General features: G+C 40.2%; 1 protein-coding gene across 1 annotated transcript; it reads left to right on the forward strand.

Annotated features, from left to right (window-relative positions):
- Positions 1–13,873: 13,873 nt before the first annotated feature.
- Positions 13,874–36,064, forward strand: LOC128509775 (deoxynucleoside triphosphate triphosphohydrolase SAMHD1-like). Its single transcript, XM_053481612.1, has 13 exons — positions 13,874–13,883; positions 14,034–14,099; positions 24,950–25,008; positions 25,143–25,193; positions 25,376–25,552; positions 26,187–26,263; positions 26,369–26,480; positions 26,573–26,664; positions 27,460–27,560; positions 27,664–27,824; positions 28,688–28,744; positions 33,460–33,564; positions 35,858–36,064. The coding sequence occupies exons 1-13, from the start codon at positions 13,874–13,876 to the stop codon at positions 36,062–36,064; spliced, it is 1,275 nt and encodes a 424-aa protein (XP_053337587.1).
- The last annotated feature ends 36,025 nt before the right edge of the window (positions 36,065–72,089 follow it).

Here is a 72,089-nt window from a genome sequence, read left to right on the forward strand (position 1 = left end):
CGTCCTTGAATTTTTGGTTTTGAACAAACTTAATGACTTCGTTTTCTGCCCTTGTTAAGTCCTTAATTGTTAGAGACTTATGGTTTTCTGTTATTGAGTTGTTTGCCTGTCCCTTGATCCTTTTTGTTCTCTGTTTAAGCATATCTTTAACGCAAAGAATCCAGGCAATGGATCTTTTTAACTTATACCAGTCAGAGTGATAGTTAATCAGTTTACTCACGGCATCTGTGCTCTCTGTAGTTTTTACGAGATTCGCTGAGGCTGAGTGTTTAATCTCAGTGTCATCCTCTTTCGTCGACAGATCGTGAATGTTTTCAGGCCATTTACTCTCTGGTGTTTTAAGAAAGGGGGGACCATGGATCCAATTGTTGTTTTTCATGAATTTTTCACAGGAAACTCCTCTGGAAGCAGCGTCAGCTGGGTTTTTTGAAGTGTTGACGTACCTCCACTGCTGTGGCTTGGTTGACTCTCGTATGATGGAGATTCTGTTAGCAACAAAGGTTTTAAAGCGAAGTTTTTCATTAACAATGTATCTCAAAACAGTTGTGCTGTCGGTCCAAAACACAGAGTCCAGCAGTTCTATTTCCAGTTGACCTTTCAACATTTTGTCGTTGTTTACGGCGACCACTGCCGCTGTCAATTCCATTCGGGGGATAGTAGTTTGTTTCAAGGGCGCTACGCGAGAATTCCCCATCATGAATGCACAGTGTGTAAGTCCATCAGCATTTACTAACCTAATATATGAGACAACTCCATATCCCATTTCACTTGCATCTGAGAAGTGGTGAAGTTGTGCTGTATTTGTGACTCCAAAGTCAACTGGTTTTACGCATCTTGCTACACTAAACTCAGACAATTGATGCAACTCGTGTAGCCAGGCCCTCCATCGTTTTATAAATTGTTCGGGAATGTCATCGTCCCAAGCGAGTCTCTCTTTACATAACTGCTGCATTAAGATCTTAGCTGGCAGTATGACTGGTGCAAGGAAGCCTAAGGGGTCATAAATTGAACTAGTGACTGACAAGATTCCTCTTCTAGTCACAGGCCGCTCTTTTAAACTAATCTTGAACTTGAGCGTGTCTGAATTAATACACCACAGCACCCCTAGAGCCCTCTCAACAGGGAGTACGTCTTTACTCAAATCTAAGTCCCTCATGTCTTTAATTCTCTCACCTTTAGGGATGGAAGCTAGCAAAGTACGACTATTACTTGCCCACTTGGTGAGGTGAAACCCTCCACCTGCGCACAGTTTGGTGAGATTACTATATAGCGCAACTGCTTGACTATGACTAAAGACTGACTTCAAGCAGTCGTCTACATAAAAGTTTTTAAGTACTATGTTGACTGCCTCGGCAGATGCATTGCTGCGGTTTTCTTCTGCTGTTTTCCTAAGGGCGAAGTTAGCTACACTTGGAGATGATTTTGCACCAAACAAATGAACAACCATTTTATACTCAACCAAGTCCTGACTCATGTCTCCATTCGGCCACCACAGGAAACGCAACAAGTCTGTGTCCTTGTCCGGAACTCTGACCTGATAGTACATGGCTTCCACATCTGCCATCATGGCAACTTCTTCTTGTCTAAAGCGTGCGAGCACCCCAATGAGTGAGTTTGTCAGGTCGGGTCCCTGCAGAAGCTCGCTATTTAATGATATTCCCTGATAGCTGGCAGCACAGTCAAAGACTACCCTTAGCTTTTTCTTCTGAGGATGGTACACACCATGGTGAGGTATGTACCACACTTGCCCGTCTTGTCGACTTAGGTGGGGTGTGGGGACCTTGACTGCGTGACCCTTTTCAAACATGTCGTTCATGAAGTTTAGATACTCTTTGTGAAAGGAGCGGTTATGCCTAAACTTCCGTTTGAGGTTCAGTGCGCGCTGCATGGCTGCGCTTCGGTTATTGGGCATTTGAGTAGCTGCTTTCTTAAATGGGAGACCGATGTAGAAGTGATTATCGGTAAATTGCAGGGAGTTAGTTACAGAGTCTAAAAACTGATAGTCCTCTTGTGACAACTCAGTCTTGTCATCACAGTTCCGTTCAGGAAAATCATGGTTGTACTGTTGTATCAGCATTTGTTCTACACTTTCGATGGAGACTCTGTTGACTGCAACACTCACTTGCTCATTGTCACATGTGCCTTCCTCGACCGACTCTCGAAGAGGTCCATTTATGGTCCATCCGAGAGCAGTCTTTACTGCATATGGCCCATTGTGCCTGCTGTTAATTACTCGCCATGGTTCTAGGAGCCTGTGCTCTTTGTTACCTATGAGAATTTCAACTCCAGCATTAATGTAAGGCAGTTTTACTTCGCTGAGGTATGGCCACTTATCAATGTCGTGCTGTTGTGGAATATTTTCCACTGAGACTGGGATACTCTTTTGTGTGAACACTTTGGGGAGTTCAATAAAGGTGTTTTCTTCCAGACTGCTAACCTCTAGGTCAGTAAGCACGTAACTTTCTACTTGTTTCCTCGCGTTCATGGTGCTTAACATGATGTCAATTTTTTTACCTTGTATGTTTAATCGCCTTGCTAATGACTCTGTACAAAAGGTAGCAGAGCTACCTGGGTCCATAAAGGCGTATACTTTTACTGTCTTGTTGCCTTTTTTGGACTTTATTTTAACAGGTACTATGGAGAGGATACAGTCATCTCCAGCCCCGATACACGCACTCGTTTCGTGACTCGCTGTAACAGGCAATGTTTGAACTGGTTCGGTTTCGTCAGCCTTTGCGATCACTTGAGCTGTGTCTTTTGCTGCAATGTGTAGCATGCGAGGATGTTTCTTTGAGCACAACTGACAGGTAATTTTCTTCGTGCAGTCTTTGCTTAAATGTCCTTTTACTAAACAGCCAAAGCAGAATCCATTCTTTTTTAGAAAGTCCAATTTGGCCTTATATGTCTCATTGTTAAACTTGTGGCATTCGTCTAGGGTATGATCTTGCTCACAGGATGCACAAGGTTTAGTGAAGGCACTAATAACTAATGCACCACTACTCTTTACTGTGATTGAGTCTCTATGATTTTTACCAACCTGTTTTACGCCGGTCGCAAAGCTGCTGCCCCTCTTTTCTTCAATTTTTTGCTTGAATCCTGGAGAGGATTTGCTGCTGTGTTTTTTACCACTAGTCGAAACGTTCAGGTCTCCAAAAAGTGGGTTGGACATTACCTTTGCTTCTCGTTCTACGAATTTCATCAGCTGCACGAACTTAGCTCTTTCCTGATTGCGTTCCTCGTACTTGAATACGTGGCTTCTCCATTTTCCACGCAATTTGTAGGGCAGTTTTGAGGCAACACCTCTCAAGTTGGTAGCATTGTCTAGCTCATCCATGTAATCGATGCTTGACATGGTATTGTAACATTTTACTAGGAACAGGGAGAAAGTTTTTAGCGACTTTCCGTCCTCTGACTTTATTTCCGGCCAGTTGAGTGCCTTTTGCATCAGCGTTGTAGCGATTATTTGTCTATTTCCGAAATTGTCATGTAACAGTTTCATAGCCTCTGCGTAGCCACGATGTTCTGGCATGAGCAGGCAGCTTCTCACTAGGTCCTTAGGCTGTCCTTCAGTATACTGCTCGAGAAAGAACAGCCTTTCATGATTGCTATCAGTGTTGGTTTCGATGGCATGTTTAAAGGCTCTTACGAAGGACGTGAACTCAAGAGGGTCACCATAGAATGGAGGAACGTTGCGCGGAGGTAAGGAATGTTGCCTCTGACTCTTTGCAAACATTTCTGTAAGATCTGCCTGAAGTTGCATCCTACCCTGAGGCTCCACTATGTTAGTGTTGTAAAGTGAGTGTTCGTTACCTTGGGTGGGCCGTTCCATTAGGGTGCTTGACATTATGGGTTGGGCACTCACTGGCATGCTTAAGTGGGTTGCTCGGAGGCGTGATGGCAGCTCGAGGTATTCCGTTGCCGAACTGTGGTTGCAGTGGTCGTTTTGCTCTGGTTCTGGGGGGCGTGCTCCACTCGTTTCGACGACCACACTCCGTCTGGCAGGATGTTGTTTTTTGCGGTTCTGGTAAGAATTTAGTTAAGCATCGGCCATTGCAAGCGCCGTTTCCATTTCCAGCCTTTCCTTTTGTGCCTTTAATTGTGCTTGTTTAGCCTTTAGTTGTGCTTTCAATTGCTCTTCCTCAATCTTTAATCGTGCTTTCAATTGCTCTTCCTCAACCTTTAATCTTGCTTTCAATTGCTCTTCCTCAGCCTTTAATCGTGCTTTCAATTGCTCTTCCTCAGCCTTTAATTGTGCTTCCTCCAGCTCCAGCACCTGCCGATCTCTCAAAGTTGCTGCTTTAGCCAGCAAAGCTGCTCTGTTGGCTTCTGCCTTTTTTAGTCGAGCTTCGGATGCTGCTGACGTTAAGGACCTCTTGGATGCCGCTGACGTTACGCTTCCGTGCCTTTGGGGGGCGGGCGTCTTACGCTCCGCCATTGACACACTGTCGTTTGGCGAAACTCCATCGTCAACTGTTTGAGGCAACTTAAAGCGATTACTAGTGTCCGCGATCCACGACTCCACTCTTACCATGAATTCTGAGCAGCGTGTTAATCTAGGGTGAAACCAGTGGTGCTGATCGGTTTCACGCTCTTCATCCTTTGCGCACGATCGCACTGTTACATTACTTTCAATAAAGTCATTTAGCAGCGCTTTGTATTGGCGGCGCTTGGCCTTAACGTCATGCAAATTGCAAGCATTGTCCATAAGCGCCTCTAGTTCATTGTATAATACAGTCAACTGACTCCACTTGCCTTCTCTGGCGCTCTTCAGTTCGTCGAGCACCATCACCTGCTCAGATTCGGTGATAGCGGCGATGTCCTCGCCGTGTGACATGGTGAAGTTTAAGGCAGGCAAGTCCTCTTCTCGCTTTCAGTTTCGGTTGATGCGCGTTTTTGAAGTCGCACACGCGCTCTTCACAATCTTAAATCACTTATCTTCATTTCTGCGACGGAGCTAAGCTTTTGACTTAAATGTAGGTGCATGTTATTCACAAGTTCTGACGCGTGTCTTTAGTTACACAGTGTCACTGACGACATCAGACGTTTCGTTGATTTCTTTGTCTCTTGTTTATTTTCAACATCAAAAACAACGGTTGTTACAGTTTCTTGCATAAATCCACTGTAGTCACGACAAGTCGCTTGCTGTGTTCTGTAGCTTTGATAGATTACAGTTACAACAACTTATTTTACTGTATTCCTTTTAGCTTACTGTCTCACGTTATCACGGTCAAAAGCTTGTGTGCTCCACACCTTTCTGTATCCTTCCGTGTCTTAACAACAACTACAACTAACGTGCGTGATAGACATGGAACTGCATAACTGTGGGATGATGTCACAGAACAACACATGAAATGATGTCACAATACAAATTATATGTATGATACTTAATGCTTAATGCTTAACTAATAAACTGAAATAAGATAAACATAACAACAAATCACAAGAATGAAATATGGCCCTTACAGGGGGATATGTAGCGAATAACAGGGCTCCCATAGAGAGAACAGTCAATGGATCACATTCCTGAACACCCTCTTCCAGCATGCATGGCACCATCCTGATAACCTTATCTGGTTTGCTATCTTAAGGGGGACGTCTGTAAAACTAAGAAACTCCACAAGGCCAGATGCTTTGAAGTAGACCCTGAAACCGAGGGTGTAAATCGGCGATCCGGTAAACAAAGAAGACAGTTTTACAGCTCCACCCCGAGCTGGGGAGGAAGAGGCCTCATCACACCTGGACAGTCTCTTGACCTCCGGAAGACATGCCTTTCCATGAACAAAGGCATACGGCATGGACACTATTTTAAACATCTTTAAAGTGTGCCAGTAGGGCAAAACATATTTACATATATTTACTCAGTTCCTTATATTCCTGTGTATATGTTTGATTATTCTGCATAACGTTAAAGGTGTAATCAGCATTTACAAACCTTTTTATTAGATAAAGGAAGGAATGAGTGGGTAAGATATGTAATGTTTGGTGTCAATCTCAAGCTGGCTTTATTTCAAGAATGTTGGTGAACATGGGTAATTGGTAGCATGAACAGAGCTCATGCAAAATTACTTTTTATAAAGTATTAAAAACTCCAACTGGATGGGTCACACGTGACAGCCGAAACACCTGGCTAATTTATGCATGGAAGGAGGAACCACGTGTGGTGTGGCTAAGCCCTGCAATCACATCCGATTGGATGAATCACCTGTGGGACGGACTGACCCCCAAGGGACAAAAACCCTCAGGAAGTCCACAGTAGGAGAAGAAGAGAAGATATCATCACAACTGCAACCTACAACATCTTCCAAGCAGCTCGGGCTCCTGCCCTTGCGGGCACTTTACCGCCGCTGCCGCGTCATCCGCTCTTCAAGAACTCTCAACGAGACTTCGTGCCAGAACTCCAAAGTCCCCCAACGAAGGAAACCTCAGGAGAAGTTCCAGAGCGCAGCCATCGGGAACCAGGCAACCAACGCCTCACCGAAGGGCTTTCCTAACTGACGTCATCTCTACAACAGCGCACCAACCAATCAGCAACGACGTGATTCCCTTCGCTGGAGGTGAACCAAAGGATGAGAACGAAACATAACGCAAGTTAACAAACAATGCTGCATACCTTGCTGAAGGTGGTGCTCGTTTCATAACTAAACCGTAAGATTGAACCCAAGACTCTGCTCTTGTGACTTTCGTTGATCTAGTAACCAGTACTAGAATAACTTCATTCATTTTCACTTGCCAAATTGTTTGTGTGTATGTGTGTGTGTGTGTGTGTGTGTGCGTGCGTTCAAGTAGTGTAGTTTCATGTATCGTAGATTAGTCAAATAAATTCTCGTTTCTTTATAAAGTACTGTTGTCTTGGTCATGTATTTTAAAGTCTAAACATTTGCCCAGATCGTGTTACCTTGCTCATAAATTGCTAAATACTATATTTTGTGTTATAGCCGTTGGCCATGTGATAACCAGAACTGGTAAGATACACTAAATTGTGCTAAACGCTGGACGGGTAGTCAATATAGTGTACGATATAAATTTTGATTCAATTAATCAAATTAAACCGAATCGTTAAAGATTCGATACAACTTATTAATGATAAAGGATGCGTTGGCATTATGTTCACATTAAAATGTCTATATTTATTGATGGACAATGCAACCGTCATTCGTTGTCTTTATTATGTAAACCCTACGTATTAATGATGAAGAATGCCGGAAGCTATTCATGGTCATTATCATTGTTAAAACGCTACATCATCATATAACCGTGCCTTCAATATTCGAATAAATCGAAGTTGATGGCCCGAAAAACACGGGATGAATAAGGCTATTCCATAAAAGAGTTAACTCGTCATAAAGGTTGCCAAAAAGAGGGGGGGGGGGGAGAGAGAGAGAAAGCGCAGCTGAGGCTCCTCCCCCCAGAAACTTGTTGTCTAACTTTGGAGCACTTGGGGGAAAATCCAGCATCGAGTGTAGCTTTTGAAGGGGAACTTTTAACATGAATGGATCAATGACAGGCATGCGCCTAAATTGTTTATCACCACTTAAAGGCTCACTTGGAATGCGGCCTCCCATTCAGTTGTGTGCAGGGGAGGCCACATTCTGAGTGAGCAAGGGGGCTGGAGTTTAGGAGCGAGGAGAATGCATGGCAGATGTTAAACACAGGTAGGTGGACTGAGCATATAACAGTGGCTAAAGGAATGCACAAGGTGCAGCAGCACTTTCACTTTCACCAAGAGCCACCCTTGTAATCCAGCCGCTGAAGAGGAAAAGGTCGCTGCATTCGACACTAAGGCCCTCTTCCCCAGCCATAAGTGTCGCTGCAGTTACCGGAGGAGCGACAGCCAACGTTGGCTGCAATAGCATCAGCCTCTGGGAGCTATGTGTTGAGCCACCATTACTTGCCAGCCAAATTGCAACCTGCCAGCTGGGCACTACCACTGAACCCACTAACACACACCCTCCCCTTCTTTCCTTCCTTCCTCCTTCCTTTCCCTATTTTCCCATAGGAGCTTGCCTTATGTCTGTGTGTCTGTCATATGCCCCAAATCAAAGCTCTTGATCAAATCAAAGATCTACCATCTTAAATTTGTGAAATGGCTCACAAATCAAATCAAAGATCAGGCAGCAGTGTAGTTGTGAAGATAAAACAACAATAACATTAAAACAGTGCAAAGGGAAAGCAGCCGTAAAGGCCAAGAAGTTGCAATGGCAAAGCAGTCATAAAGACAAAGATATGAACCGATGCATGACGTGCTTTGTTCTGTCATGATTTTTACCTTAACAGAAAAAAGAGAACCCACTTGTCATTGCTTGGGACTTACAAGAAAAAAAAACGAAAAAAGGAAGGATAAAGACATGTAGCTGTTTAATATCTTTATGATATTTTTGTAGTAAAATAGGATAGTATAACACTTTTGTTAACTTCCTTGCTGTGTTGCTAGCTTACATAACATTTAATGTCATTTCATATTTCTTTTTATAATTTTAGGTTAGCAAGTTTAAGGCAAAGGTTAAGGTGTGCAATCAGGCAAATCTGTCTGCAACAGTGCAATCAGGCAAATCTGTCTGCAATAATGGATAGATACACTGATTATTTCTATTACAAAACTTAATGTAAACCAAATGGGTAGCAATTTCTTTTTTTTTTCATTTATAATAATACATAATTACATACGTCTGTTATGAACAATTTTAACAAATATCTTACAAACACAAACTGCTCACATAGATACAGTATAATATAAAATGAGAAAATCTATTTAAGGGATGTTTATCGAACCAGGACTTGTGGTGACATTTCTCATGAATAAAATCATGAAACTAATTGTAGCCTCTGAAAAAACACATCCCCAACCCAAGTCATCCTAAGTCATATATCTCCCAGTATACACCACAGGCGTTAGTCTTAAAACAATGGTTAATTTCAAATTACCTGGTCATCTCAAATGGTGTTCACTCTGCATCAGCTTGCATGGACCTGAAGTGTAATGTCAGCATTGTCAGTCCACATTGATAAAAATAAAATCAGGTTGAGTACAGTATCTCAGAATATTAGAATATTAATTAAGACCAATTAAATATCTATGGGGAAGTGAGAGCAGGTGTCAAGTCCTGCTGGAAAATAAAATCATCCTCTCTATAAAGCTGGTCAGCAGAGGGAAGCATGAAGTGCTCGAACATTTCCTGGTAGAGGGCTGCGCTGACCTTGGACTGGTAAAAGACTGTGGACTAACACTAGCAGATGACATGACTCCACAAACCACCACGGACTGTGTTAGATTCTTTACATTTTGATCAACAGTCCAGTCCTTTTTGTTCTTAGCCCATGTAAGTGGAAAGTAAATCGTCTCATTTTTCTTTTTTGTCAAGGGAAAAGAGTGTCACAAGGCCATCTGCAAAGGCCATCTCTATCTTGGTTGCTTCTTTCATCAGATACTTGAAAAAGTGCTGGCAACCAGTGATAACTGGCAAAAAGAAATCAGAAAGTATGTCCATCATTTGTTGTCCTTTATCACAGTAAACATGTTTCCCTAGAGATTATCTTAAAAATTCCACATAGTATACCATTTTAAGTCTATAAATTCCAGCTGTATGCTGCTTTTAACCAGGTGAAATCCCTGTGATAGCATAGCTGATAACTAAGTTTCCTCCCACAGTCCAAACACATTTAGATTAGGCTAATTGCCGTTTACAAATTGTCTGTAGTGTGTGAATGAGTGCGTGAGTGTATGTGTATGTGCCCTGCGATTGATTGGCACCCTGTCCAGGGTGTACCCTGCCTTGTCCCTAAGCCTCCTGAGGTTCCAGGTTCCATTTAGGCTCCAGGTCCCCATGACCCTAAATACAGAATAAATCAGTATAGAAGATGAGTGAGTGAGTAAGTGAGTGAGGAAGTGAGTTTTAACACTAGAAGCGCCGTGCCAGTGTCACCTACTTTTGACGCGATTCACCGGTCATATGACCGCCTATTGTTTTGAATGGGACACTGTCGCTGACACACAATGATCGCTAGATGGCGCTTATACTCAAAGCAAATAGTTTTGTTACAAGATTAACTTGCATTTGGACAATGCGCCATTTATTCCCGTGTTGATAATCAGCGATATATTTTTTTTCATATTCAACTAAGAAAACCTACTAAAGAGTCTGTAAGTGGACAAAGGAAGAGAAAAAAAATGGGAGAAGAAAAAAAAACAAGTCATGTTTTGCATTAAAACCGAAAACTTTTGCGTCATAACCCAAAACTTTTGTTTTTTGGGTTATATTGCAAAAGTTTAGGGTTATTACAGTGCGCAAAACATGACTTTTTTGCTGTTTTTTTCTTCTCCTTTGTCCATCTAGGGGCTTCGTACTATAACAAAAACAAAAGCTCTATTTAATTTTATAACAATTTGGGAAAATTCATTAGTTTGTTTATTCTATTTGAAGCTTCTGAACTTCTCGGATGTTTTTTTAGTGTGACAGTGCTTTAGATGGAGCAGGAGCAGCGATTTAGTTAAAAAATTAAAAGTGAACTTATTGCTAAAACAATGTAATGACTCCTCCAAAAGATATAAAGCTGTATTATCGCGTTTGAATAAATCAGATCTACCAAAGCAGATAATAAACTATGCTATGTCATAACCGAAGCAAACACCACGATTATGCCTTGATTAGGCAACGGACAATGCGCCTGTTTATGGGCACATAACAATCATTTAAGAAAAGTGAGGGAAATGTGGAAGTGATGTGTGGCCACTCAATGAGAACTAAACCAAAGATTTCGGTAACTACATGGGGTGTTAGAATTATTTTATATATAAAGGAGTTATTTCTAAGGCCGAATGCCTTATTAATTCACTATATTGGTATTTGATAAATGTGTGGATAATCTCCAAAGGTGTAGAGGCACGTGAGATTTTAAATAGAATCCATATCCCTGGTAGTGTTATCAGGAACGCGGAGATATTGCACATTTTGATAATACACTTATAAATTACAGTATTCTTTAGTTTTAAATAGATTCTGATACACTCTGTTCGAACGTCACACCACCCGTAAAAAAAAAAAAAAAAAGCTTAAAGTGTCCGCTTAACTTCAATAAGCTTGGTTTGTTTACTAACTGTAACTTACTAACAAAATGGGTAATGGTCGTTCCAAACAGTCTCTTACTCCTAATGATTGGATGTATGATTAAGGATTTGGAATTTTATTCAACCTTTTGTGTCACCTATTTGACAGGAGTAGGTTTTAGGAATTAAAATATATTTAAAATAATTTAAAACTGCATGTTTTTACACAGGGACTTTCTTTGTTAATAATATAGACCGTAATTCTGCTAAATCTCTTAAATTTTCTCTAGCAGGGACCGGACACGAACCTGCAATACAACTCATGGAAAGGATGGTATGTGATCTGGATGTTAGAAGCAATTTTATTGCCTCGCTCAGAGGAAAAATCTAATCACACGTTACCTACAATAAGTGCTAATGGTTCAAAGAAACCTGTTAAATGCCACACTATTATATGCAGAAACTGCAATGGATAAGGACACTGGGAACGTCACTGTAAAGAAACGATCTGCAAATACTGTAATAAATTCAATTCAATTCACTTTAATTCAGTTTTATTTGTATAGCGCTTTTAGCAGTTTTCATTGCCGCAAAGCAGCTTTACACAGTCAAAAGAATTATTTAAGTTTGTATGAAATGTGAATTTGTATGAATCAAAATGGTCAGTTTGTCCCTGGTGAGCAAGCCGAGGGCGACAGTGGCAAGGAAAAACTCCCTGAGATGGTAATAGGAAGAAACCTTGAGAGGAACCCATCCTCATCTGGGTGAAACAGAAAGCAGTAAATGATCTGCATTTATACAGTGTGTAGGGTGGGAGGCAGTTCAGCTATAATAGCTGATGTTAATTGATGTTAATATGGAGTCCAGACAGTTATTGAAGACCCAGGTAGACTTGTAAGAAGTTTCAGTCATGAACTATCGAACTGTCAAGTCCCCAGAGAAACAGTTGCCAACACCAGTCAAGGCCAGAACCATTTTCTAGGTAGAGAGAATTATTCCCAGACACCAGACGCATCCCAGAGAGACACACGGGGCATCCATGTGACAAGATCTTCAGCCAGAAGCGGGGCACCAGGATGGGTCAGACAGGTCCGGAGGGCAGAGGGAGTCTGGATCACTGGCAGTTCAGGAACGACATGTGTAGCTCGACAGAGAGAGAGAGAAAGAGTGAAAGGGGGAGACAGGAGGAGAGAGGAAAGAGAAAGAGGGGGGGGAAGAGATGAAGAGGAGAGATGGCAGTTAGGTATGGTCACAGTCACACAATGTATAATGTGAATGTATATTAACTGTAGAGTGCAAGCAGAGACTCCGGCAGGACTAACTATGACAGCATAACTAAAAGGGAGAGCCAGAAGGAAACACAAACATGAGGGCTTTCTGACATGTAAAGCAAACAATCACCTCACCGTCAGCAAACCTGAGTGCTCAATGAGAGTGAGGAAGACAGCATCCAAACATACCAGTTCACCATAATACTCTACGTCCATGAGTCCCCCAGATCTGCTCCTTTACCTATGGCAAATCTATTTATAAAAATGCTTGGCCAAATAAATAGGTTTTTAGCCTGGACTTAAACACTGAGACTGTGTCTGAGTCCCGAACACTATTTGGAAGACTATTCCATAATTTTGGGGCTTTGTAAGAAAAAGCTTTGCCCCCAGCTGTATTTTTCATAATACGCGGTACTGACAAGCAGCCTGCATCCTTTGATCGATAAATAACCTAATAAATCAGGACATTGGGAACGGGAGTGTAGGAAGAAAAAGAGAGATATAGAAAATGGTTTTGTTTCTTCTGCTCCGCAGGCTCACCAGATGCCTCAGACCATCCCATTACATAATATGTGCCCTGCCAGGCATATTCTTAATATGATACAGTGGCTCTTTATGCTTATGATGTCACATATGGTTTTGGAAAGATGTCACATGCTAATCTTGTCTTTAATCTTTTACAGGCTAGTTTACTCCCATCGCAATTGGCTATAGTGAAGGTCAAAGGTCATGCATCTGGTGACTCTGAAGAGGTTTTGGGTAACTGTTTAGCTGATGAAGTTGCCAAATGGGCCGCTAAATAAGCACCTTTGTCCCCACAGGTTTGTAGGGATACAGTATTCTCTCTGACGTCCCATGTCTCCGTCCCGAGTTTGTCATCTGACATTGACATAGCCTTCTTGCAAACCCATTCATCACCCGAAGATCTACATTTTTGGTCCTCCCGTAAGTGTGCACCTGGCAGCGATATGCTAATTCGGGATGAGACTGGCCGTATAGCTCTTCCAGAATCTGTCCTCCCGTTATTAGTGCGACATTTTCATGGTATTTCACATGTCGCAAAACGGGGGGTTATCCGTATGATCGAGGACAGATTCTGCATTCGCAATATCAAACAGGCTACACTTGTTCTATTAGATTTCTGTTTGATCTGTGCTCTCGCAAATAAACAAGGACAACAGGTTAAACATGATGCCTTGCCAATGCCTATTGCACCATTTCAATGTTTACAAATTGACTTTACACACATGCCACCTGTCAGAAATCTTAAATACATGCTTGTAATTGTGGACAGATTTTCTAAATGGGTAGAAGCATTTCCATGCTCAAAAGAAAATGAACAATAGTAGTTAAAATTCTGGCTAAAGAAATCATTCCTAGATATGGTATTCCAACATCTATTGACAGTGATAATGGCACGCCCTTCATCTCCAAAGTGACACAAAAATTGTGTAAATTTTTAAGCCTTGATTGGAAATTTCACATCCCCTACCATCCCCAAAGTTCTGGTGTGGTAGAAAGGATGAACAGAAAAATCAAAGATAGGTTGACCAAAGCCATGATGGATACAGGTAAGAACTGGGTTGACCTGTTACCGTCTGTGCTTTGTGAAATTAGAATGACACCCAACTCTACAACCAAACTTTCACCATTTGAGATTATAATGGGATGACCATTCCCCACCCCCTGTGTAAAAGGTAACCCCGGTGTTTCCCTTACAGGTGATCTGGACGTGATTGTCGGCGATTACACGCAAGCACTCATTGAAAAACTGAACAGTGTTCATGGTAATGTCTCTGCTTCTCTCCCTCTGCCTACAGACAAGCCTACTCATTCTTCCATCCCAGGTGATACAGTGCTGGTGAAAAGTTTGAATCCCAGGAAGGTGGGGGACGCTGCCTACAGTACACCTACAACTGTAATTGCAGTGACTCGCACAGCTGTTCTCACAGATTCACAGCCAGCCGTGTGAAGAAGGCACCGCAGACGACTCTGACTGCTTGAGATAATCGACAACTACTTCACAAAATCTCCTAGCCCGGACCGAGGGGCTAGTGGAGCGACACACGTCCTGAAGACACCTCAAAAGGGGGCTCTCGTCGCTTCTCACCTTTTTCACATACACATATAGGTTCAACTTTGTATTAGCTCTTTTTCCACATTTTATTTTATTTTGTGCCAACGCCTGATGACCTATGTACTGTTAATTTCATTTCTAATTGTGATTTTAGAAGTAATTTAATCCTGATCTTCTCTATAACTGTTCTATCTATTCTATCTATTTTCTTTATCATCCTTCTTATCATCTTTGCTGACTTTACTAATTATGAATCTCTGCTTCTTCACGTTAATATCCCTGGCTATGTTAACTAATTGACATTCACAAATTCTTTTAGAATTTAAGGGGGCAACTGTTAGAATTATTTTATATATAAAGGAGTTATTTCTACTCTCTTGCTCTCTTCCTCATAGATCTGATATTAACGTGTTAAATCTTTCCTGTTGCTATCTTCCTGTCTCCTCTTGCATCTGCTCCTTAAGGTGTGAACGCTCCCACGCACACCTTCCCATTCTCTCTTCATGTCTCTCTCCCCCTCTCTCTCTCTTTCCCCCTTTGTCTCCTTCCCCCTCTCCCCCTAACTCGAGCCAACATCTTGTGATCTGTCTCTGGACAGACACCTCTCTATCTTCCTCTCCTTTGATTCTTCAGGATCTCACCAGGACATTTACAATAGTTCATGTTCTTTGTATTAACATATGTCTATGGCACAGGCGTTTGGTCAAACATATATAAACCCCATCTTTTGCTGTTACTAAACAGAGACCTTTCTGACAGACAACGTGTGTGTGTGTGTTTGACTGAGTCTCTCCTGGCGCCAGAGAAGGTTACCGAAGCACAGCAGACAGACCGAGCAACTCGCCTCTCCTACTACGTAACTTTAGAAAAACTTTACATGGGGTGTAACATCTGCATAGTTACACTGCTGATAAACAGCTGAACAACTTCACTTTTCCATATACCTTTGAGAAAAAAAGCTGTATTTTGTTTGTCTGTTTATATTTAGAATTTTTATAACAGTACAAGAAGATAACAGATTAGGTGCGTGGTCTGTTAGGCGCATGGTCTACAATTCTCATTTTAGACAAATATAATAAAACTGTGAAGGTTTGTTCTTTTATGTGTCAGAGAGAGAGAGAGAAGAGAATAAATGCTTCCAGCGAACCGCCACCTGTGTCCCGTGTCTGATTCACACAACGTAGAGTGAAGTTTAACTGGAGTGACCAGTTACAGTTCCTCTGGACAATATAATTTATAAGCATGGTATTTATTTTCATGCTATGTTGATACACTGTTTCAAGCAAAGCCAGCCAATGCCCAAACCCCAGCCACTGGAAGCCTCCCATGGAAGGGTTGCATCAGGAAGAGCACCGGACATAAAACCTGTGCCAAGTTGTTGTGCAGATCTAATGGTCTGCTGTGGTGACCCCTTGGTGGTAGCAGGTAAAAGACCAACAACATTTTATAGTGGCATGAAAACGTATGTGGATCTTTTGGAATTTCATGATTTTCTGCATTAATTCATCATAAAATGAGGATGGGTTCCCTTTTGAGTCTGGTTTTTCTTAAGGTCTCTTCCTATTGGCATCTCATCAGTTTTTCCTTGCCACAGATGCCTTCAGCTTGTTCATCAGGAACAATCTGACAATTTGGTGCGCAGTCATGCTGAAACTGGTGTGGGATTGTTTTTTAGTGCACAAAGCGAGGTCCACAAATGCACTATGGAAGAATAGTGAATTCCCATAAACATACTCCCAGACCATGTGGAAAGCCTTTCCAGAACAGTTGAAGCTATTATAGCTGCAAAGGGTGGTCCAACTTTATATTAAACCCTATGGATTAAGAATTGGATGTTATTTAAATTCATATGCATTTGAAGGCGAGTGAATACTTTTGGCTACATGTTTTGTTATTATTTTAGGCACATTAGATAAAGATCAGATCACATTTTATGACACATTAATGAAGAAAACCATGAAATTCAAAAAGGTTTACATACTTTTTCTTGCCACTGTGTATAGGCACCTTTCTTGTCACCCTTGTCCACCATCCAATTCAAACAAGAGATAAATTAATAATAATAATAATATTAAATAAAACAATAGACAGTGTCATCACCTAAAACATTTAAAATCACATGAAGATTTAAGTGCAGCCTTACATTATGTGGGATATGCAATTTCGAATAATTGAGTCTTAACATGAGATTTGAATGTGGTTCAAGAGTCTAATATTACGGATGTATTTAATGAGCAGTGTATCTAAAGGCTCTAGAGCCCTTGGTGTCCAAACAGGTTAGGGAGTGTGAAGATTAGCCTTAATGAGGAAGAGGTGAAGAGGGGATTATAGATTTGCACTAGCTATGAGAGATAAGGGGGAGCAGTACTCAAAGGTGACCAGTGCATGTATGAGAGTTGCAGCAGTGTGTGGGTTAAGGACAGGGCGGAGACGAGAAATCTTTTGGAGCTGGAGGTAGCATGATACAGTATGCACATATTGGTAATATGGAACTCAAAGGAGAAAGTTAAGTTGTTGAATTTCATGCAAATACAACATAATTCATTCATGTTCATCTTGGAAACATGAAATTATTATGTACAAACCACATATTACATTTTAGTACATGTAACAGGTAGCCATGTTCATTTTTTTGAGTGTGTATGTGTGTTATACCGAGTATGGTTCAGTCTTACCGGGGTTAATGAAGTCCGGGAGGCCGATGATGGAGGGTGAGAAGTCCGGGGAATATGTCCAGTCAAGTATAATCCAGTCAAAGAAGTCCGTGTTTATTGCACTCAAAAAATAACTTGTTGAATGAACATAATTAAATTATGGAAAGAATTTCCACCTGATTTAAAAAAATTTTAGAGAAAAAAGTGATCCACAGCAATCTCACAATTCGACTTTTTTAACTCCGGATCCGAGCTGGCCGAGTGAGATCCTGAGGGACAACAAAGGACGCGACGTGAAGCTGCGGCCCCGAGGGAAACAAGCCGGCGTCAAGAACAGGCTGAGAGTGTGCACACCGCACACCTCTGCCTAGCATCCTGCTCGCCAACGACCAGTCACTGGAAAATAAGCTCGATGACCTCAGGGCCAGGATAAAGTTCCAGAGAGACATACGGGACTGCAATCTCCTCTGCTTCACCAAGACATGGCTGAACCCAGTGGTGCCGGACCACGCCATCCAGCCGGCCGAGTTCTTCTTGGTTCACTGCATGGACAGGACACGGGACTCGGGGAAGTCAAGGGGAGGCGGCGTGTGTTTAATGGTGAACAGCAGCTGGTGCAACAGCGCGAGCGTTGTTTCTCTCACAGGCTCCTGCACACCAAATCTGGAACTATTGTCCATCATGTGTCGTCCTTTTAATCTACCTAGGGAGTTTACATCGGTCATAATCAGTGCCGTTTATATTCCACCACAAGCGAACACGGACACTGCCTTATGCGAGCTGCATGAGGCACTCACACAGCACCAATCACAACACCGGGACAACACCGCTATTGTAGCGGGGGACTTTAACAGCGTCAACCTCAAACGCGCAGCGCCGAACTTTTATCAGCATATCACCTGCCCCACCAGGGGCGAAAGGACAGTGGATCATTGTTATACAACGGTCAAGGACGCTACAAGGCACAATCTTGCCCACCGTTTGGTAAAACCGACCACGCCGCCATCCTACTCATGCCAAAATACAAACAAAGGCTGAAACAGGAAGTTCCGGTTCAGAGGGAGGTCGCGTGCTGGACAGACCAATCGGTGGCCGCGTTACAGGACGCACTCAATGACGCAGACTGGGACATGTTCAGGAACAGCTTCGATGACGTCAGCGTGTTTACGGAAGCGGTTGTGGGATTCATCGGAAAACTAGCGGATGATACCGTGGAAAAAAAGACTATTAGAACGTTTCCCAACCAGAAGCCGTGGGTGGATAAAACCATTCGCGACGCTCTGAAATCTCGCACCGCTGCATACAACACAGGACTCGCGTCGGGGGACATGGAACCATACAAGGCTGCATCATACAGCGTCCGGAAGGCGGTAAAAGAGGCGAAGCAGCGCTACGGGAGGAAACTAGAGTCACAACTCCAACAGAGTGAATCTAGGAGCCTGTGGCAGGGATTAAGGACAATTACGGATTATAAAGCAACAACACCTTCTGCAAGCTCATTGGTGCCAATCCCAGCCTGTTCTCAGGTTCCCCAGTCCAGCGGATAAACAAAGCAAAAGAATTAGTCACTGTAGGTCTCTCTCCATGTGTTCTAGCCCCGACTTTATAAACTGTCTACTAAAATTTCTACAGACGTTGGCATGACACAACCTGTGCAACAGTTGAAGGCTTTCATTAGAGGGGGGCACTGTCATGCTCTCAGCTCACTCACGCTGTTTAAAGACCACTCTTATCCCTTGACATTTCCTTTTCTACGCTGTCATGCGACAGTACGGCTCTGCTTCACATTTTGGCTCAACTACCTTGCTGACGGATCTCACGGCTCTGTTTTAACGCCTCCATTTTCATTACTATGGCTCTGCTCTGATCCATCTCTACAGTCCACAAGCCCCACCTACTGACAAAAAAAAATTGGCCCCAAAACCTGATAACTGGTTATAATGACTGCAATAAAGCATTTGTGATAACTGCCAATGAATCTTTCACATCATGCACAGCATGCTCTTCTGGTAGAGCACAGCATTCATGATTCTATCAATCATGGCATGTTGTCCGGGTCTTTAAACTGCAAAGCAGCCCCAGATCATCACACTGCCACTACTATGTTTGACTGGTGGTATAATGTACCTTTTATGAAATTCGGCGTTATCTTTACACCAGATGTAACAGGACGCACAGTTGGTCGTTTGATGTTGTTGTTAATGTTGTTTTGGGTTCTATTATGAGCTCCTGGAAGAGTTGTGGTTGTGCGCTTGGAGTTATTATGATACATTAGCTACTCCTGGGAAGGTTCACCATTGTTCTAAGTTACCTTCATTTTTGATTTACTGGAGTCCCAAAGCCTTCGAAATTGTAACTCTTACCAGACTGATACATGTCAATTATTTATTTCTCATCTGTTATTGAACTTCTTTAGATTATGGTGTTCTTTTTAGATAAGACAGGTCGGACACGTTCTATTTAAGTGATTCCTTGATTTGACAGGTCTGGTAGTAATCAGGTCTGGGTATGGTAAGTAAAATTTAAGACAGGTTTCCAAAAGTCACAGTTTATTTATGACTTAGCAAGGGCCTTCTTCTTTGTCTTTCGGCTGTTCCCTTTCAGGGGTCGCCACAGCGAATCATCTGCCTCCATCTAACCCTATCCTCTGCATCCTCTTCTCTCACACCAACTAACTTCATGTCCTCTCTCACTGCATCCATAAATCTCCTCTTTGGTCTTTCTCTAGACCTTCTGCCTGGCAGTTCCAACCTCAGCAACCTTCTACCGATATATTCACAATCTCTCCTCTGAACATGTCCAAACCACCTCAATCTGGCCTCTCTGACTTTATCATGACTTAGCAAGGGCACAAGTATTTTTTTACATAGGGCCAGGGAGGTTTGGACAGCTTGTTTTCCCTTGATAAATGACATGTAAAAAACAGCATTTTTTATTTATTTGAGTTACCTTTATGTATTTTAGTTATGCAAACAGATACTTTAACATAAAATGTGACAATCAAGATAAACAACAAACCAAAAACAAAGAAACCTAAAAAAGAGACCAATGAATGTAAACCAAGAGAAAGAGGGGGGGAAAGACAGGAAAGAAAAAGGGGCACTAACAAATCCATTCTAATAACTCCTATGCATGCATGCATAAGTAAATAAAAAACATTTTAAATGTGTAATTGATAGAAGAGATAATAGAGACAACAACAGGAATAAATCATATGACTACTACTTCTACTAATAATAATCATGATGATCTGAGATGAAGAAGATGGAAAAAAAGAGATGAACTAAGGAATTACCAAGATACATTGATTTAAAGGGTTTTACAAAGGTGGGGCATTAACCATTCAGGAATTACAGCTAATTTCACAAACACATGCACACACATTTTGGAGGCTCATAAATAATGTAATGAACTAACGATTATAAACATACGTATTGCCTTTAATACTTGTATAAAAATCTTTTCCAGTCAATGGCAGCCCATGGTTGTTCAATGCACCGTGTGCCTTCTGTGACCCTCCTCCACAAGATAACTTACAGGACCCTTCCGCTCGATCACCTTTGCACTCAACCATTTCTCCTGAGCTCCTCTGAAATTCCAGACTCGTAATAGCTCTTCATCCACGAAGGATCTTAGGCCTAGTTTTCCTTGATCATGTTGTCTCTTTTGTTCCTGCTGCTTTTCTTGAACTGACTTTGCTAGATCAGGCTTAAACAGTGAAAAACATGTTCGGATTTGACGCTTTAGAAACAGCTCTGCTGGTATTTTTCCTGTCACGGTATGAGGAGTACTATGTTACCTTATCAAGAAATTTGCCAATTTGTGCTTAAGTGAAAACACCTGCTTTCTCTGTTTTTCGCAAACACTTTTCAGGAGTAACTGTTTAAGTATCTGAACAGATCTTTCGGCAGCACTGTTGAAGGCCAGGTGGTAGGCAGGAACTTGTGTATTTTTTATTCCATTTTCTTTTAGGAAATCAGTTAACTCTGTGAACACTAGTTATGGCCCGTTATTGGAGACCACCTCTTCTGTTAGCCCATAAGCTGCAAAAAAACCTCGGAGAGCCATCCAATCTTGGCCACCACAGAATGCTATGAGCAAGCGCCTTCATCCGGCAGATTCCGGGGTGCTCATAGTGCAGCTCGTCCAGTAGTCTTGATTAATATTTAAAAGGAATTATAACGTGCATTTCCCACAAAACACAACCTTGATCCTCTGACAGTTCATGTCTACGTGTAAAGTATGGCTTCAGATTTTCTTCACACATAGTGTGAAATCTTTTGTGTTGCTTGGGCTATTTCTCTTGCTGACACCTGGGAAAAGTAGAACACTCTTCCGTCTTTTCCAGTACAGTTTTTTTACCACTGTTGGCAGCCTGGACATTGCGTCTGCATTTATGTGGTCAGCTGATTTCCGATACTCAGAGTCGTAATTATAAGCCATCAGCACTAATGCCCATCACTGCATTCGTGGAGCTGCCAAAGTTGGTATTGCTGCCTTTGGTCCGAGAATGTTTATGGAACTTCCTTACCCTATAGAGGCTTAGAAGGTTTTTCATTTTATTTGAGCATAGTTTTTCTCAGTTTCAGTCAACGTGCGAGACACGAACACTATAGGGCGCTCTTCTCCATTGTCCATTACGTGCAAGATCACAGCGCCCACCCCATAGGTGAGGCAATACACAATAATTTCAGGGGTTGCTTGCCATCATAATGCACCAGCATCATGCTACCGAGCAGCAGCAGTTTCGCCTCCTTAAAAGCCATTTCACAGCTACATGGTTGCTTCTATTTAAGCAGATTATGTAAAGGCTGAAGCCTACTGGAAAGATTTAGCAAGAAACGACCTTGCAAGAAGGTCCAAAAGGATCGTAACTTAGTGACATTGCTTGGTTTCAGCCCATTTACAATTGCTGCTACCTTTTCGTCAGTAGGGTGAAGTCCCTCTTTGTCAATGCGCTGCCCCAAATGCTCAATGCTGCTTTGTATAAACTGACACTTGGAAAGTTTTACTCTGAGGCCATACCTCTCCAGCTTCGTCAACACTTCATCCAATTTCCTGATATGCACCTCCTTTGTGCTGGCAATGACAAGGATGTCATCCAGGAAACAGGTAACATAATCTAGCCCTTGAAGGATTTGATCCATGATGGCCTGGAAAATAGAAGGCACACTGGTCACTCCATAACACAGATGATGGTATTTGTGCAAGCCCCGATGAGTATTAATGGTAAGGTACTTTTCTGAGTTCTGGTCCAGTTTTAATTGCTGATAAGCATGCGCTAAGTCTAGTTTGCTAAACAATGTGCCGCCTGCTAGCTTAGCAAACAAATCCTCTGTGTTGGGTAACATATACGTTTCCTCCTCCAGGTTCTGGTTAATAGGACTTTAGTGTCACCACAGATGCGGATGGACTTATAGGCACATCTACAATTGGTGCTGCCCAGTTACTTCTGTCAATTTTGGATATTATGCCTGCCTTTTCCAGCCTATCCAGTTCCTTTTCCACTGCTTCTCGTAACGCATAAGAAACAGGTCTAGCTTCCTAAAAAAGATCGGTGTTGCCTCAAGACAGACTCTGATAGTTGCTTTAAAATCTTTAATTGCGCTTGGTTTGGCAGAAAAAAACTCTGGTGTTGTCTCAGCACGGCTTTTACTGCTGGGTCAGGGTTTACTTCCGCTTTCTTTACATTGAAAATGTAGCAATCAAAGTGAATTTTTTCTAACCAGTTCCGGCCCAGCAGGGCTGGTCTTTCCCCTTTGACAATGACTAATGGCAGTGTCATATTCTGCCTCTCATACTGCACTGGCACATTAACGGATCCCAGCAATGGAATTTTCTTACCTGAATAAGTAATTAGCTGCATGCTGGTTTTACTTAACGGTGAGACAAAAACTCCTTGTATGCCCGTTCTGTCATCAGTGACACAGCTGCTCCTGTGTCAAGCTGCATGTCCATGCACTTGCCATCCAATTTCACATTCACCACAATTCCTTTCTTTCCGTCTGAGGTTGTGCAAATTGTATATATACCAAACAACTCTGATTCCTCATCTTTTCCTTCATTACAGCTCTCTGCTTCCACATACTGTTTCTGTCTGGCTGCTCTTTTATTTCTACAGGCTCTAGCAATGTGTCCGATTTTGTTACACACATGACATTTCTTATTTTTGAACCTGCGGTCTCTAGCAGAATGTTTCCCAGCACATCTGTAACATTTATTACATTCTTCTTGTCTTGAACTTCCCAACTGGTAAAAGTTTTGCTTCATTCACAGCATTCACTGACTGGTAAATCCTTTGTTTTACCTGCAATTTCCAGCATGTTTCTTGATGCAAGCTCCATAGATGACGCAATTTCAAAGCCTGGTTAAACGTCAGATCCTTTTGACTCAGCAGGTTGCGTTGCATCGACTCTGAATTGAGTCCACTCACAAATCTTTCTCTGAGCGCATCACTCAAATACTGTCTAAATTCACAGCTCACTAATAGCTGCCTCAAAGCCACAATGTAATATGCCACGGATTCCCCTTGGTTTGGTTGCATTTCTGAAACTTAAAACGCTCTGCGATCACTAATGGTTGCGGTCTGTAATGCGCTAGCAACGCTGCTTTCAGTTCACTCGGCTTCGTAGGTGTGATTAGATTCTTTAACAGTCCATATGTCTCTGCCCCAATCACGGAGAGAAACACACTAACTTTTTTCTCACTCGCAATGTCATTTGCCAGCACCCACTGCTCTATGCACAGTACGACTCAAAATCCTCCTTTGCGTCCTTGTATTTCACACGGCCATCTTAGCTACATTGTTAGCGGCTTTCCACTCGTGCCTTGTTCCTTTTTACTTTTACGACAAGTGCAACACAGTGTTTCTCCAACACTAACAGTCTCTAAATATACTTTTAATCCTTGTTACCACTGTAATAGGAGGAGGTTGCTTTGGAAGAATGACAACAGACAGGTACTCTGCGAGCTTACTTGTTTACGTAGAACTCGCGCTTCACACAGGTCACACATGTAAATACAAGGGGCGTGGTTTTCTTCAGTAAATGTCACTCAGAACATCTATTACAAAAACAAATGTAAACTTAACCAAACAGCTCCATACCACAAATGCCAACTAAAACTGAACAAAACCAACAAAACAAATGCCCATCTTATATAACCAATCATACCTCGGTTCAGGTGAGCTCTCACCCGAGGTGCATTCTGGGAAACTGAGTCGAAAAACATAAAACTACACAAAACACACAGCGCCCTCTAAGGGCAATCCCGCACAGTAGATTAAATTATTTCATTACTATTATTTATGTAGATTTGTATTGTACTCTTATAATACTCCCCAGTTGAATGCGATGGAAAGGATGAAGTGATAGGTTTGACAATTGCATGTTTAAATGCATGTGTTTTGTTTTGATGGCTCCAAGTTTATTTAATTAAACTTATATTTTGTTAATATAACTGTTCTTAAATTAAACTGTTCTTAGAAACCACTACCCCCTTAATTTTCTTTTTACAATTCGACCACTAAGAATAACAACATTAAAATCAAAGACCTAACTAAAACAAAATAAACTAATTCAACAAAACCATACTGTATGTAGGTGAATATCATTAAGAACATATGAATAGTGAAGTGGAAACTGGAAAATGGAGCCTATACCAACTGTATCAACAAAAAAGGCCTACAGAAGAGCTCAAAAAAGGGACAAATACAAAAGAAATATCATAAATAGTGACACTATGTATCAGACATTTTTCCAAACCTTGAAATGAAAGATTAGAGTGCAAAGCTATCTTACATTTCAACCATGCCATTATGTTTACATATCTGTTTACATATATGTAAATGCATCTCTAGTTATTTTAATTAATTTGTTATAATTAATAATGTCTGTTTTTAAACAAGGTCATGGCCCATTCTCACATCTATTTGAAGAATTCCTGAAGGAGCTGTCAGAGAAAATGGTAACTCAGCAGTTTGTGTGACTTAAATTTTAAATAGGTTAAAATTTATAATTTCATTTAAACAACTGAGGTAAATGCAAGACTTTTATATAGGGATGTTTTTTTTTTTCTTGTTCTCTCCTCTTCCCTACAAGGTTTCAGAAACAGGGGAAAGTGAAATTACAAGGGCTTTAAAAAACTGGAAGGTAATGAATTTGGGCTTGTAATAAAATCAAATGTTATCCTCCATTTGAGAGTTAAGCTTGTATATTTGAAGATATCTGCTTCAAATATAAAGATATAATTGTGCATTACCATCAAACAAGATATAAGTAATGCCTATTAAGTGATTTTTATTGCTCTTGTGTTTTTTTTTTTAATGGCATAGCATGAAGAACAATCAGCCAAAATGTTTAACCTGCTGATTCAAAGTTGCATCAAGAACAAGATGAAGAGTGGATTTTATAAAGATGATGATGGTAGAAGTCTATCATTTAAAAAGAACCACTTCATGTTCATCCGTGAGCTGATTAAAGGCCGAAAACCTTCGGGCAGTTCTAAAAATGTAATAAAAATGCAAATATAGCAAACTATGCATACATGCATACATACATTACATACATATACACAAAATTCAAAATGGAACTACTAATTCAGTACAGATTTTGCAGTAAACAAAAAGAAAAAAAGACAAATTGTTCAGAAACCCTATTAGAGGATGAAAACAAATACAAATGAGCACATGGCAGTTACTTGCAACTTGACGCAGAAGTCCACATGATAACTTGGTGAAGCACATGGGTTGATGGTTAAAAAACGAGTGAGGATATAATGGAAGAAATGGAGATGGAAATAAATAATTACAATTTTGTAGAAAGTTGGTATGCGTTAGAAGGTTGTTGCTCTGGTTAAGGAGATCTTTTTTTTTTTTTTTTTTTTTTTACATTTTGGTAACATTAACACTAAGTATCTGACATTACAATTCCCCTTTGGAATTAATAAAGTACTTTATCTAGAGATCTATTTATCTTTTTAGATATAAGATTTTGAATCAGAACTGTTTTATAGAAACAAAAAACTCATTATTATCTAATAAAGCCTTAAGCAACCTTAAGCAAAAATCTATTTTTGTCATGTTTTATATCTTGTTTGTTTTTCTGTTGTTTAATTAATACTGTGTATGTTTTACCCAAATCAAGAGAAAGCCCTTTTTGTTTGAAATTGTGGCCAATAAAGATACAGGTATTAATGTTGACAAAATGGATTATTTTAGTAGGTGAGCTTGGTTTATGCACTCTTTCTGTGTAATACAATTTATTTTTAAGTAAGCGCAGTCAGTGTTACTTTTTCACAAATATTATACTGTATGTTCTATTCATAGAGATTGTCACCATCTTGGGATGAAAAGCAACTTCTCCCATGAGCGCTATATGATGTTTGCACGAGTTTGCAAAAACAGCGTGGGTGAAGAGCATATCTGCATGAGAGATAAGGTACCCTTTACATGTGGAAAACTTTTAAATGCACAAGCATGTTTAACAAATAAAGCAAAAAAACAATGATTTTTTTTCTTTATTTAATTAAGGAAGCGATCAACATGTACGAACTCTTTCATAATCGATATATACTTCACTACACCGTCTGCCATCACAGGGTAAAAGTGGCAATCGAAACAATGTGAGTTCACTTTGAGATTTGCAGAAACATCAGCTGTAGTGCTAGTCAAGCATAATTTTAGAATGTTGCTAGTGACAGCAGTAAGTATATTTTTACATGGGATGTCAAGCCTTGTGATGGAATTAGGTGTCTTGTACTTGTAATGAAATTTCTCATAAATTAAATTGTAAAACTAATTTACGTGTACAGAAGATATTTACAGATATGTACTTTAAGCACAGTATGGTGATGAGACTCACACCAAAATAAAACATTTGCAAACATTAAAAAATGTCCATGAATGACAATTCCGGCCAAGGTGGTTCAGAGGCCACTACAGTTGTTCCATGAACACTCAGCGAGTGTAACACGAGATCCTTAAAAACTGATGGATAGCTTGTTGCCAGCTTGTGGAAAAAACACATCTGTACTGGTGTGTGGGAACTGTACACACCATCATTCACCAACACCACCTCCACGTTACAGGAACAGCTGAGAGTTATGGCCACATCCCCCATACAGTTCTGACCTCACTTCAAGCAATTTCCACATGTTTGGGCCATTAAAGGAGTTTCTGGGAGGCCAGAGTTTTAGACCTGAAACAGGCAGTTCAACTGTAGCTCTGGTGTACTGAGAGAACTTTCAACCTTGATAGTGAAACGCTGGGATAAGTGCATTCGTGTAGCAGAGAATTATATAGAGAAATAAATGGAGTTTTTTCTCTTATAACAGTGTTTTGTTATTCTGCACAATCAAAAGTCCTGTTTTTTTCTGAATGCCTATGTTTTGACCATGTCTTTTCTTTTCAATTACAAGGATTATAGATGTGCTTTTGGAAGCTGAAGCCCACTTTAGGATTGGTGACAAGAAAATTTCTCAGGCAGTTATGGACCCTAAAACATACCTGAATCTCACAGGTTCATGCACAATTTTCTGAAATAATGCTTTTCTAAATTACCAGCTAAACATGAATATCATATCTACTGGAACTGGTTTGTATAGTGTTCTCTCTTTTTCTAGATGACATTCTTCATGAAATCATGCGGTCAAATGACGAAAACCTCAAAACAGCAAGAAAAATCATTAGAAGAATTGACAAACGCAAACTTTACAAGTTTGCTGGTGGCAAAATGTATAAGAATGATAAGCTGGCACATTTGGACAGTGCTGAAAAGTGGAAAGTTAGTCAGAATTTTTTTTTTTTTTTTACCAAACATTATTATAGATCGTATTACGTGACCCCCCCCCCCCCCCCACACAATAAATAAATAAATAAATAAAACATGCTGCTCTACACTCAAGCAGACAAGTGAATTAGCATTAGACGTGAAACACCTTTAAAGAGTGCTCAAATACTGTATAACGTTAACCAGCTTTGTAGACATTTAAGCAATAAATCAAATAATTTTCAGATCATATACACAAATATTGTTTGATCATAAATGAAGCTCTCGAGATACTTGGTCATTATTTAAAAATTTTATGATAATTTTTACTAAAATATATTGTAACTGAGAAGACAAGCTGAGTTAAATATCCAAAGATATGAAGAAAAAATATTAGGGAGGTCCCAGAGTCAGATGACAGATACAGTAACTGGGCTTCGGAAAACTACAATGTTTAAATGTCAGCTGCATAAAGGTGTGCAAAAACTAATAAAGTAAAACTTTTTAGATTTTGAAATAAAAACAGAATTACTTTGCAATGGTATATAAATAAGTATATGACTTTGCTCAGATCTTTCTTTGTGTGTGTGTGTGTGTGTGTGTGAGATTAGACAGCAGTAAGGAACTGGCTGCAGAGTACCCAACAAGACCCAAACAACACTGTAAGTCAAATGTTTTAGTCGTGAGCACAAAAATGTTTTCTTCTGTAGAAATTTCATCACAATAAACAAATTAAAAAGAGGATAAATTTAGAGGCAAAAAAAATAAAACAATGAATCATTATAACATTCCTTGTATATTTACTAATGTCTTTTACAAATAAACATGTCTTCCACTGTGTGTGTGTATGTGTGTGTGCACGCATGTGTGTGACTAAGGAATGGCAGCAATGGATAAATGAGAAATCTATAAATGAAGACCATTTCATTGTCAAGGTAAGTTACAAAAAATATAAAACTCATACACTCACCTAAAGGATTATTAGGAACACCATTCTAATACGGTGTTTGACCTCCTTTCGCCTTCAGAACTGCCTTAATTTTACGTGGCATTGATTCAACAAGGTGCTGAAAGCATTCTTTATAAATGTTGGCCCATATTGATAGGATAGCATTTTGCAGTTAATGGAGATTTGTGGGATGCACATCCAGCGTACAAAGCTCCCCTTCCACCACATCCCAAAGATGCTCTATCGGGTTGTGACCATTTAAGTACAGTGAACTCATTGTCATGTTCAAGAAACCAATTTCAAATGATTCGAGCTTTGTGACATGGTGCATTATCCTGCTGGAAGTAGCCATCAGAGGATGGGTACATGGTGGTCATAAAGGGATGGACATGGTCAGAAACAATGCTCAGGTAGCCCGTGGCATTTAAACGATGCCCTATTGGCACTAAGGGGCCTAAAGTGTGCCAAGAAAACATCCCCCACACCATTACACCACCACAACCAGCCTGCACAGTGGTAACAAGGCATGATGGATCCATGTTTTCACTCTGTTTACACCAAATTCTGACTCTACCATTTGAATGTCTCAACAGAAATCAAGACTCATCAGACCAGGCAACATTTTTCTAGTCTTTAAATATTCAATTTTGGTGAGATCGTGCAAATTGTAGCCTCTTTTTCCTATTTATAGTGGAGATGAGTGGTACCCGGTGGGTCAAAGTTGCTCTTCTATCAGCTTCAATCAGTCGGCCCATTCTCCTTTGAACTCTAGCATCAACAAGGCATTTTTGCCCACAGGACTGCCGCATACTGGAGGTTTTCCTTTTTTACACCATTTTTTGTAAACCCTAGAAAAAAATCCTAGTAACTGAGCAGACTGTGAAATACTTAGACCGGCCCGTCTGGCAGCAACAACCATGCCATGCTCAAAATTGCTTAAATCACCTTTTTTACTCATTCTGACCTTCAGTTTGGAGTTCAGGAGATTGTCTTAAACAGGACCACACCCCTAAATGCACTGAAGCCACTGCCATGTGATTGGTTGATTAAATAATTGCATTAATGAGAAATTAAACAGATGTTCCTAATAATCCTTTAGGTGAATGTATACTGTGTAGTTCCTTAAATTTGGGGAGCTTTTTTCTGTTTTGAGTAGTTTTTTTTTTATTTAATTTTTTATATGTGCCATGTATAAAATATTTTAATTCCATAAGGTTATTTGGAATATGGCCCCCTGGATCTTTGGGTGTAAGGCTTGCAAACCAGTAAGAATAAAAATTGTAAAATAATAATTTTTCGTTCAAGCCAATAATTATAACACTATTAACATACAGTGGAATCAGAAAGTTTCACCGTACACTTATTGCCTATAATGATCTTAGTGCCTATAAAGAGAAAACATTCTTAAAAAGAATTAAAAAAAAAGTGAAATCTCATTTTTTAAAATGTATTCAGATTATTTACTGTGGCACTCCAAATGGTGCTCAGATGTATCCTGTAGCTTTACTTATCTTATTAACTGTCTTGGGTTTAGATGTTACTACAATGTTGCCACCATGGGAGAGAATGACATAGTATATACACAGGCAGTTATGTACAGTTTATAAATTCTGACATTGTATGATTAACTATTCTGTAGCCAAAACCTCAAACTAGGAAAAAAAGGTTTCTTGTCACAGGGACAATAGCCATTCAAAACATTTCTAGTGTAATACTAATACTAATACTAGTGGGTATCCGCAGATGCTGAGGCCCCGTGTGCTATGATTACCTTCGAATGAAATGAAAATGTGAATGAATGAAATGTGCAGTCAACTTGCTGCTGCTCCTCAAATGTTTCAACATAAATATTACTACCTCAAAGTATGACATAAAAGGTGATGACATTGCCTACTGTTACACAGTGAGAGACGGGTGCACTGGCCTCCGGATACACTGATCGCCGCTACACCAGCCACCCAAACACTGGACACTGGTGGTGGGCCAAATAGAATTTCTGTTTATATATTAACCTTAACATAACATTTTTTCAGTATAAATTTCCAGTATGAATTTTGGTAACATCATGTTACCAAACACATCTTTCGATTACCAAAACATGTTCATTATTCTCTTCCCATTGACCATCAACCTAAAGATTTAAGTCCACAAATGCTTAACATCCGATCTGATGGATCTTGATCATATTAAACAATGCAAATTCAGGTGTACAACACTTACAGTACTGTGCAAGTCTTCACCCACCTCTCATTTCTTCATATTTGGCTTCCAAAGACCCAGATTTTGTTGTACATTAACATAGTCTTGAGGAATAATTCTCCAGGCTTCCTGAAGGAATTTTTGCATCTTGTTTTTGCCAAATTTTGACCTCTCTTTTTTCAGTCCAGTACCTGATCAGTTTCAGAGGAATATTTTTGTTTATTAAGCCACATACTGTACATTCAAGCATGAAAAAAATCAAAAATTCAGGTATAAACCAGTGAGAAACAGGTGCAGATGATGACAGATGTTCAGGGCTTTAGAGGGAGTCAACGAAATAGGTGTTTTCTAAAAGTGATTATGACATGCACGGGAAGACCTTCCCGTTTGGAGATGGCATGGGATTAATAATTAAGACTCAAAGGGAACAAAAGAAAACTGAAAACCAAAAATAAGCAGAGCTCTGCCGTCTATGCGAGAACGGTTGGGGCTCTGGAAACTAAAACAAAAACGAATATCCTCTCGGGGCGTTAGCCCTTACCGAGGATTTATAGAGAGAGTGTATGTGTGCTTTGCAGTACAAACATAAACACAGAGCGCATGCTAAACTGAGGCGTGTCGCGCGCGCTCTCTCTCTCTCTCTTTCACGGCGTCTTAAGGAGGCAGAGGCTTTACCTCTGACTCTCAACTTTCTGCGCACTTTTCTATCTTTTCTTTTCTATCTTTTTTTGATCACCAAAAGTGGCAGAGGCATCAGGACCCTTATATAAACAACCTATAATTTCTACCAAAGGGCTTGCACAACTAAATTAATAAAGGATCTAAATATCTAAATGTGTGAAGAAGGGATTTCAGGTTTTTTTTTTTTTAATTTTTGAAAATTCTCAAAACATGTTTTCCCTTTAATTCAATACAATATATAGTTGCAAGCAATGATAAGTGGGTCCAAGCACCCTGCACCATCGCCACCCAGGTACACTGCACAACCTGCACACTTCACTCAATATGACATAATAGGGCTGATGTTAGCTGGGGCCCTAAATATTTGTCATGTCAACTTTGTGTTTGTATTACTTTCCTTCTGTAACTTAATTATTAGGCCAAAGGTGCAGTTCTATACCAGGAAATGTGTTTTAGTTAACAGAAAGTCCATCTTGTTAAAGTTACCAACTGTTCACTGATGTAGACTTGAGTACAAAACTGTTCATGACAATTTCAGTCCTAAAACTAACAGAGCCCGACCGAAATCTCTTTATGCACCTACTGGAATATCCACACCTTTAATATTAATAGCAATGTCCTCCCTCAGACGCCTTAAAATCTGGCAATAGAATTTGCTGTTGATGGTGAGGCCTCCAGGGATGAATTCTTGATGCATAACACTACGGATAAAAAGATGATGAGCATGTACTTGGTCAAACACCTCGCTTTTTTTAGTTGTGGAGATGGGCTTTTCTACTGTGAAGACTGTTCCTTAGACTCAAGGTCATACTCATACACGCATGTTTCATCACTGGTAACAATCCTCCACATGAAGGAAATGTCATCCACACACACTGACAGTGTTCCTGGTAGACTTTGACACAATGTTCCTTCTGCTCTTGGGTTAGCAGCCTAGGGACGAACTTGGCAGTTATATGACACATGTTCAAATCACAGATGAGAACTGTTCCTGAATGACACACCGACAATGGCAGCAATGTTGTGCATTGTTTTGCCGAATGGTTTTGACATTTTGGAGCATCTCCATAAACTTGCCAAATCATGTCAAACGTCTCTGTGGCAGATTTGACCAGTTGCCCAGAATTTCACATTCGCTCTTTGTTTTAACTTGCCATCCATGATGAAATAGCGGATGTGGTGACGCACATGGTCAGAATAGCACCAGTTGCACAGCTCCTAATGTACACAGAAAGATGTCTTTGAGCACACTGACTTATGAAGGTCGGTGATCCCTGTGACTGTGTGTGCAGCCTTGTACTGCCATTTCTTAGCGTGTACATAACTAGTCTCAAAACATTTGGATACGATCTTGTATGTATCACTTCTGAAAACATGCTGCTCTTACTTTCACTAACCCTGGATGCACACATCTAATGCTGTATTCACTAGTACTGAATATGTGATCAATATCAATGTGGTAATATAAGATAATTCAAAAAATATTTAACAATACAGATATAGAATTTTCAAGGGATTTTTGACTATATGTAAGCAGTAATCATTGAATAAATTAAAACAAAAAATGCTTGAAATATTTCACTTCACCTTTTTTTGAATCTTGTGAGATTCACTTTAAAATTAAAATGTTCTGTATTTTTCTTTTTTTTAGAGAATTAAAAAAACAGTACATACACTTGAAAACTAGCTATGAAACCACTGCATGAAAGAAATATGGGTACATATAGCTTAAACACCCATAATTATGTCTGTCAAATTTTACATTTGTATTGTCTCATAATGCTAAAAACATATTGACTAATTGCTGGACTTTATTTACAGTCTGTCAAGTTAAATTATGGAAGGGATCATGAAGATCCAATCCAGTTTCTGTGGTTCTACAGAAAAAGACACCTGGGCAAAGCAGTGAAATTGTCTGAAAATGAGGTAGCTCTGTATTTTATTCATAATGCACACTTGCAACCAGATAAACATAGAATTGTGAACTTTTCCTATTATTATTTCGCACACTGGATCTGAATCTAGTAATAGTATTAGTGCCTTAGAGTTAGTATTAGTGCCTTATTAGTGACATTACAAAAGCATTTTGTATTTTTTTATTAGCAACTACTGTAGTAAATGTAGCTACTACTGAGAGCAGAGTCCCTCCTAAGTATAATCTATTGTATTGTGCAAAAGTCAAGTGCCAGCTCTCAGTTCTTTATATTAAATTATGTAGCCTAAATTAAGGAACTTGAAACAACTGTTTTATTGTGACAGTGCTGTAAAGGCTGTAAATTATAATAAAAATAATAATATATTTTTTGGGGGGGCTGGATAAAAATTCTTTAGGTAGCCTAGAGAACTACTGTATACTTAAAGAACACATATTAAAAATTCAATAAAGTCTGACTCTCTGAAAACAAATATCAAAAATCTAAATATTTGCTGCGTGCGCCGAGTATGTGTGTGTACTGTGTAAGACGAGAGGAGGGAGTCACACACACTAACAGAATCAGTGAGAGAGAGGCTACATGTGATTAGTAATTTTCTATTACTCACTAACAGAATCAGTGGAGTAATAGAAAACCAACAGACCCAACAGTCATGATTGGATGCACCTGATTCTGTGTAATTTAATCATTAATTGAAATGGGGCGTGTTCTAAATAATAGCAGTGTGGAGTTCAACTGGAGAGGAAAATTATTCTGAGGAAAACAGGTGTCAAACAGAAAAGATAGTCCTGTACATTTCCCTCTGAAAATTTGAGTAAAACAGGATCGTTTCAGACATTGTTCAGAACAACAGCGTACTTTGATTCAAAAGTTGATTAGAGATGGAAAAAAACATACAAAAAAGTCCAGAAAATGATAGGCTGCTCTGCTAAAATGATATCAAATGCTTTAAAATGGAAATTAAAATCAGAAAGATGTGGAAGAAAATGGAAAACTACCATTCGAATGGATCGAAGAATAACAAAATTGGCAAAGACTCAGCAAATGATCAGTTCCAGCATGGTCAAAGAACACCTAAAGTTACCTGTGAGTACTGTTACTATTAGAAGATGGCTGTGTGAAGTCAAGCTATCAGCAAAAAGTCCCATTGTTGGAAAAAAGACGTGCTGAAGAGGTTACAGTTCGCCGAAGAACACATTGACTGGCCTAAAGAGAAACAGCGCAATATTTTGTGGACTGATCAAAGCAAGATTGTCCTTTTTGGGTCTAGAGGCCGCCGACAGTTTGTAGGACAACCCCCAAACACTGAATTAAAGCCACAGTACACTGTGAAGACAGATGCACAAGCATCGTGATATGGGGATGCTTCTCGTACTATGGTGTTGGGCCTATTTATCACATTTCAGGGGTCATGGATCAATTTGAGTACATCAGAATACTTAAAGAGGTCATGTTGCCTTATTCTGAAAAAGAAATGCCCTTGAAATGGGTGTTTCAACAAGACAACGACCCCAGACACACCAGTAAGCAAGCAGCATCTTGGTTCCAGACAAGAAGATTGATGTTATGGAGTGGCCAGCCCAATCCTCAGACCCTAATCCATTAGAAAAGTTGTGGCCTGACAATAAAAATGCTGTTTTTGAGGCAAAACCAAGAAATGCAGAGGAATTGTGGCATTTAGTACAATTGTCACAGATGTGAAGCAGTTCTCAGTAAGCATGGTTATACAACTAAATATTAGTGCAGAGATGTACAAGAAAGATTAAACTTCAAGCATTTTTGTTTAAACTGTAAATTCATCACTTTGTGAAGATGAATGATGACACTGCTATTTTTTTTAACAGACTAATATTTGTTTTTCTCTACTTTCTGTAAACTAATAATCCATTTAGCACATTTTTCTTCATGTTGTGATTCAGAATAGGACGTGCAGGGTGTCCAATGCATTTGTGTGATTTAAATTAAAAATCAAAGTTATTTTATGGATATGGAGCTTTACTCGCTTTTTTCAACACACTGCTATTATTTTGAACACAACTGTACATGTCTTGTAAACAAAATGCAGTAGCGCAGATTTGTCTATTAAAGAAGTACAAAAATAATCAATGTTAACTTTTTTCATGCTGCAGATCAGGCAGACCAGCCTCCATCTCTAATAGATAAAGTCTTCTGTCCGACAGGACATAACTATCTGCATACATTCAGCATGCATAAGCGTGGGTTTTAGAGACAACCTGTTACAGATGCAATGTATTAATTAATTTTATTAATTTGCTATTCTTCAGGTTTCATACACCCTGCCCCGAATTTTAGCTGAAACAAAAGTGATGCTTTTCTACAAAGGTAACGGAAAACTCCCCAAAAAAACACCCATCCAAAAATTCTGGAATTGCGTGGAGAATAAAGAGCTGAGTGAGGAATCAAGTGATGAAACAAGTGAGGAATCAAGTGAGGAATCAAGTGATGAAACAAGTGAAGGATTGAGCGATTAATCAGGTCACGAATCGAGGAAGGAATCAAGTGAGAAATCAAGTGAAAATTTGAGTAATGAGGGGTTAAAATGAGTTGAAGGAAGAAGTCAAGTCTAATTCTAGTGAAAAAACATGAATTGGAAAAAAGTCAGCTTTTCAAATTGCACATCTGCATAAGCATCTTTAGTCCTAGAATCTTTTTCAAGAGTCTCAAGCAAATGACTAGTGTAATCTATGCTTGGGAAAAAAATTGTGATATTTAGCTAAAATTCAAATAGTGTGTGGTGGTGTTCTGTACGTGTAGGTTAGGTTAGGTTGATTTTTACTGTAGTAAAAACTATGTTTGATTTTACTACTTTCTACTATTTGTGACAACATTCATCATAAAAATTGTTAATCACAATAACGTAGTAACTAAATATTGTGGCTATGTATTTAGAGGTTTACAAGAAAGTAAAGAAAATGCAGGGGTTTTTTTTATCTTTGACTGTTTCAACTTTTATTTCATGTACTTTATCTGGGACATTATAGCATCTTAGAAAGTAATATTGTGTAATCATGTTTCTTAAGTAGTCATAAATACATACTATGATTTGGTTTCTTTTAATATTTAAGCATTAATAAAGTCAAATCAATTTAAGAGTTTCAAACATGTTAGTGATTTGCTGTGTAATGAAATAATTGTGTGATTAAAAAAACATATCTACATATTAGTTACTGTCATGAATGGTGGTATATTGGGCTGATGGTAATGCCGTGGGCTTGAAAGGGCAGGCATAAGCGCAGAGGGTATTTGAACAAAAGAGTCTTTATTTACAAAACATAACTAAACATAGAATAATAAAGAAACTAAACAAAGAAACAAATAACTCAAACTATAACTCAGAATCTAGAGCTAACCTTTAAGGCTCTTTAGGGTAACAAAGGCTGTAGAGCTTTACAGAGGCTTAGAGTGGGACAAAGCACACAGGGAGAACCTAAAGCAAGACAAGACAAACTAGAAACTGGGCAGACGAAAGACAAGACGAGACTGGTGACAAGACGAGACTAGCATGAGAGAGACTAATGACTTAATAGGTTAGTAGTTAGTGGGATTAGTAGCTAGTAAGGTTATTGTAGAAATGGATGAGCTAATCGGGTTAGTTACTAAATGGGTTAGTATCTATACAGGTTAGTAACTGAACCTACAAGGGGAACGAACACACAACAGGCTAAGCACACATGAGGCTAATCCATACTAGCGGCTACACCTACTAGCGACTAAAGCCACTAGCAGCCAATCCTACTGGAGGCTAAACCTACTAGCAGCTAAGCACTCAAGTGGCTAAGCATACAAGTAACTAAACAAACAAGAAGCTAGACATGCAAGGAGCTAAGCATACAATGCTAAACAAGAGGCAAACAAACCCTGGGAACACACGGAACAGTACTTGCACAGACCACAAGACAAACTAACTGGTACACAAACAGCTCTACAACACACAAGCATAACTAACTTAAACATTACAAAACTAGAGCCTTCTTAACATAGGTTACATACCAAGACTCAAACCAAACACGAAAGAAACACCCACATGACAATATTATTATTATGATTATTGCTCGACCCAGTTTCCCAGAACTAACAGCTATAGAAGGTTTAATTAGCTACCTAGGTTCAAGTGAGCTCCCTTATCACCTGAATGAGGTGTCTTCTGGGAAACTCTGTCTTCAAACAAAATACTTACACAAACAAGACTCCGGGCACACAGTGCCCTCTAGAGGTGCTAATTTGTTCTTCTTCTTTGTCTTTCGGCTGTTCCCTTTCAGGGGTCGCCGCAGCGAATCATCTGCCTCCATCTAACCCTATCCTCTGCATCCTCTTCTCTCACACCAACTAACTTCATGTCCTCTCTCACTGCATCCATAAATCTCCTCTTTGGTCTTCCTCTAGACTTCCTGCCTGGCAGTTCAAACCTCAGCATCCTTCTACCGATATATTCACCATCTCTTCTCTGAACATGTCCAGACCACCTCAATCTGGCCTCTCTGACTTTATCTCCAAAACATCTAAAATGGATTGTCCCTCTGATAAACTCATTCTTGATCCTATCCATCCTTGTCACTACCAAGGAGAACCTTAACATCTTCAGCTCTGCTACCTCCAACAAGGAGAACCTCAACATCTTCAGCTCTGCTACCTCCAACTCTGCTACCTGTCTTTTCTTCAGTGCCACTGTCTCTAAGCCATAGAGCATCGCTGGTCTCACCACTGTCCTGTACACCTTTCCTTTCATTCTCGCTGATACTCTTTGATCACACAACACACCTGCAACTTTTCTTTACCCATTCCAACCTGCCTGTACTCACCTCTTCATCTCCTTTCCATACTCTCCATTGCTCTGGACCGTTGACCCTAAGTATTTAAAGTCCTGCACCTTCTTTACCTCTGCTCCCTGTATCCTCACCGTTCCTCTTGAGTTCTCTCATTCACACACATGTATTCCGTCTTACTGCGGCTAGCCTTGATTGATCTGCTTTCCAGAGCATACCTCCACCTCTCCAAATTTTCTTCCACCTGTTCCCTGCTCTCGCTACAAAGCACAATGTCATCTGCAAACATCATAGTCCACGGAGACTCCTGTCTAACCTCATCTGTCATCCTGTCCATCACTAGAGCAAACAAAAAGAGCCGATCCCAGACCCACCTCCACCTTGAACTCTTCTGTCACACCTACAGCACATCTCACCACTGTCTTACAGCTCTCATACATGTTCTGCACCACTCTGTACAGAGAAGTACTGTACAACATACTTCTCTGCCACTCCAGATTTCCTTATACAAAACCACAATGTAACTCTTTATTACCTTCTCTGTACTTCTCCATCAGCACCTCAAAGCAAATACTGCATCTGATGTACTCTTTCTAGGCATGAAACCATATTGCTGCTTACAAATGCTCACCTCTGCCCTTAACCTAGCTTCCACTACTCTTTCCCACAGCTTCATTGTATGGCTCATTAGCTTTATGCCTCTGTAATTGCCACAGCTCTGCACATCTCCCTTGTTTTTAAAAAATCGGCACCAATACACTTCTCCTCCATTCCTCTGGTATCCTCTTACTCTCCAAGATCTTGTTAAACAAACTAGTTAGAAACTATACTGCCACCTCTCCTAAGCACTTCCATACCTCCACAGGTATGTCATCAGGACCAACAGCCTTTCTACTCTTCATCCTCTTTAACGCCCTTCTCACCTCACTTTTACTAATATTTGCTACTTCCTGCTCCACAACAGTCACCTCTTCTACTCTTTGTTTTCTTTCCATATGCTCCTGTCTCTTCTGGAAGAAAGTATTTACTACTGCCATTTCCATCCTCTTTGCAAAGTCCACCACCATCTATCCCTTTACATTCCTGTCCTGAAGACCAAACCTGCCTATCACATTTTCATCACCTCTGTTCCAGTGGTGGCTACTAGCTTTTGAAACGGGAGGCTCATTTTAGGTCTTCATCATAAAATTCATTATGTTCTTTGCGCTTTTGTATGCCCTGTCAAAGTAACCCAGATCCCAAAAAACCAACGATTAACCAAACTGTATTCTCATTCTCTGAGAAGGTTTCGTCAGGAGGCATGGCCAATAGTACATTTTCTGTCACAGCACTTCCAGTCAGCCAGTTCACCTTGTCATACCAGGAGAGCTGAAAAGACCTGTTATTTTTTCCTGATTTTTGCACCAGATCAATCTTGAGCATTGGTCTGCCCTGCCGTTTAATTCTGAGTCTCCCCTCGTAAGGAAGACTACTAAATGGTTTTGCCAAAAGCAGGTCAACAATATTAGCACCGTCTGCCATTATGCACAGCTTGCTAGCTGGCTAGTTTCCCCTTCCACAAGCTACTTTAATTATATGAACGAACTAACTTTACAATGCTGAAACAAGGAGCAAAGTCAAGAACGCTATAATACGTTTTTTTTATATTTAAAGAATGATTTGTACAAACAAAAATGGTTTATATCACCAGCAAACAATACAGAGTGCAGCAGTTTTTCATACCACTTCACCTGCAAATCCGCATGGGACTAAACCCAAATGTCATTAGCACTGATGTATACTTAAGACATGCTGTCAATCAAAAAAGGGGTTCTGCCCTTTAAACAGCTCCTCCAATCATCATGCAGCAGCCTAGCGTCCAGCCCAGCCCACTCCTCATTTGCTCCTCATTCACCCCCAGAGACGCTGAGCGTCCGTGGGCGGGACATAATCCCAGCGTTTATCCAATGACCGCCTAGTTTCAAAGCACTGAAAAAAAAACGTTCAAAGCAGCCGCATTAAAGTCAATGGATGCTTGGCTTCAACGGGGAAATGCACTGTGACGCTACGGGAATGTATGAGAAGAAAATCAAGTCAGCCGACCTGCTATATCTAACTGATTCTGAACGAACTCGTCTTTGAGATGAACGTTTTCTAATGCATTTTTAGTCAATAAAATGTTAATACAATAGTACATAATTTGACCATTAATTTTGTAACATTATAGGGGAAGCTGTGCTTCCCTTGCAGTTCCCTTCCCCAACATGTCCATTGAAGTCTGCACCAATCACCACTCTCTCACCTCTGGGGATGCTCTGCATCACTTCATCTAACTCACTCCAGAATGTCTCCTTCTCTTCTAACTCACATCCTACCTGTGGGGCATAGCCACTAACAACATTTAACATCATCCCTTCAATATCCAGCTTCATACTCATCAACCTGTTTGATACTTTTTTCACCATTAGAACATTCCTAAGAAACTCTCTGAAAGAAACTTTCAGGATAACTCCTACTCCATTTCTTTTTCTATCCACACCATTTTAAAACAATTTGAACCCTGATCCTAAGCTTCTAGCCTTGCTACCTTTCCACCTGGTCTCCTGGACGCACAGTATATCCATCTTCCCTATCTGCATCATATCAACCAACTCTCTTGCCCTTCCTGTCATAGTCCCAACATTCAAAGTCCCTACCATCACTCCTAAACTCTTGCCTTTCCTTTTCTCTCTCTACTTTCGTATACGCCCTCCTCCTCTCCTTTTTCGACCAACAGTAGCTCAATTTCCACCGGCACCCTGTAGGTCAACAGCACCGGTGGCGGTCGTTGTTAGCCCGGGCCGCGACCGATCCGGTATGGAAATGGGATTTGGGCATCATTGATTTGGCAAATGTTTTTACATCGGATGCCCTTCCTGACACAACCCTCTGCATTTATCCAGACTTGGGACTGGCACAAGAAAACACTGGATTGCGCCCCCCATGGTTGCATTAGGTGCGAATTTGTTATATATATAAAAAAGCACTATGTAACACTGCTCAGATCCAGGGCACAACCAGTGTTTATAGCAACATTTTAGCAAAACCACTGCTAAAATACATTTTGTTCTAACATACAGTTGTACAAGTTTGCATACCTTGGGAGAATATGCAAGATGTGTACAACTTTTTAAAGAAAACATAAGTGAAAAGGAATTTATTTACTTATTTAAATCATATAATATATATATATATATATATAAGTGCTGTCAAAATTAGCGCGTTAACGCATGCGATTAAATTTGAAATATTTAACGCATTAAAAAAAATTTAACGCAATTAACGCGGTTGCAGTTTTTTTTATTTCCTGTTGTGGTCGACGTGTGTAAGAACGTGCAAAGAAGTATGGATAAGACCAAGGAAGGACTTTTCAGTATAAAACTCTGCCGGATGGTTCTGTGAATAAAACAAAAGTAATCTGTACATTTTGCAAAGCCGAATTTAAATACCACAGAAGTAATTCGTCTTTGACATATCACTTAAAAGCAAAACACCCCACCGAAGCAATCTCTACAGGGCCTCGACAATGTAAATTGCATTGATTGTTTTGAAATTCAAATGACACAAATGGCACATACTTGTGTTTTTATTTCTGTAATAAACAGTTAATTTGGAGGATATTGATGGTTTATTGCAGGTATGTTGTTTACATGAGAAAATCTGTGTTACAAGTTAAACAAAAATTCCAATAAACAATCATATTTGAATTTTAAATAGTTACATTGTCTTGAGTTTACATTAATTATTTACATTTACATATCCAAAAAGTTTCAGTCTTTTAATTGTGATTAATCGCGATTAATTGCAAAAAAAATGTGCGATTAATTAGTTATTTTTTTAATCGATTGATAGCACTAATATATATATAACAATAAAGAAAATAATTAAATAATTGTTGTTTAAAAGTTTGCAGACCTTTAGTTCTTGTACTGTCCCCTTTAGCGTCAATGATGGCATGCAGTTTTTTGTAATATTTGTTCATGAGGTTCTTAATTCTCTCAGATGGTATAGCTGCCCATTCTCTTGACAAAATGCCTCTAGTTCCTCAAAATTTTTGGTTATCTTGCATGAACTGCACGTCTCCCCAAAGTGGCTCAATTATATTGAGGTCATGAGACTGTGATGGCTGCTTCAGAACCTTCACCTTTTTCTTCTGTAGCCATTGGAGGGTAAACTTGTCCTTGTGCTTTGGAACATTGTCATGTTAAAACATCTAAGAGCGTCCCATGTGCAGCTTCCGTGCTGTAGAATGTAAATTGGCTGCCAGTATTTTGTCATAACATGCTGCATTCATTTTGCCATCAATTTTGACTAACTTTCCTGTGCAACTAGAGCTCACACAGCCCCAAAACACAAGGGATCACATGGGACGCTCTTCTCCCACCATGCTTCACTGTGGGGATGGTGTACTTTTTACCATAAACATAGCATTTATGGTTGTGACTAGAAAGTAAAATTTTTGTCTCATCACTCCAAAAGCCTCTGCTCCAGAAACTGTGGGAAGGTGTGAGGCTGTCTAGGTGCTGTCGTTTTTTTTTTTTTTTTCTTTTTGTGGCATGGGCGCAGAAATGGCTTTCTCCTGGTAACTTAACCATTCGGGTCCCTCCATTTGTGCTCAAGTAGCTCCTTATTGTGTTACTTGAAACAACCCCACCATTTTCCCCAGATCAGCCTGTATTTATCTTGAAGTTGTTTGTGGGTTTGAACATTACTGACTGGCATTATCAATTTTTGAAATCTTTTTATATCACTTTCCTACTTTATAAAGTTCAACTACCTTATTACACAGGTCCATTTGCAGTTATTTTGTCTTCCCCATGGTGCAGTATCTAGCCAATCACCTCATGAGCGGGAAAACTTGTGCACAGACAATAAGTACAATTACAGTGAGTCACTGGAATAGAAATGTCTCTTTAATACCCATTTAAACCTGTGTGTGTCAGCATGCGTGTTTATAATGTGGCAAAACATTAAGAATATGTATAGGATATGTAAACTTTTGATCAGGGTTGTTTGGGTGATTTCAGTTTTCATTAAATTTTAAAAAGGAGTCAAACAACTATGTGATAATTAATGACTTCACATAACTACTATCCTTAAATAATAAAAAATATATATTTTGACTATCAGTCATATTTTACAAATAAATGGCAATGTTCAACAATTTCTTTCAGCATGTGCAAACTTTTGAGCACAACTGTACATTTATAAAAGGAATCTCCAAGCTATATTCTTGTTGGTCTTTCGGCTGTTCCTGTCAAGGGATCGCCACAGTGGACTGGTCTAGACACAACTTGGCCCAGGTTTTATGTCGGATGCCCTTCCTGACACAACCCTTCGATTTTATCCAGGCTTGGGACTGGCCAGTGGCTGGGGTTTGGACAGTGGCTGAGAATTGTCGAAATATTTTTTTTCTTGACATGTAAAGTCTTCAGGACATATTGCTTTGTGCTTTTTGTTTTCTTGTTAATGCGGCAACTTAACAACTTGATTTGTGGATATTCCACAACATTAAATGCGGTCAAAGGTATAATCAGTTTTTTATCGTTTTTATCTGATTGTTCAGTTATAATATTTGTAACTCCTTTCATGACAACACTAACACAGGTCGATTTTTTGAAACAGGTGTTTATTGCTTGAATCTCTGTCACACCGTGAGAACTGTATTCATGAATGAATATTACAAAATGCATTAGCAATTTACTACCTAGCATGTGGTTGCAGGTACAGCACAGTATATATTTGGGGCACAGCTTTTTTTTCTTTTCTTTTGCCAAAGTGGGATATGAAGCACCATTCATAAAGACTCCTTCTCTTACACCTCAGGCCATATGCTGCATGTAGTAAACAGGATGCAAATTAAACAGAGCTGCACTTGGAGTTCAGAGGAGCTGCTGAGAGTAAAAGCACAATGTCTGTCTGTCTCAGAGTAATCACATTGAGAACATTTCAAATGTCAAAAAAGGCTTAAAAAGGCGAGCTGCATTGCATTAGTGTTTTTAAATTAGTTAAATACACTCAAGAATATATTTCCTAAATTGTTCATACATTTTTGTTTAATTGCAAAAAAATTGTATTAAAGCTTAAATCTGAGATAAATATATATAAGTGTACTTAGATAAAACTGTTTCAATTATACACATATAAGCTCTAGATACACTTTGGTTTCTACTTACCACCAAATATGTATAGAATATATCTTATAAGTAATAAGACTAAATTTGCTAATGCAAGGACATCTTGCTGGGTTTTGAAGCATAAAGTACTTTAAAATCTCCTGGTAGACAACTACATTGACCTTGGACTTGACAAAACACAGTGGACCAACACAAACATATGACAGGTCAGTCGTGGAAACTTCACACTGGATTTCAAGCGACTTGGATTCATTGCTTCTCCATTCTTCGCCCAGACCATGAGACCTTGATTTTCAAATGAAATGCAAAACTTACTCCGTTTACCTCTATCAGTGGCTTGATACTAGGAATTCAAGATGTTAAAGATTTCTGTGTGTGTGTATGTGTGTGTGTGTGTGGTAGCTCTTAATTCATTGACTCCAGCCTTGTAACCATTCATTGTAATGCTCTCTAAGTTCTTGAAGTTCTTAAGACCTAAGACTGCAGTCATCTCTGTTGTTTTTGTGCACCTTTCCCATCCAGTCAACTTTCCATGGATATGCTTCTATACAAAACTCTGTGAACAGCCAGCCCTTTTAGCAGTGACCATTGTGGAGGGGATTGTTGCTTATCTTCTGGACACCTGTCAAGTCAGCAGTCTTCCACACGTTTGTGGTTGCCTGTGCTGAACTAGACAGAGATACACACTATTTACACTGTATGAATTGTAATTTACTCACTCACTCACTCATCTTCTATACCGCTTTATCCTATATTCAGGGTCACGGGGACTTGGAGCCTATCCCAGGAGGCTTTGGCCATGAGGCAGGGTACACCCTGGACAGGGTGCCAACCCATCGCAGGGCACACACACATACAGATGGAGTCATGTCAAATAGCCGCAGCCGTGTGAATGGTGTGCAAATGGCGTATGGCTGCCCTATGCACGCCGTGATCCCCCCTCCCTCTACTGCCAGAAAGGCATGTCAAGATTTCACAGTAAACACGCCCATTTAAGCCCTATTTATTCATTTTCCTGGTGCCACCACTAGATGGCGCTTTGTTCTCAAGAACACGTTAACACAAGCCAGCAATTTAGCTGCGCTGAGTTGCAATCACATGATTTTAACAACCCACCCTACCCTCGCCGAACTGCACTACAGAGATGAAGATGGCGGATTAATGGACTTTGCGGTAAGTGGTGATTTATTTTATACAATTTGTTTGGGGTATTTTACAGTTTATTTCCCAGTTTAGTTTTTTATTGGCCATTTTGAAAATCACTGGCAGCATCAGCAGCAGTCAGATGTAACTTTAGATAACTTAATGATCTGTTTACCAAGTCTGGAGTTAACATTGCAGCTTACTGTCAGTGTCACAAACTCACAATGTCACTTCTCTTTTCGCACACAAAATCTTCGAAAATACTATTAATGTCCCTTACAGAAGCTGCACTACCCGATAAAGAGTGTTTGTGCTCTCTAAAAATACCTTTAGAGTCTGACTGCGTGTTATAAATTCAGCATTTATTTATTCTTTAGGTAAGAGTTAATCTGCAGGTTATTTCTGTGAATAAAATGTGATGCAGTTCATGAAGGACACAAGCTGAGGATATGTCCTGGAGCTAGCGAGCTAAACACTCATAACCAGGTTTATATTTTCCTTACTTTGGCCGTGAGTTTGCACAGTAGCGCGAGCGCTTAGTTAACGAGCTGGAAAAAACTCTAAAGTGTTTATCAGTTAAGGAATGGGGGGGAGGTGTGTGTGGGTGGGGGGGGGGTGTGTGGGGAGGTGTGGGGGGCTTCAGTACTCGGTAAGTTATAGTTTGGCTTCAGAGATGAACTAATGCTCATATACGAGTGTTATATCGCTTAACTTATTTGTATGAAAAGCGCATTAAGTAAATTCTCGGTTAATTTAATGCAGACGATAATACAGACAGACCGGGGTTAACGCTAACAAAGTTCAATGGTTAACATTAGCACAGTTTATTTACATTCCAGAATTCCCTAAACAGTATTTTTACACTCCCTGTGGTGTAGGTTTACTAATATCTTTTATTTTTATATTATTATTATTATTATTATTATTATTATTATATTAATATATTATTTTTATTACAACTAGATATTCTGTAAAGTTATTTAACTTTGTCTTCACTAAATTCTCCTGTTGTCTTTAATCAGAGCTCCGCTGTGGAGGATTGGGGGGGTCAGACGGATGACTGCTGACCTTTTGGAGATACTGGAGGAGCCTGAACAAGCTGTTGAGAGAGCTGTAGTAGGAATGACGTCACAGTGGAACAGCTTTAGAATGATGTTTGGTCAGGTCTATATTCTGAACAAAGAATTACAAAACGTCTGATACTATGGGGGAAACAAAGACTTAAACTGTTCCATCTTTAATAGTTTTTCAAATTGATATTTTAATATAAAAGAACCAGATAGAGACTAATAAGCATTATCAGTTATGCCTATGTTATCTGGGTATTTTACTGACCTTTAAACTAAATACAACATGTATTCACCTGTTTTATACAAATTACTGTTTTACCTTTGACTAGTTTTGAAAGAATACATTTTATTTTTAAGTCATGTGTGCGTGTTTTAATTGTTGGGGGATTGTTTTGGTATTAAAAAAAAAAAACATTTACATGCACCAACTACTTCAATGGCCAAAAAATGGGAGACGACTTAGTTTTAAACAGTCAAAGAGTTGGTTAATCAGTAATAATATTAATACTTATTATTGTTGTGATAGAAACAAATGAAAAACAACAGTTAAACACTTGATCATATGTATCTGTGCTACTTTGTGATGATGTAACCCATAATCATTTTTCTCAGTATAAATAAATTTTTGGGTTTTAAGAACTCCATGTGAAAGTGAGAAATCTAAATGGAGAATACTGACTATGACATGGTGATAACTGCTCTGTGTGTGTGTGTGTGTGTGTGTGTGAGTTTGGTGGGGGAGAGGTTCTTTAGACCTGCCTGGCAAATGTGTTTGTGTTAAAGCCAAAGGAGAAATGCAGAAGCACGCACACACACACACACACACACGCACACACACACACCTCTCCATCCACAAATGCTTCAACTGTTGTCTTGTAAATCGTTGATTAAACCTATGAACACTGCTGTTCAGCATCAGTCCTAAACACAAGCGCAGGGTCTGTTTTTGTCCTTAATAAAAGACATCAATATGTTAATAATTTACACAATGATAACATTGTTTATTTTGCCGAATAAGGTAATAAGCAATATTTAAAATAAAACAAACCAGGAAGAAAGTGTTTCATACATTAAAGTGCTGTGTATAACCAAGTGCCCTAACAAACATACAGTGGTGTGAAAAACTATTTGCCCCCTTCCTGATTTTTTATTCTTTTGCATGTTTGTCACACAAAATGTTTTTGATCAAACACATTTAACTATTAGTCAAAGATGACACAAAAAAAAGAAACACAAAATGCAGTTTTTAAATGATGGTTTTTATTATTTAGGGAGAAAAAAAATCCAAACCTACATGTGAAGTGTCCCGTGTGAAAAAGTAATTGCCCCCTGAACCTAATAACTGATTGGGCCACCCTTAGCAGCAATAACTGCAATCAAGCGTTTGCGATAACTTGCAAAGAGTCTTTTACAGCGCTCTGGAGGAATTTTGGCCAACTCATCTTTGCAGAATTGTTGTAATTCAGCTTTATTTGAGGGTTTTCTAGCATGAATCGCCTTTTTAAGGTCATGTCACAACATCTCAATAAGATTCAGGTCAGGACTTTGACTAGGCCACTCCAAAGTCTTCATTTTGTTTTTCTTCAGCCATTCAGAGGTGGATTTGCTGGTGTGTTTTGGGTCATTGTCCAGCTGCAGCACCCAAAATCGCTTCAGCTTGAGTTGATGAACAGATGGCCGGACATTCTCCTTCAGGATTTTTTGGTAGACAGTAGAATTTATGGTTCCATCTATCACAGCAAGCCTTCCAGGTCCTGAAGCAGCAAAACAACCCCAGACCATCACACTACCACCACAATACTGTTGGTATGATGTTCTTTTTCTGAAATGCTGTGTTACTTTTACGCCAGATGTAACGGGACACGCACCTTCCAAAAATTTCAACTTTTGTCTCGTCGGTCTACAAGGTATTTTCCCAAAAGTCTTGGCAATCATTGAGATGTTTTTGCCCAGTCTCTTTCTTATGGTGGAGTCGTGAACACTGACCTTAATTGAGGCAAGTGAGGCCTGCAGTTTTTTAGATGTTGTCCTGGGGTCTTTTGTGGCCTCTCAGATGAGTTGTTTCTGAGCTCTTGGGGTAATTTTGGTCGACCGGCCACTCCTGGGAAGGTTCACCACTGTTCCATGTTTTTGCCATTTGTGGATAATGGCTCTCACTGTGGTTCGCTGGAGTCCCAAAGCTTTAGAAATGGCTTTTTAACCTTTACCAGACTGATAGATCTCAATTACTTTTCTTCTCATTTGTTCCTGAATTTCTTTGGATCTTGTCATGATGTCTAGCTTTTGAGGTGCTTTTGGTCTACTTCTCTGTGTCAGGTAGCTCCTATTTAAGTGATTTCTTGATTGAAACAGGTGTGGCAGTAATCAGGCCTGGGGGTGACTACAGAAATTGATCGCAGGTGTGATAAACCACAGTTAAGTTATTTTTTAACAAGGGGGCAATCACTTTTTCACACAAGGCCATGTAGATTTGAAGTTTTTTTTTTCTCCCTTAATACCGTAAACCTTTATTTAAAAACTGCATTTTGTGTTCAATTATGTTATCTTTGACTAATAGTTAACGGTTTTTGATGAGCAGAAACATTTAAGTGTGACAAACATGCAAAAGAATAAGAAATCAGGAAGGGGGCAAATAGTTTTTCACACCACTGTAATTACAGTGTACAGTACAGACAAAGAGTGTGTGTACTGGGGTGATTGGATGGTGAATGAGGATACTCATTTACAAGACAAAAGACTGTCAGAGGTGTGAATGCGCATCTCCACTTTGCTCTTTGGTGTGTGTGTGTGTGTGTGTGTGTGTTTGTGTTTGTTTGTTTGTGTTTTACGTTTCTAGAGGTGCATTTTTAAATTCAGTCTGTCTGAATCTTTATAAACGCCAAGTTGGGAAAATCATGTTTAAGAAAACAACAACAATTAAACACTTGATTATTTGCATCTGTGCTATTTTGTGCTTAAGTGACCCAAATTATTTTTTTCTTAGTTTTCTTAGAACTTCATTAAAAGACAAACTTAAGAAGAGTGGAATGTGAGAATGTACTGACTCCGCCCACTACTGACTGTTATATGGTGCTAAGATGGGTTCTTACGACCTGCCGGCGCGCAAATGTGTTTGTGTTAAAGCCGGCTCAGACAACCTGAGGAATGCCATTCCTAAATTGCCTGCAGTGTATGAATTAGTCTGCATTGGATTCGCACCCTGTCCAGGGTGTGCCCGGCCTCGTGCCCTAAGTCTCCTGGTATATGCTCCAGGCCCCCTGCATCACTGTATACAGTATAAAGCAGTATAGACAAAGAGTGAATGAGAGTGAGTGTAAGCCATAATCAACAAAATTTAAACAAAAAAGAGCTGAAATATTTCATTTTACATGCAATGATTAAAGAATATAAGTTTCAATTGAATTCTGAAAAAAAAAAAAAAAAAAACTTTCAATTATATTGTAATTTTTTTAGATGCATTGCACACTGCAGTGAGAAAGGTGAAGCCGGTAATGGGAAAGTAATTCACGGGGTTTACATGTCAGTGAGGAGAAGTAAAACTTTACAACTTCATGCAAAATTAAAATAAGGCCTCTCATGAAAACGTAAAAGGAGGTGTTAATGTGATAATGGATTTATTGGTATTCCTATAAACCTCAAAATAGTATATAAAAAAAATAGGACCACATTACAAAGCTCATTTAATGTCAGGGGAATTTTAATAGCTCTTAGTCTATTGGCCCATGCTGTCCATACATCCTTCATTCTAGCTGTAACTTTAATTATGGTCATAATACAACTATCAACCTTATTATATTTTACTGTTTTTGTACTATACAGCTAGAACATGCAGCATTCAATTAGTCCTTGCTATTGATTAATATGTTATAGGCAAATGTCATGCAGGAAAATGACTGACATGTTGAGAAGATCATGAACTGGCATTTTCTGGGAAAAACTTTACCTTCATAAAACACTTTTAAAATTATTTACACATGTACATTTCCTTTCTACTCTGTTATAACAGTGACCTGTTAAAGTCTCCAATTGATTATATATTTTTTTTAATCCTACAGCAGCTCTTTGCAGCCACAACTCTTCAGTTAATATGTAATTAATGTACTAATTTCAACATGTTACTGTTTCTATAGCGACAACATACACAAGGACTTGCACAGTGGATGTTTCAAATAATTTATTAATGAATGGATTGAGGAAAAAAGTTAAACCAGGAACACTAGTTCCCTTTTAAGAGCTACACTCAATCCTGCGTGAAAACATTATGAGAACATCTTTCTGTGTTGCCGGTTGTGAAGCATGTGTGTATCAAACACGCCAAATCTTGGCATATATAACCTCGGTCAGGTGACGTCATCTGATGAATCGCACCTGCAGGTTATAAATAGGAGTGAACCGGAACATTTCTCAGATCTTTTTGTCTTCAGGACCGTATTGTAATTGCGTGTGATGTGTGCAATTAAATTTAAAATATTAACTCACCGATATGGTGGAGTTGTTAGATCCGTACCTCCGCGTGATAGATCACTTTGGAGCGCGATCTCCACACCTTTGTTTCGAGTGCTTCGCGCGCGACTCGCATTCATAAAGAGAATCATGAGTTGGGGCGCATTCCTGTGGTTAAACAGTGTAATCTGGCAGGCGCGCACGAGACGGAATTCCCCCTTTCTCTCACGCCCTCGCAAATCAGGAAGTTTTCCATCCACTTCTCAAGCGCTCATCGGCGCTTCTTGTGAATCGATAGAAAAGACATACTCTCGCTTCCGCAGGTATGGAGGAGTTACTGCAGGCATGCGATCGATTGATCGCATATCGTATTTGTCGGTGGCCGGGGGGAGGAGCCTCAGTGGCGCTCTCTCTCTCTTTTTTTCCGCAACCTTCATGACGAGTTACCTCTTTCATGGAATAGTCTTATTCATCCTGTTTTTCATGCCATCAACTTTAATTTATTCGAATATTGTTGATATGAAGGCACAGTTATATGATAATGTCCCAGATAGAAGAGACGCTGGTGGCTCTCTCTCTCCTGGGACATCATCTTCCCTGAAAAGCTTTCAGGCAGCTGATCAGGCTGGTGCTCTTGTAATGGGCTAAGAAAATGCTGTTATGAGGTTACTTAAAACATTGTCATCCCCATAGATATGTGTTTTGTTGTTGTTTGTTTTGTTAAAGTTCTTAGTATTTTTCAAGTCCTGCTAAAACTAGTATATTGTGGTGACATTACACCACCACGCCCATAGATGGCGCACCAGGCACCCGTGAAATACACGAGAGAGTAAACTTTCCTATGGTCAGCGAGCTTAGTAATAAACTGGCTGCCATTGTGGAAAGACATAACACGTGTGCTCGTGTTTTTCACAGGTATGATTGTATTTCATTTAAATGGTTATTTCAATTAGAAGCATGCTTGTCAGATTGAAACAGTTAATCCAAAGGGTTCTGCCTTTCATGCTGGGTTTTCAGTTCTGTCGCCATTTTGGATGTTTCTCAGTGTGTGCATGAGCTATATGGAACAATAGGAGGGAGATTTTGGATTATTATTTCAAGTGCAAATAAGTCTTAAGTATTTCTGTTGTGAATTCTAGTTTTTATGACTTCCTGCTATCTTGATAATGGGATTGCGAAAGAGTTTATTCCACACGATCCACAGTGCACGCCGCCTGTGTATCATTTGCTGCCGGCACAGATATCCCCTAGGTCTGAGGCCGGTAACACTCTACTTCACACCATGGCGGTTTTGCAGGCTTACCAGCCTGACCTGCTGAAAGACTTAAACATTGGCGGGGCTCTTCAACGTCAATCCTGGAATTACGCCGAGCCACAGACCTGTCTCTTCGTGCAACAAAACAGATCGGCTGTTTTTATGGCTGCGATGGTGCTCCGCGGAGAGTTACCTGTGGCTAAATCTCACGGGAATCAAGGATAAGGATCGTGCGTTCCTCCTTGATCCCCCCCATCTCGCCCTTCGGCCTGTTTGGCGACGCCGTTAATGTCGCCACTAGATTTGGGAGGTAAAATTGTCGGGATGGCCACCCAGTCCCGACCGGGTCTGACTTTCGCGAGGCGTGAAGCACAGAGAGAGAGTGTTAGGAGCCGGGCACCCCCTCGTAAAACTGGGGTGCAGCGTGCTATGCCTCGCAATCTGCCTCAAGGAAGTCGGACCTACGTACTGTCTTCTTCACGAAAAAGAAGTCCTGAGGCTAATTCCTCCAGGACCATTGCGTGGGAGATGCTATTGCCCTAACCTACTAGGCTCGTGGTCACACTTCGCCTCTAGGATACAGGGCTCATTCATCCAGGGGGATTGCCTCATTTATTGTGCTGGCAAGATATGTTCCCCTGCAGTATGCGGCAGGTTGGTCCTCTTCGCACACATTTGTGAGATTCTATAGTTTGGATGTTCATGCTACCCCAGCTCACGGGTCCTCGAGAGCTAGCTCTGAAACCTCCTTGGCCTTTTGGCACACACGCTACACAACCTTGGGGGTCCAGACACTTGCAGTGTGGCGGCGTTGGTATTCTCGTTCCCATAGCGTTTTCATTCAGCATCAAGTGTAGCTCCACAATAGGCATGAACCGGAAACATCCTTAGGTCAATTTTGTCTGAAGGATGTCCAGTCACGCATGCAGTGTGGCATTGGAGCGTTCCCGCTTTTTCAGGGAACAGGGTTACAGCAAAGTAACCCGAGACGTTCCCTTTCAAAAGCTACAGTCAAGAATACCCACTCTGCCGCACTGCAAGTGTCTGGACCCCCAGGGTTGTGTAGTGTGCGCACAGTCCCCCCAAGGAGTCTTAGACATAATCCTGGGATGCTGACTCGAGGACCCGCGAGTCAGCATCCAACTATGAAGCCTCAAAAATGTCTTGCGGAAAAGGCAGCTTGCCGCATGACATACTTGGAAACCCCTCTTGCCAGAGCATGTGATGAGGCAAGCTTCCTGGTTAAATGGGCCCTAATCACTAGAGGCGAAGTGTGCCACGCGCCTCATAGGCTGGGGCACTAGCATCTCTCACCCGACTCGTCTAATGGCGGCTGCCCTTCGGCCACGGCCCCATGACGTATGAAACCCTGCTCTAATTTATGGCCCTAGCTGATGCGGAGGTGCGCTGTAAATTGAAGAGCATGAGCTGGACACAGCGAATAAAGTCTTACTGCTCCGGAGCTTTAATGGCAGAGGACAGAAGGCTTCAATTGTGGAAAATAGTTGGGTAAGAATGCAGAATAGCTATTTCTAGCCAATTGGCAAAGCCTAAGCACGCTGGGAAGGCTGATGAGGTCCGCAAATAAGCTGGCAACTAAGGGTGTTCTTCACAAACCCCATCAGTCAGGACGTAGGACGAAATAGCGGCTGCCTACATTCCAAGTGTACTAGGGCACAAGCCTGAGGTTGGTTTTTTCTGCAGAAACTTCCAGCACTGAAACAGTTTGGCTACTGGGTCTGCATGTTTTATGTCCTGGAATGTAAATGATCGTGAGGGACAGAATTTGTCCTGTCCTCAACCCTTAGGAGTCTGAGGGTGTTTTGGAGCTCTGAAGAGATTCTGACGTGTCCTGACATTTGTGTATTTTTCAGTTACTTATAAACATATAAATGTCTAAAGTCTCATATCATTTTATTTAGCACAAACTGGGCAACAATAATATATGAGCAGCATGTATGTACAAGTTTGTGCGTGATTCCATCTCAAATGAACCAGTGGAAGATAAATTTTCCACCATCACTTCTCAGATTTTGCTGATTTTTTCACCAATTGTTGGTATTGGCATGAAAATAAAAACCCCCAATTGTCCTAACTCCCGCTCGTTAAAAAATGGCAGCCATCTTGATTTTTGGCCTCGACGCGCTTTAAGACGTGCCACGCCCCTTTTTGAAATCCTCTTTTCCTAGATAACTCACTTGAAACTAGGTATATTTATGTAATTTTTTATGTAGATTCAGATTCCGTAATCAGAATTTGTCTGTGGTGTGAATCTCCTGTGGTTATGGAGATATTTCTGAAAAACCATTTTTGGGGGTACCCCTTTTCGACCCCCCAGAACCCAAGGTCTGCATGTATATATGTTACTCAAAAAAATAGGGGTTACTTCACATCTTCATTATCTTGAAAATAAATAAAAACCAGAGTTGTGTTATGCCTTGTTTTATAGAAATCTTTAAAAATGAATTGTCCAGGTTTTGCAACATTTTATGATTTATATGGGACACAATTCCAAGCTGGGAATTCCCACACAAACTCAGTCCATCCTATGCACCCAAAATTTAAAAATCAGACAGCCTTGTTTTTTTCCCCTCTAATGAATATTTATATATATGAGACCTTATAACTCATTTTTGTTCATGTCTGCACTACAGCTCCTGTCGTACTGCTCCCTTACTACCTATATAAAATAATGTGATTTTTAATGTGTCTGGTTAACTTTACAATAAATCTAGATTTAGAAAATTTATATATATATATATATATATATATATATATATATATATATTCCGTTGCACTTACTCCCATCATCTTCGAGCGGCTCGTCATGAGACAAGACCCTGCTGCCCCCCTCACTGGACCCACTTCAATTTGCGTACCGTCCTAACCGCTCAACAGACGACGCCATCTCCACTACTCTCCATCTTGCCCTTACACACTTGGACAAAAAGAACACATACGTTCGAATACTGTACATAGATTTCAGCCCAGCATTCAACACTATCATCCCCCAACAACTGATCGGGAAGCTGAGCCTGTTGGGCCTGAACACCTCCCTCTGCAACTGAATCCTGGACTTTCTGACCAGAAGGCCTCAGTCAGTATGGATCGGTAACTGGACCTCCAGCACCACCACACTGAGCACTGGGGCCCCACAAGGCTGTGTGCTCAGTCCCCTGCTGTTCACACTGCTGACTCATGACTGTGAAGCAACACACAGTTCAAATCACATCATTAAGTTCGCTGATGACACGACTGTGATGGGTTTCATTAGCAAGAACAAAGAGTCAGCAGACAGAGAGGAAGTGCAGAGGCTAACAGTCTGGTGTAAAGACAACAACTTGTCTCTGAATGTTGACAAGACAAAGGAGATGGTTGTTGACTTTAAAAGGACACGAGGCGACCATTCTCTGCTGAGCATCGACGTCTCCTCTGTGGAGATCGTCGACAGCACCAAATTCCTGGGCGTCCACCTGGAGAAGGACCTCAGCTGGTCCCTCAACACCTGCTCCCTACACAAGAAAGGCCAACAGCGTCTCTTCTTTTTGAGAAGACTAAGGAAGGCCCAGTTTCCACCACCGATCCTGACCACCTTTATAAAGGAACTATCGAGAGCATCCTGAGCGGCTGCATCACTGTCTGGTTTGGGAATTGTGCCATCTCGGATCGCAAGACCCTACAGCGGATAGTAAGGACAGCAGAGAAGATCATCGGGGTCTCTCTTTCCTCTATTGAAGACATCTACACCACACTCTGCATCCGCAAAGCCACCAGCATTGTAGCTGATCGGACACACCCCTCTTACACACACTTCACACTCCTGCCATCTGGAAAAAGGTACCGAAGCATTCGGGCACACACATCCAGACTGTGCAACAGCTTTTTTCCACATGCGCAAACACACTGACCTACACCACCAAACTATCGTACACACCAACCTGTAAATGCTTTTTTGCACAATATTCATTACTGGACTACTTTTTGCACTAACTTCTTTACTCTTAATTTTTGCTGCTACATTAAGAAATGTTTACAGTTTCTTCACTACCTTTCAACTCAACACCTCAACACCATATTATGTGACGTTGTATTTTGTTGCACTGTCACTTTGTTGTTTGCACATTTGCACGTGCACTTGTTTGTCTGTTGTCTGTTAAAAAAAAAAATCCCTGTAGATAGTCTTCCCTAGATAGTTAGTTTTTGTTAATTTATGTTGTAATTTGTGTTAGGTTTATCTGTCTTGTCTCTGCTAGCCAGCTAACTAGGCCTCTTAGTTAGCTAGTTTAGTTTTTCTGTTAATTTATGTTGTAAAATTATGTTGCATGCAGCACCTTGGTCCTGGAGCAACGCTGTTTCGTTTCACTGTGTACTAACTGTATATGGTTGAAGTGACAATAAAGCCTACTTGAACTTGAACTTGAACTTGACTCAAGGAAAAAGGTACCATTACTGTTACTTTGGTAAAAAAATAAAAATAAATAAAAATTGTGTTTAAATTAAAGTACAATTACTTTTTTTTAATTAATTTTAAAATATGAAAAATTAAAATGTAGCCCATTTAACAACTGATTTTACTTTTATGGTACTTTTCTTTTTTCTTGTGCTGGCGGTGGTGGGCAAGATGCTCCCGGGCAATGCAGATATACTGTAAGACATAGAGTAAGAGCATGTCCATGTATGTTATTTTATATTTGACATTTATAAAATAAAATGCATTGACAATTTTTAAAAAAATGAATGGAATACTTTATATAAATTATATAAAACAAAGTGCATCAATTAAAAAAAAAAAAGTTGAATCAGAAATAAACAGGAAATAATTACAATTAAAAACAGTTCTCGTAACTGTTTCTGGTAACTGTAGAAACAAATAGCTGACTGAGTTTAATTAATATGATGTTTGTCCACCCTTTGCAGCTATAACAGCATCAACTCTTCTGGGAAGGTTTTCCACAAGGTTTAGGAGTGTGTTTGTAGGAGATAATTCTTCCACCTGTTGATGTTGCCTTCAGTTTAAAATATCAAACATTTACTTAACAACTTACAAAGAGAATCAAAGAAAATGTCAGACTCCACGCAGAGCTGGATGAAGTAAGACAGGTTTTATTGCAGCAATAAGAACCCAGATGAGCCATCTTAGCAATGCTTAGGTTAGAAGTCCAAGCACTACTAAGAGCAGACTGACTTTACTGTGAAATACATGCTCTTTTTATATAGTTCACAATGGGTGGAGAGCTCACCTCGTCTCAGCCTTGGTAAATATTAACCCATTATAATCCAATTTGTTCCAGAAAATTCACCCATTATAATTGCATTTTTCCCAGCATGTTTCATTACGTCACACACCTCACTATCTGACTCCTCCCCATGCTCATAATTTTTCCATTATAATTCATTTTCTTAAACAATTATTTTCCATTATCTTTACACTTTTCTTATCTTTTTTGAAAAATATTGGGGTGGCGCTTATTTTCACTACACTTTCTTAGCTTTTTCAGGTTTGTGCTTCAGTCTTCAAGAGACAATCCATGGGTAAGCATCTCCGTTGCATTACTTTACTTATTCATCTTATTTTTCCCAATCTGTGGTGTTTATGCATTTTACTTTATTTTCATAGTGAACCGTAACTGCCCCTGTGTTGACTACATCCCTTTGGATGACTCAGACAAACAGGGCAGTCCAGACCATGCTCCTTCTGAGCACTACAACCCTACTGAACCTGTCATGGACCAGGCCTCAGTGCATTCTCTTTTCGATGATTGAGTGTCATGTAACTGTTGGCCCTCAAACTGATTTTAAGGTGTCTGTTAGTACACAGACTAATAAGAGTGCCACTGTTGGTACCTAACCAGAATTTTCTCCAGTGCCTGTGCCACTTCTAAATTGTGGTATTTCTGCTTTTATTCCTCTCACTGACCTTCCTCTCAGCGTTGTGCTGGCTCAAAGAAGGTTTGCTATGTGATTTTATTCTGTTAATGCTTACTCGGGCCCCCTATGCTTTGTATTTTATGTCGGGCCTTATTCTTTGTATGTTTATATTATTACCATGTAGATACACATGAGGTTTTATCCTGCGTCTACTCTTATTAAAATATGTCTTTTTTATAACACTTGTTCTGTGTCTCTAATTATTCATTCATTGCCTTTCATTTAGGTCTAGGTGTGTGGCTATTTGTATGTGTATTCAGCATATAGTAAAGCCCATTTAACTAATACAGACACGTATTGTATTAAACATGTGTGCTTATCTGCTTTGTTGGCTGTTCCAGGTTCTTTCTATCCTCCCCGCTTTTGCCCTTAGTTTTTTTTCTACCTGTTGGCTGTTCAGGCAAATAGTTTTTCACACCACTGTATACTGTCCTGTCCTTGTATTTAAATGCTATATCCCTGGCTCTAGTCAGCAGTTGGAGTGCCATTTAATGTTTCCTATTGGGGGACACACGTACCTGCTTCCAGAATGTCACATTGTCCCTACAGTAATTGATGCAATCTAATACGGATGAGGTGTATGTATCCAAAGACTCACGTATGAAGGGTCTGTGGTCCCTAAATATGTCCCAGTCTATGGAGAAAAAGCAGCTCTGGAGCCTGGTGATGGCATCATCTGGCCTCGATCTTATAGTTCTTATGTGTAGAATGAACAGACTAAGCAGCATGAGTTCCACGTCAGGCAACAAAGTCTATCCATTACCATGATCTGTGTACACCAGAAGTTTTTAATATAGATTTACAGGCCCCTGCCAGTCTTTTTACCCAAATCTGCCATCCTATCAGCTCAGTGTGTGGTGAAGCTGGTCATCTCAATAGCCGCATCTGGGACAATGCTATCAAGTCAGGTCTTGGTGAAAATCATGCTGCAAAAGTTAGCACTAATATCATGAAAAAGCTATGGCAGTACAGAAAGCTCCAAACTGCGTGCCACCACCATGTTCAGCTCCACTTTAGTGACCCCTCGACATGCATCTAGACATGCGACGTCTATCTCAGGCCTGTCGGTTTTGGACTCAAATAAATTTGGAGCAGTTCCAACTTAAGAAAAGCAGCCCTACAGCATGATGTTGCCAACACCACCATGCTTTACCTAGAATAATTTGTTATTTGGATGATAACCTGTCTTGTTTTTGTACCAAACATACACTGCCTGACCACAAAAAGTCATGCACTCATTGTGTTGGACCATCTTTAGCTTTTGTTACTCCATGCATTTGCTGTGGCATTCTTTTGACAACCGAATGCAACATCATACACTTATCTCTCTCCAGAATTACATTTAGCCAAATGTAATCTTTCATTATAATTTTTCAATAATGAGTTGAACTACTTCTTAAATTCTCCTCCAAAGACTTTCAATGAGGAAGGTCAGGACTTATTTGTGGCCCATACATTTGTTAAAATTATTCCTCATGATCCCAGAACCAGACTTTCATTTACTTTCACAGGATTAATGCTTTGTTTGCAGAGGATTTAACCTCTCCCAGGGCAACATGCTCCATTCTTCCATAAGATGAGAACCAGCTGTCAGCAGAGTCAGCGAGACCAACAGTATGACATAATCTATGAAGAAAAGTGTTGTGATCAACAGTATCAAAGACCAAAGACAAGTTCAACAGGATGAGAAGCGATGGAAAGTCAGCAATGTTGCTGTTATGCACATAAAATCCAAGCCTTTGTCCATAATATGATCTTGTACAGTATAAGGACTGATTTATTTGTGAGAGATGAATTTGTGTGAATTAAAAAGTTCGAAAGTAGTAAAATTTATGTAATGGCTATAGTACAGTGTGATCCACTGTTTTCTGTCCTGCTTGTTGAGGAGCAATCTTGAGAAAGTTTCCAGAGTGATTCCCATGCTACAAACACATTGCTCGCATGATGTGTTTGACGAGCGACATCGGTCCACACAGATCGAATGGATGAAGCAGAGCAGCCAGGCTGATACTAAACAAACTTTCGCCAAGAACTTCTATGGACATAGCCCATGGGTGCAGAAGTCTGAGTTCTTTTATGGCTGCAATGCATGTTGAGGTGGGCCGCCATCACGACTGCTCCGACCACCTTTTCTTTGTTTTTGTTCTTTAAGTTAGTTTTTAGCGTTTTAAAACCAGCCAAATTACCACCATGGAGTACATTAGTTATGATAGAGACACTCTTGTTTCTATTGGTATACAATGTACTCACAATTCGACGTTTTTAACTCCGTATCCGAGCTGGCCGAGTGAGATCCTGAGGGAGAACAAAGGACGCGACACGAAGCGGCGGCACCGAGGGAAACGAGCCGGCGTCAGGAACAGACTGAGAGCCGTGCACACCGCACACCTCTGCCTAGCATCCTGCTCGCCAATGTCCAGTCACTGGAGGACAAGCTCGATGACCTCAAGGCCAGGATAAAGTTCCAGAGAGACATACGGGACTGCAATCTCCTCTGCTTTAGAAACCAAAACAATCCCAAGTTCTTATTTAGTACAGTAGCCCGCCTAACAAAACCTAAGATGCCTGCAGAGAGTACTCCACAACATTTTAGTAGTGAAGATTTTATGGACTTCTTTAATGAAAAAATTGATAGCATAAGAAAGAAAATAACGGAAGTTCAACCTCTAATAGCATCTCATGATCTAGTTCAGCCTAAAGTATTACATTTAGTTTTTCAGTGCTTTACAGGTGTAGGACAGGAAGAGCTTTATAAACTTATCACCTCAGCTAATTCAGCAACGTGCCTGTTAGACCCAATCCCAACCAGATTTTTGAAAGAAGTGATGCATACGGTTGGAGAGCCACTTTTAAACATTAAACATTATTAATTCTTCATTATATCTAGGTCACGTCCCTAAACCTTTCAAGTTGGCAGTTATTAAGCCGCTTCTTAAAAAATCTAATTTGGACGCAAATGAAATAACAAATTATAGACCGATTTCAAACCTCCCCTTTATATCAAAAATATTAGAAAAAGAAGTATCAGCTCAAATATGCACATTTTTGCAGGAAAACAACATCCTTGAAGAATTTCAATCAGGTTTCAGGCCCCATCATAGTACAGAAACAGCACTAGTTAAGATTGCAAACGACTTGTTTTTAGCTTCGGACCAAGGCTGCACCTCAATTCTAGTCTTGCTTGATCTTAGTGCTGCATTCGACACTATAGATCTTAACATTCTCATAGATCGCTTACAAAATCACATAGGTATTCAGGGACAGGCATTAAAATGGTTTAGATCATACCTGTCTGATCGATACCATTTTGTAGACCTAAATGGAGAACTGTCTGGTGTAATGCCAGTGAAATATGGGGTCCCACAAGGTTCAGTTTTAGGACCTCTGCTGTTCTCAATATACATGCTTCCCCTGGGTAACATCATTAGAAGACATGGGATTAGTTTCCATTGTTATGCTGATGATACCCAATTATATATCTCAACAAAACCAGACGAAATACCTAAATTGTCTAGATTAACCGCGTGTGTTCAGGACATAAAAGATTGGATGACCAATAACTTCCTTTTACTAAACTTAGACAAGACAGAGATATTACTCATCGGCCCAAAAACCAGCACACAACAGCTTTCACAATTCAGCCTGCGTTTAGAAGGATGTACTTCTACTTCTATACTACTAGCTCAACAGTAAAAGACCTGGGAGTTATATTAGACAGTAACTTGTCCTTTGAAGTTCATATTTCCAATATCACAAAAACAGCCTTTTTCCATCTTAGAAATATCGCCAAACTTAGGAGCATCTTATCCGTATCTGATGCAGGAAAGCTAGTTCATGCATTCATGACCTCCAGACTGGACTATTGTAATGCATTAGGTGGTTGCACCTGCACTAGGTGGTTGTCCTGCATCCTCAATAAACAAGCTTCAGTTAGTCCAAAATGCAGCCGCCAGGGTTCTCACCAGATCCAGAAAATATGATCATATAACCCCAATATTATCATCCCTGCACTGGCTACCTGTTCAGTTTAGAATTAATTACAAAATAGTATTACTTACATACAAGGCTTTAAATGGTTTAGCTCCCACATACCTAACCAGTCTTCTGAAACGCTATAATCCGCCACGCTCCTTAAGATCACAAAACTCTGGACTTCTGGTAGTTCCCACAATTTCAAAATCTACAAAAGGGGGTAGGGCTTTTTCATATTTAGCTCCAAAACTTTGGAATAGCCTTCCAGACAGTGTTCGGGGCTCAGACACAGTTTCCCAGTTTAAAAGTAGACTCAAGACGCATCTCTTTAATCTGGCATACACGTAACTCATCCTATAACTTCATACTTCAGTACATCTATTCTGAATGGCAACTACGCTAATTCTCTCCATCTGTTCTGTACTTTTCTACCCATCCGGAGGCATCTGGAGATTGTACTAGCTTCAGTAGATAAAGGCCAACCCTGTGAGGATCCTGAGGCATCCAGAGAAGGACCAGCTCCAGCTGAATTCTGCCTTATTATGATTGGAGCTACACATCCTGCTCCTGTGCTCCCAGTGATCCAGACCCCATCTGCCCTCTGCACCTACTGACTCATCCCTATGCTGAACTGGACTTCATGTTAATTTAAAGAATTTCTGTTATATTGTACTCTCAGCTGCATAACACACATGGTGTTATATCATCTCTATCTGTTATCACCCAAATGAGGATGGGTTCCCTGTTGAGTCTGGTTCCTCTCAAGGTTTCTTCCTATTGCCATCTCAGGGAGTTTTTCCTTGCCACTGTTGCCGTCACCCTTGGGTTGCTCATCAGAGAAATTTCATTCATTCATCTCGTTATTATCTAGACACATTTTTCTCACACATACACAATTTATTATTATTATTATTTTTTATTTCTTTCATCTTTGTAAAGCTGCTTTGAAACAATGACCATTGTTAAAAGCGCTATATAAATAAAATAAAATTGAATTGAATTGAATTGAATTGCTTTACCAAGACATGGCTAAACCCAGCGGTGCCGGACCACGCCATCCAGCCGGCTGAGTTCTTCTTGGTTCACCGCATGGACAGGACACGGGACTTGGGGAAGTCAAGGGGAGGTGACGTGTGTTTAATGGTGAACAGGAGCTGGTGCAACAGCGCGAGCGTTGTTCCTCTCACACGCTTCTGCACACCAAATCTGGAACTACTGTCCATCATGTGTCATCCTTTTTATCTACCTCGGGAGTTTACATCGGTCATAATCAGCGCCATTTATATTCCACCACAAGCGGACACGGACACTGCCTTATGCGAGCTGCATGAGGCACTCACACAGCAACAATCACAACACCGGGACGCTGCGCTTATTGTAGCGGGGGACTTCAACAGTGCCAACCTTAAACGCGCAGCGCCGAACTTTTATCAGCACATCACCTGCCCCACCAGGGGCGAAAGGACACTGGATCATTGTTATACAACGGTCAAGGACGGCTACAAGGCACAATCTTGCCCACCGTTTGGTAAATCCGACCACGTCGCCATCTTCCTTATGCCAAAATACAAACAAAGGCTGAAACAGGAAGTTCCGGTTCAGAGGGAGGTCGTGCGCTGGACGGACCAATTGGTGGCTGCGTTACAGGACGCACTCGATGACGCAGACTGGGACATGTTCAGGAACAGCTCCGATGACGTCAGCGTGTTTACGGAAGCGGTTGTGGGATTCATCGGGAAACTAGCGGATGATACCATGGAGAAAAAGACTATTAGAACGTTTCCCAACCAGAAGCCGTGGGTGGATAAAACCATCCGCGACGCTCTGAGATCTTGCACCGCTGCCTACAACACGGGACTCGCGTCGGGGGACATGGAACCATACAAGGCTGCGTCATACAGCATCCGGAAGGCGGTGAAAGAGGCGAAGCAGCGCTACGGAAGGAAACTAGAGTCACAGCTCCAACAGAGTGACTCTAGGAGCCTGTGGCAGGGATTAAGGACAATTACGGATTATAAAGCAACAACAACCGGTATGACGAACGCGGACGCGACTCTGGCAGACGAGCTGAACACTTTAGCTGCAGCCTCGAAGCGAGCATAGAAAGATGCTAGTGATGCTAATGCTAGCGGAGCTAACGGCTGCAGACAGGAAGTCACTGCCAACACCAGAAGCGCGTTCATCATCACCGAGCATGACGTGAGGAGAGCCTTCAAGAGAATGAACACCAGGAAAGCAGCAGGACCAGACGGCATCTCAGGTCGTATCCTCAGAGTCTGCGCAGACCAGCTAGCACCTGTGTTCACTGAGATATTCAACATCTCTTTATCTCAGTCGGTGATCCCCACATGCTTCAAAGAGTCCATCATTGTTCCTGTCCCAAAGAAACTTCATCCTGCTTCCCTCAATGATTATCGCCCTGTAGCCCTCACCTCAGTAGTGATGAAGTGCTTTGAACGCCTAGTCAGAGACTTCATCATCTTTTCACTACCAGACACACTGGACCCACTACAGTTTGCTTACCGTCCAAACCGTTCCACGGACGATGCAATCTCACATCGCCTCCACACATCTCTCACTCACCTGGACACTCGGAGGGGGATTTATGTGAAAATGCTCTTCATCGACTACAGCTCTGCATTTAATACCATAATTCCCTCCACACTTACCACCAAGCTGGAGCACCTGGGACTCAGCTCATCCATGTGTCAGTGGATCTCCAACTTTCTAACTGGCAGACCACAGGCAGTAAGGATGGGCGGACATGTTTCAGCCTACATCACTCTCAGCACTGGAACCCCCCAGGGTTGTGTTCTGAGCCCCCTGCTGTACTCCCTGTACAACTATGACTGCGTGGCCACTACCAACTCCACCACCGTCATCAAGTTTGCTGACGACACTGTCGTGGTGGGCCTGATCACCAACAACGATGAGACGGCCTACCTGGAGGAGGTTGGAAATCTGGAGAACTGGTGCCAGAGAAACAATCTCCTCCTGAACGTCAGCAAGACAAAGGAGCTGATAGTGGACTTCAGTACAAAGCAGGTGAGGAACTACCAGACCCCCATCATCAACAGGAGCCCAGTGGAGAGAGTGGACAGCTTCAGATACCTCGGTGTTCACATCACGCAGGACCTGGCATGGTCCTGTCACATCAACACCGTGGTAAAAAAGGCCCGGCAGCGTCTGTACCACCTCAGACGCCTGAGAGACTTTAGACTGCCCTCCAAGGTGCTCAGGAATTTCTACTCCATAGAGAGCATCCTGACGGGATACATCACGACCTGGTTCGGGAACAGCACCATGCAGGACAGACGAGCTCTACAGAGGGTGGTGCGATCAGCTGAGCGCATCATTCGCACCAAGCTCCCTGACCTGCACTCAATCTACACCAAGCGGTGCTGGACCAAGGCCAGGAAGGTCGTGAAGGACCTTAGCCATCCCAACAATGGACTGTTCACTCTGTTGCGGTCTGGGAAGCGATTCCGCTCCCTGAGGGCCAATACAGAGAGACTGAGGAGGAGCTTCTTCCCGCAGGCGATAAGATCTCTCAACCACACCACTATGCAGAAATAACACAATCTTTTCACAATCAATCAATCAATCTTTATACATCCATGGACACTATGGACTATTCAAACGCCCATCTACCTTCTCATCTACACTACATGTTTACATTTACATTCTGGACCATTGCACAAAGACACTTTAATAACCATTGCACAAGACACTTTTTCTATGCATATTTGCACACCATTATATTTCTATTTGTACAGTATATTTCTATTTTGTACAGCATATTTCTATTTTCAGTTTCTATTTTTAGTTCTATTTTTCCTAGTTAAATTTTATTTTTATTTTTTTATTTAATTTTTCTATCGTATTTCTTTTATTCATATTTATTACTTATTATAAGCTTAAATTCTCTTTTTAAGGTCATTGGCGGTCGTGTAAGCATTTCACTACATTTCATACTGTGTATGACTGTGTATGTGACAAATAAAATTTGAATTTGAATTTGACTTATCAACTGCGGGATAGTGTACTTGCCAAAAGACTTTTAAAGCTAGCCACCCGCCAAACACAGAGATAGCCAAACAACTGCAGAGGCAGAGAACCATGCTCAAAAACTCCAGCACATCGAGACAACAGAGCGGATACTTACAAAAGCACTCGACATCTTTGCGGCACTAAAAAAGCATTTAAAAACTTAAGGTAAAAACTAGATAAAAAGAAATAACAGTAGTTGAAAAACAGCCTTCAGGTTAATAATAGTCCATACAAAAGGCAAAAGATGTCAAAAACTAACCTGAGGTGACCAGAAGACGTAGCTTTAGCGGTTAGCTCTTTGTTGCGTGAATGGTAAACCCAAAAGCGGAAGAACACGAATAGGCAGGATAATCATGCTATTTGATCTAAGGACTCTCACAAATGGGGAGCAAGGGAAAGACACAATCTAACCCGCGTCCTATAAATACACACTCGATCAGGAAATAAAGCCAAGAAAGTGAGTACTCACCCAGTCGATGAATGATTCCGACGTAGCATCGGCTAGACTTAATGACTGAGCGAGGTGCTATGGTTTGTTTACTCCTTTTATACTTCCTGGTTCGCGACCGCTTAACTTCCAAGTCCTAGTGCCGGTCGCGGACCGAGTGTGCATGACAAAAGACATAAAAATACATCACTTTCCAAATGAAATCAACTTAAAAATAGCAGTAAAAAGCAGCAGATGAAGCAGCGAGGAGCCAGATCCAGCATCCTCTTAAGCGAGCTATAAATGTGTTCAGAATATTCAGTGATTGGTGTGTTCTGTCATGTTGTGTTTCACAATGGAAAAAAATTCTATATCTTAAACGTAACAGTATATCCATTGACACGCAACTGTACAATGAGGTTTATCAAACCTTCCAAAAACAGAAACATTGCCCATGCCTGGAATTTCTCTTCAATACAGGGATCCATCAAACATCTTTGTACACTGTTTACATCCTGCGGCATACCCTGAAGAATACACAGATAAGCATCCCGCATCAATTTAAAGCAGTGAAAACACTTCTGGCAACCTATCTGGTGTGCAGCAGGCGCCCACGGGCCAGCTTTAATGCTCTGGCATTGAACATGCTCTTTTGCCCTTAAACAATTTTTTTCTTCATACTGTATGGACTGGAGGGTGTACAGGACTTACACAGAGCCAATGATGGTTTAGGTGAAATGTTATAAAACCACCCAGTGTAAGGGTACTTTTTTTTCCAGAGCATGGGCTTGTTTTTGGGGTGTGATTTGGGGAATAAAATCGGATTTTAACACAAATGAATAGGATTGCTGAAACAGTAGCAAAAAATGATGTGCAGACAACAGAGCATGGACATGACAAACCTAAAGCTTATCAAAGCAGAAGAGCATTATCTGTGCGTGTTTTGACTCTATAGTACAAGCTAATTTTTCTGTGGAAGTGACTGGGACTGGGTTTCAATGCTTCTAAATTACATGCTCTATGCACCCTGATAATAATTTCCCTGAGTAAATCCTATGTACCTCATTTATAATGCAATTCTGGTATGCAAGCACTTATAGTGTTTTACTTTCAAAATAATATTACAGGTTCTGTTTTTGCTAATGCTAAATTGTTAAAGACAAATGTTGTGTTTTTACCTTAAAAGGTTCCCAGAACCTCAGCAGTATGCGCTACAAATTCAATTTCATAGCAGACGTAGTGGGCATGATTGCTCCTCCAGTCGTTCATCTAGAACTGTTTAAAAGGTGCGTGGAATTCATAGTTTAATCAGATCTAAGCATGCATAAGGAATAGCATCAGAGATCCATGACAGTGTCTTACCCAGTTATCAATTAAAGATGTCTGAGTTCCCTATCAGACCTGAACAACTTTTTTATAATACCGTCAAGCTATAATACTTTGAACAAAATGCATTAGAAAATAGTTTTTTGTGGATAGACTTCATCTTCACTACCTACAATTCTGAATGAAAGAATTTCATTATAAATTATCTTAGTCAAGATCACTTCATGTTTTATCAGTCTGCCATATACAAACCAAGAAATGCCGGTTTCCACTGGCTCAGGGTTTATTGTGTCAGAAGATGGCTGGATAGTCACCAACGTCCATGTACTATCCAACAAAGAGAGAACTAAAGTGGAACTGAACAGCGGTGTGCATCACGAGGCTACAATCAAGGATGTGGACCGGAAATTAGACATTGATCAGAATCCCATAAACATCTAAGCCAGGTCCAATAAACATCATTGACAAAATCTCAGTATCTTGCTTGTGTTTCTCAGTTGTTTTTATAAAAAATATAAATAAAAAAAATTTGCTTCATGCCATGAGATTTGCCAGAAAATCCTAGCAAAACAGTAGCATGTTAACCTTGCCTTTACACTATTATGGGCACAGCTTCTGATCAAAGCCCATCTGCTTGTATCTAAGGCCACCCTAACCTTGTACAGGACAACAGCATATGACTCACTAGTGATCTGAGCTCCCTACTGAAAAAAAATGTCACACAAGATATAACACGCTATCTGCCCTCATGCAGCGCTGCCCGAGAACCTGCCCGAGAAAAGTAAAAGGCTACATAGAAACATGTCTCTGCTTGTCTTCCCTTGTCTGTGCCTGGTGGGGAACATTTTTAAAGGAGAGAGAATGACACTTTTACTTTATTACCTGCTCTCCTCTGGCACAATGCCTTGCTCCATCCGTGCCTTTCCCTCCCCAGGGGGCCGGAGGCAATGGATCTACTTCCATTTGCCCAAAACACTTTAGTTCATCTCATGAAGTCGGTACGCTGCTTGTGACCGCTTTACAATAATTACAACACACACCTATTAAACTGTTTTACAGAGATGAGCAATTTGTTATAATATTTGTATATGTGAATGTTTTTCTCATTTGTGGTACAGTAATAGTTAATATATAAATAATAATACAGTTTAGGTACAGTAATATTTTAGAATGCCTACATTAATGTGACTAATTCTGACTTTTTTTTTTTTAAAGAATTAAAAAAAGAGATTTTTATCATTGATAAAATGATTCACAGTTCATTGTTTATTCTTTGTACAAATAAAATTGTCAGCTAGTGAACTTGATCGTCTGTCTAACCAATGTTTTTTTTTTTATTGTACAGTAAATATCAAAAGCTCTGGTTCAGATTTTTCATGTTTGTTAAATAAAGTACTCATGTGGAAATTACCATCACTATTGTATTTCTTCGATACAACGTTTTTTTATGACTTAAAACTGCGGCGAGTGTTTTGCGCGGCTGTAATATCTATTCTGATTGAGTACCTACTGTATGCCTTCCTTTTCATATTTGCTGCTCTTGCCTCCACTTACCTCTTCAGGGTTGCCAGTCCACACTGACAAAATACCCTCTAAGCAATGCTGAAACCCAGCTGAATAGAACTTCCCCACGCACTTTACAGGTTTCCCTTTAACACCGTCAGGGCTTTAAATTATTTTAGCAAGGATCTTTTTCGGCCTTGTACAGCTGATGCAATGTGAGGAGATATTTGTTGAATTTGACAAAACTCCCTTTTAACATCATGTAGTTCCAAGTCCCAAGTTTCAACTTTAACAAACTTATTTGTTTTTTAATGTTAATTCTTTGTAATTCAAATGAGGTTAAACAATATTTCCACCTTGGCTATGTTTTAGGATATTGAGGCATGCAGTGCACATGATATCCGAATTCAAGTCCCTCAAAGCTTTTGCTTTTACTGCTGTTGTGAAGTATTTGTGCGTGTTTGTCCGTGTGTGTTTGTCCACGTGTGTACGTCTGTGTGCATACGTGTGTGTGCATGTGTGTATGTTTGTGCATCTGTGTTTCATCGTGTGTGTGTGTGTGTGTGTGTGTTTTAGTCATGTTTTATGCTACATTTTCTCTCTAACGAACAACGAGTTGAGTTCACAAAAGTATTTGAGTGTGTGTAAAACCAACAAACTTTTTTCAACTTCTAGGAAGACTAAGAGCGTCATGAAAGCGCACTGTTCACAGTTCAAAGTCTGGAGCGCAAATTGTCTCACCGCAATTCCATGTTTGTCTCCTTGCAAGAAAAAGAACATCAGCTGAACAATCAGTATCATATGATGTATGATAACGAAATTAGGGTTGGCAAGAAAATGTGAACTTAATAGATTTTTTTTCTTTATCACAAAGATTATTGGAGTAATCAAATTGATGGCTGAAAGTTTTAATCAGCTTGTCCTGTGTTTAACACACTGTAGCTTTGCCCATAGTCATTTTCCCGCAAAGTTTAGAAATGCTCAACAATATTTTATTAAATATTTTTAAATCAATGTCTTTGTTTTAGGAGAAAATGCAAAATGAACAAGAGTTCCTCAACTGGCAGGCTAAGTTCAAGTTGAGATTGAAGCCTATTGCAAAGGTAGGCTTTTAGTTTTCTAAAATGACTAGGCAAAACATTTGCTTGAGAGTGAATTCAAAGAGAAATCACTTAATTCTTTACTCTTCAACTAAGTCTAACTGTGACACTGTGTTGATTTTCCATTTACAGTTAAAATCAGATATTTACATACACTTTAAAAAAAAAAAACACTTTACTGTCAAATATTAAACCAGAGTAAACTTTTTCTGTTTTAGACCATTAAATCTTAATAATTTTTTTTGCATTTGTTAAATGTCAGAGTCGGGTGAGGGAGACTTTTTATGTATTTTTTTAATCACTTAAAGAAATAAAAGCTGAAGTAAATATTTTTCTGTACTGTTATTCTGGCATGGGGAATGTTACTAGGATTAAATGTCAGGAGTTTAAATGTGTTTGGCTAAGGTGTATGCAGACATCTGATTTCAACTGTACGTAGTATTGCTTAAATTGCATGTGCTTTGTTCTTTTATGCCACAGGGAGGATTACTTATGCATTTGTGTCCTCCTGCTTAGGCTAATTGTTCTACCTAATTTACCTGCCTTGGTCAAGGATCGGCCCCTTATAAAGACTAGACTAAAGGATCACAGTAACTTAGTATTCGCCTCTCTCGACTGGCTAACAGTGATATTTAGAATCAACAGTAAATTACTGTTTCTTGTCTATCAGGTTTTTTACATGGTGAAACCCCTGAATATATTTATGATCAGTTAGCTCTTTATGCAAGTGGCAGATCTTTGAAGTTACGTTTGTCTGTTGTTAGCCGTCCTGTCTGTCGTTTTTTTTTTCTTTAGTTTATGTTTAAATAATTAACTCTTAAGCAGTTTACAGCCTTCTGCTTAGAAAGGTGGTATAACTACCACTTTCTTACATATTTACTGTGTACATTTACTTTGTAGTGAAGCAGCACATTCAACTTTAAGTTTTCAATGCTTTGTTTTCTTGTTTTAGTTGTATGAAAAAGAGAAGGAGACTTACAAAACCCTGAAGGAGAATTATGAAAAGGTAATGAAGTTCAATATTCAGCAGGAGCTTGAGAGGACTCAGCTGCAGAATCAGCTGTATGCAATGCATGGCTTAGTGCAGCAGCTAAAAGAACAGGGCCCGGTTTCTTGAAAGCTTCTTATCGCTAAGTAGTTCTTAAGTTGTACCTTAACCTCTCTCTTGACGTTATGGCGCATTTCCCGAAACGTTCTTAAGCCAAGTATCTCTTAGGTAAGTCACACATTCGTAAGGTTGGTCTGGACCAACCTTAACTCATTCTTAACGTAGTTTTAGCTCAAGACGCTAGTCGCCGCTACTGAGCAGCAGGCTTTATAAATCAGCGGTGTATGGAAGCACATTATGGAACGTTATCAAA

This window comes from Clarias gariepinus, chromosome 21 (genome assembly GCF_024256425.1).
Source record: "Clarias gariepinus isolate MV-2021 ecotype Netherlands chromosome 21, CGAR_prim_01v2, whole genome shotgun sequence".
Lineage (NCBI taxonomy): Eukaryota > Metazoa > Chordata > Actinopteri > Siluriformes > Clariidae > Clarias > Clarias gariepinus.

Coding starts and splice junctions, on each gene's coding strand:
- LOC128509775 (XM_053481612.1), top strand. Junction 25,009..25,142: donor AGGAGCTGTCAGAGAAAATG/GTAACTCAGCAG, acceptor CTTCCCTACAAG/GTTTCAGAAACAGGGGAAAG. Junction 28,745..33,459: donor AAGACCATTTCATTGTCAAG/GTAAGTTACAAA, acceptor CTTTATTTACAG/TCTGTCAAGTTAAATTATGG.